The sequence below is a fragment of the Cydia amplana genome, chromosome 15, assembly GCF_948474715.1.
Source record: "Cydia amplana chromosome 15, ilCydAmpl1.1, whole genome shotgun sequence".
In the NCBI taxonomy this organism is placed as follows: Eukaryota; Metazoa; Arthropoda; class Insecta; order Lepidoptera; family Tortricidae; genus Cydia; species Cydia amplana.
This window is the reverse complement of record NC_086083.1, coordinates 10,576,664-10,648,752: the sequence shown is the minus strand read 5'-3', so window position 1 is coordinate 10,648,752 and position 72,089 is coordinate 10,576,664. Positions and strand designations below refer to the sequence as shown.

Sequence of the window (72,089 nt, the reverse complement as noted above, 5' to 3'; positions counted from 1 at the left end):
CCATTGTGTGACTTTGTAATTTCTAACTTTTGTATTTATGTAATGGGTGTCATAACATTTTCAAGACAAAGAAGTTTGGTTTTGCGAGCCACATTAGGGCATTTCATAATCCGGATAAGAATTGTTGATGGAGTCGGCATTGCCGCATATGGCAAGGAAGATTGATGATAATGTTTTTCAAAGCAAACCTCATCGACTGATACCATTAATAAAAACGTGTCATCTAGCCCGTAACGAAGTCTATAAAGGGTGACATTGGGCCCGATTCGGATTTTGTAATAGACATCTATTAGATATCTTTTAGAGATTGCCAAGATACGATAACGATATGTTAAAGATCTATATAACCTGTCAAATTTGACATTTCCGCGATTCTGGAGATACTCTTGAACGATTTCCACAAGATATTACATAGAGATCTAATTCACATCTAGGTAATAGATATCTAACACAATCTACCTATCGTAAAAGTGACATTGGTTGCCCAAATTGCGCTGCAAAGGAGAACTACTTAGGTAGTTGAAATCTAAACTATAACGTATCTAGAATGGATCTAGTACGTGTCGTCTCTTGTGAATAATATCTTGAAGTTCGAATACGGCAGATTGTCTTTGGAATGCCTTCAGCATGTCTTCGTCCTCAGTAAAGGGCTTGATTACGAAACAAAGGCCAGTTTGTGGCAACGTGTAGGACGCTCTTGTCGGTGCTCTGTAACCGCAGCCTAATGCTACACAGAGTTCCTAAAATAACACATTCCATAAATACCAGGTTTTCAAGTAACAAATATTATAAATTTTTGTTAAATTTAAGGATAACTAACTAAACAAATCAGTTCACAGTCTAAAGGTTTAGAGTTTCCACAGTTTCCAACTACATACCTACGAGATAAAACAGTTCTCATTCAAAAAGCTGAGCAATACAGCACGGAATATTCACATTGAAACTCAGCGCAATATTGCACTGTACAAGTGTACATTGTAGCACATTTCATAACGTTTCGAGCTAGGAATCGAACTGCCAATAAAGCACTTCAGTGTGGAAAGGTACAACAATAAGATGCATTAGTACTGGAGTATGATTGGCCCTTATTGTATTAATTGCTGCCCGTAAGTAAGGTTTAAATGGATAATGATATACTGAAAATTGGAGGGACTTGCGAGTTCTAGTATTTTATAAGTAAAGGAGCGTGTGTACGACGAATGGCACGGATAAAATTTATAGTAAGTACCTATCTACCAAATAATAAAATATTATTACAGCGTCCCTTATAACTTATTTGAGTTTATTTATGTAAAACCAATCACGGATGATAGAATTACGTGGAAATTTCCCTTCAGACCGAACAGTGCTATTATATAAATCACTAAAGAAGTACCTAAAACTCCTAAGCAACAATTATTTGTTTTTAAGATACGACATTTCTGTAGTTAATAAGAGACCAAAACAAGCTCTCGCACTGGGTAAATATTATTAGTATAAACTTCGGAGTATTTATTATTACAATAGAAAATGCAGTGCCGATTAATAGGTATTTCAGGTTTTATTTATTTACCTATCTGGCTTGTAACTTTTGAATAAATGTATAATATCTGAAATAAAATTGAAGCGCTTACCGCTTAAAATACTTGTAAATAAACCCAATGCAGTTTTTGCTTTTCAAATATTTAAATCACGGATAATGCCAACTTAAGTTTTTTAATGAATAGTTAAATCGAATTTTTTCGTAACGTTATAGTTCCTAGTTGACTACGGAACCCTAAAAATTAAGTTTAATTTACGTACGGGAATACTTACTTGGACGGTATTCCTCTGAATTTCCTTAATACTAACATGTGACAACGAGATAAAGTCCAACCGCTTAAATCCGCTGTTAGATAAAGTTAACGTCCTCTCAATTCCTCTCTGCCGACCCTTTAGTAGATATCATCAGAAATGGATCAACCGCAACGCAAGGGTCACGCCGTTTATTCGATTTGTTCCAAAAACTTTTGGCTTACTCGTAAATCCCACATTCTCTCACCTTTATCAGACTATATATTATCCTTTTGATTGATACAAATGTAAACTTTCCTGCAAAAGGGTAATATGTACATTTAACCTTTAAATATACGTTGTCACGTTACAACGGAACAGAGGAAGGGAAGGTGTTAAAAGAAGTAATCTGAGGTAAAACACTACAACGTGAACAACATAACGATTAATGAACAAAACTGTTACGAAACGTTCAAAAATACACTCATTTTTGATCCTTGTTCGTTGTAACGGAAGGTATATGTTTGTGATAAAAAAACAACTTATTTAATTTCTATACAATTTTAATTTAATGTAATCAAAATATTTCATAATTAATATTATTCAAATTGTCTATTTTTTAATTAAAATATGCAATGAAATGTATAAATCCAATCATAATTCAATGTCTCTATGTTTCAAATTTAACTATGGCAATTTCACATTCAAAGCTTTGACAGTTAGAGCTTTCAAAAAACTTACTTTGTCATCTCTCGATTCCCAACGACAATCCACTTTGCCACACCTTTTTGTATTTTTGTAATTTGGAAAGTAAACCAGCGTTTAAACTTTGACACCTTTACAACACCTGAGACCAGCGAAGATTTTACAAAAACTAATGATTGGAGTTACCTTTCTGGTGCTTAAGTAGTGGTAGTTTAGACGTTGTCATTTTTCTTGGTTATCTTACAGCCATTAAGGAGGAGCCATTTAGCACCCGAGAAAATAACAGTGACCCAGCCGAAACCCTCATATACTGACCCACAGTTGCATTTGTCGTCTAAACGAACCCTCTGTCATTCCAGCAAGACAAGTTACGGCCCTCGCAAACTTACGCCACCCTCGCGTTATCACAACGTTATATTTTTACGGAGTTTCTACAGCGTATAAGCTCTTTTGCTCCTAAACAGACGTGGACCTAATGAATATATAGTGTTACTAACATTTTACTACCCGCTCGGAAGTTGGAGTCGTGTTCGCGTTTTACTCCAAGTTTCAGCTTACTGCTCGTATTTTTCTCCATTTAGCAAAATAAACGGAAATGTCTTGAATTTTTCAATTGAACCGCTGTCAGTTTAGACTGACGTTTGATGGCGGTTGCCTCTTGTGGGAGTAGCACCACCGACTAGTGACAACAGCAAGTCACCGTGTGGAGTGAGCCATGCCTGCCGTGGCAGGCATGGCTCACTCCACGATTTCGTCACGTCCCCCTGAATAAAGCGAAGGGCTTTTATTTTAGACAGTATTTTTAAACCAAATAAACTCTCGCACTCGTCTCGGCAAAGAGGCGACCCTCTTTGCGTCTGATGGCATGGAAGCCATCCATGCGCGCCTCGGCAAACGGCAAACGGCGACGAGGCAGCTTTAACAACATCCTGTAGGGCTAACAAATATGTAAGTGCGAAAGTGACGCATAGCATGACAGGTGATAAAAATGCGACTATGATAGCTGGTCAGAAGATGTTATTGTATTGTATAACGCGCGCGTTATAAACGCGCTTCGTATGTTTCACCAATAGACAGCACGAGTATAAAGTAATCTTGGAAACTTCACTGCTAAAACAATGAAATAAGAAACAGTATAAATACCATCGAGAAACATATTAAGTAATGACACATTATTGGAAATGTAAACTTGTTTTTGCCACTGCGCCTTACCTGCTCGAATGATATCATAAAAATTTGCATACAGATACGTAATAGCCAGTGTCGGAACGGAACCGAATAGCACGTATATCGATATACGTGCTATTCGCGAAAAAGCACCGTCCCTAGAGACGAAAAATGCGTTAGGATCGCGGGCCAAGTGTCGTAAAATAAAGGTACGTTCGCTAAACATTACCTAACATGTGAAAATACCTACGTATACAGAGGTTGTCCCATATTTATGTAACGGATTATACTGTTCCTTTTCATATATTTTCTCTGAGAAAAGAAAATAAAGCGAAAGGTTCTTAAAAATATTGCCATTAGTTAATTATTTCCTAGGATTTTCAAATCTGGAAGTGTGAGTTGAAATACATATAAACAAATTGAAATCCCTACGAATTCCCTATTAGGTAATTACCTACGAGTTTTACACAGATGATACCTATATTATATAAATATGTAGATATATACTTCCAATTACCTATATATTATGTTACGTTATTAAATTTTACTATCAATAGACACAGGTTGTATATCCCTGAAATCAGGCAAGCATAAATTAAATCAAATATTTGTGTTACTACTAATTACGAAACTTCATCATGAGTTTGGGCCGATCAACAAAAACAAAATATTAACAACATGTTCATAGTTTCCGAATAATTTACTACTGAATTGAAAATTTTAGTGTGGAAAAATAAAAATGAAACAATAGACGATCTATGTGGGTTTATTAAATAATCAGAGATCGACCAGGAAATAAAAAATATGATTAGTAAAACTGGGTTCAGACACGCAATTTATTGTACCTAATATAATAGGTACACACTACTATTTATAGTTACAATATTATTGTAGTTTTTTTTCCTGTGTTGTGTGGTACCTATTCTCGGAAATCTGCGAAAGTGCGTCGTGGACAAAGCCCTTAAAATTTTCGCTGAAAAAGTAATAAAAAATATGTAGGTAACAAAAGAAATAATACGTCGCGTAGTACCGCATTAGTATTGGAGCGCCGCTAATAATGGCGTACCTAAGCGCCTATATTTGATATGGATTGTCACAATTTATTTCAGAATACAGAAAAAGGGAAATGGCGCATTGTTTATTTATTTTAAAACGTTTTCTGTAAAATTAATTTAGTTTAAAGTAAATGTTTCAGATAAATTGCGAAATACTGCACGGCAAATGCTTTGCCATGAATTATTTCTTTTTGATAAAAGTTATTTGACTGAGAGAAACTTTTCATAAGGAAGGAAGTATTCGGGTGAGTTGTACATAAAAGGGACTAAGTGAAGTTTTCTCGCAATGAAAATAAGTTATTTGGCTAGTGAATGAACGGACATGGAATAGACAAACTGAGTTTGCGCTAGTTTGGCTTCGCTAGAACTAGTAAAGGAACAGTAGGTTTCATTAAATTCTGGAATAGATACTCAAGGGAGACTTTATTTAACTTCGGTAATGAGTAGGTTCCTTACCTAGGTACCAAAAAGCAAAGATCTGAGAGTACAGGCGTAGTGGTAATATTTATCCAGAAGGTATTATTTATATCCTGTGGAATATGCCAGAATCATTTTTCTTCCTACGTTCCCAATAATAGATACCTAGCCCAGCCTACCTGGCCTAATCTGGGATGGAAGGTCTGATGACAGTCGCATTTCTAAAAGCTAGACCGCTGCTGTTAACTACGGAGCTACAGCTGATATGCGAGAGGCTTCTTGTTCACAATTTTCTGAAGCATTTTCATGAGTTTAATTAGTAAATTTTTTACATTCACTGTGTATAAAAACAGTTTATTACCTTCTGGCCGTTACACCTTCCATGTTCTGTGGCTAACCTCTAAGAATTAACAGTTTTCAACGTCATACTTCCAACGAGACCATATTAACTTGTTTAAACTGGGGTCTAACACGAAACCACAGAATAAGTAATAGTATTATCATACAGAACGGACATGCACCGCTCCGCCCCGACTCGGATTACCTCGCCCGCGACAGGCCGCTACATGAATGTGTGCGTAAGTCGCTCTACTGAGATTCCGTCAGGATTCCGTCAGAAACTCAATGACGCGTGTACAGACGTGCCGCGCACACATATAAACGCAAATCATTTTTGATGTATGGCGTGTCCGCCCTGTGACGAAACTCTGGCTTTAGATAAGACAAGGTGAAGCCCAGGTGAAGCCACAGTCTAAACTTGCAACGGATTTCAGAGTTGTTGACGGTAGGAAATTGCATTTGAAAATGGAGTGAAATTCTTTAAAATGTAAGCTCTTTAGTGTAGCCAGACCAGAACTGTGAATGTTCGAAAATACCACGTACCTAACATATGAAATATGATTGACACAATGTATTATTATTTTTAATATCAAGTGTTAACTGGGAAGCTGGCAGCACGGAAAAACGAATTCGCATGACTTCAGACAAAATTACTTTACACTCCAGAACAGCGGTTCTCAATCTTTTTTTTTTGACGGAACCCTTTTGGAAAGCGAAATACTTGATGGAACCCTGCAATACGGTAGTCGGCATAGTAAAATTAGCGGCGACTAAAGCATAGCGTTCTAAATTCTTGCGGAACCCCTGCAGGGGTGTCGCGGAACCCTAGGGTTCCGCGGAACACACTTAGAGTATGGCTGCTCTAGAGGATCAAACGCAACTTTGCTCACAGATTTCAAATAAAGACAGCATTTCCGAGCGAAATTTATTTTTACTGCTAACCTACTGTTGTATTATCGACTTACCCAATGTAACTAGAACTGCTAAACGAACAGTTTTCTACGTGATACCTCCAACTTGGCCAAATTAACTTGTATAAACTGCGAAACTCCGTCGGACAAGACCCGCCGAAGCCACAGGCGAGTACAATGGAGGGTTCTGGGCTCTTCGAAATTGCATTTGAAATACTGTGCAACTAGCAGGCCAATGCAAACGTACACTTTGACATCAAAATGATATATATACGTATAAGGGCGTTTTTTTTGTTGCCCCTACTTTTTTTTTTCAAATTTGGGATTTTTTATGTTATTTCTTCCATACATTTTTCGATCTTTCCATTCCGCGACCGCCATACAAAGTCTATAAAAAATGGTGACGTAATGGAAATAAAAACATTAGGACACTTTTTTTCTCCTATTAGGATAGAAAGAGCTCGTGATTCTGAGAAGAAATAACATAAAAAATCCCAAATTTGAAAAAAACTGTAGGGGACAACAAAAAAAAACGCCCATAACTGATGTCAGTCGCCTTGCGTCTCGCTCGCGCCAATACATGTACGGACAAGTACGAACGAAATGCACGCGCGATTGTCATCATTTAGAAATCAAAATTTGATGCCACAATGTAAGATTTACACAAGAACTACAGGAGCAGAAACTTAGAGCTGGAATTTTACAGGCTTTTAATACAACTGTTGTGGCTGTAATCAAATCTAGTATGTGAACCTAGTATACTCGTAACACTTTATTAATAGCACTATATTAAATATTCTACCTACCAACAAAAAAATCCTTGAAATTAGTAGACAAGAGTTTTGGTAATTTTTTTATTTATTAAAACCATAAACATCATTAATAAGAAACTTACAATAAAAAGTAACCTAAAATTAAAACTACCTACAAAACTAAAACTAAAACCTAAAAAATAAATAAAAATAACGTGGGTGACCTAGCCCAATATGTATATAAATATTAGACTAGATCACCCAGGTCCGATCCCTGTGGAAGGGTTCCCATAAGGCTGGCTGCGTTCCCCCTTTGGATGGCTAGTTAGTTACGAAAAACATTTATTATTATTTACGTCATATAATATTCACATACATACATACATATAATTACGCCTATTTCCCGGAGGGGTAGGCAGGACCACGGATTTCCACTTGGTACGATCATGACGTACCTCTTTCGCTTCCGTTACTTTCATAAAACCATAGTCGCCAGTCTGTCGGTATTCTACAGGTTGCACTTCGGGGAGTGTGCTCAAGAGCTACACGAGCTTATTCCACCGTCCTCATTCTACATCGGACTTTTAGACGCACGGCCGGTTTCCATCCTTACTTGGTAGATATTCCACCAATTCGCACGAAGCGCTTTGCTTCCTCTTTTCTTATGCCCAAGGAATGGAATTCCTTGCCGGCGTCTATATTTCCGAGCTCATATAACCCGGCAACCTTCAAATCAAGGGTGAACAGGCACCTTCTGGGCAGGCTCACTCCATCGTAGGCCACGTCTTCGCCTCGGCTAGTCTGTGGCCATGAGTAAGCCCATTTATAATAATAAAAAAAAAACTATTCACATAATATAAATTAATTGAAATTACAGGTTATAATACTATATTTTTCATCAATAATTATCGTTATCAGGTATAAGATAATTCCGCATGCATCGCTGACTTAATTAAACGCAGTGCCGCTCTTAGCTTAATCCCCAATCGTAGTAAATTGATTATTAACTAAATCCCTCTGATACAACTAGGTGTATTTAATCCTAGCAAATATCGTGGTTTTAGCCGAGAATATTTGCAGTTACCAGCACGGATGTTAGTGCTTGCTAATTTACATCCCAGAAATAAGCCGGGATACAATTGGTAGGTACCTACCAAAGATAATCCCGACTGGCCTGGGCACTAGAAACATCATGGTTTCAACTTTGAATCATGAATTCATGACCTCGGTTCGAATCTGGCTTCCGCCACTGCTTTGTCACTTTTTCTTTGGTTTATAACTTCATGTTATAAACTAAACGTCAACCCGGCAACCTTCAAATCAAGGGTGAACAGGCACCTTCTGGGCAGGCTCGCTCCATCGTAGGCCACGTCTTCGCCTCGGCTAGTCTGTGGCCATGAGTACTTTAAGCCCATTTATAATTAAAAAATGAAAAACAAAACTAAAAAAAAGTGCACGTCTACAGGTAGGGTGACTGCTATTTATAGTTATAGGCCACTGCATCAACTCTTAACAATAAGGCTTCAATTGGCTTGTTTCTTTCTGATTTGTTAGGAGACCAATAACTATATCAGTCAACCTACCTATAGACATGAATTCACAGTTCCAAAAAGTGTACAAGATCTATATTTGGGTTTGTTATTAGAAAATACGTATGATTCAAGGACCCCTTATTATGTAACTGTTGCCACAGAATAAATAAAAGTACTAGGTACAGAAGACTCACTCTCTAACAAAACGCGTCTGTTACGATCAGCACAGATATGGCCGCTAGGTGGCGACAGCGCCACGCGCGGCTTATGGCTAGCCACCAAAATTGGTGTGGAACGGATGTACTTTTAGCTACCTGTAGCAAAGCGACGAAATCGCGGAGTGAGCCACGCCTGCTCTTGCATAAAACACTTTTGACTGCTAGCCAGTGTTGGCCGAAACGTTAATGAAATTGAAAATGTTGGCCATTAACCATTATAAATTGAACCTTAAACCGTAACGGACGATTACAGTTTATGGTTCAATTTATAATGGTTAATGACCAACATTTTCAATTGCATTAACGTTTCGGCCAACACTGCTATGCTAGCACCGAATTTCACTTCAAAGTTATCACAGATCTTGAGTATGCTTATACCGGTTTTTCCAAGGCGTTAGTTTTTCCCCAACGAGTAATACAGGCCCGGCTTACTCCTTTTATTATTTATTACATCGGTCTGACGTAAGCCAGTGGCATAATTAGTTAGTATATTGACTTGATCATTCGCATTCGTTATTAATAAGCCGATGGAAGGCTGTAATGAGGCACATTAATTGGATTATTTAACTAATTCGTTACACATGGATACATTTGTAGTGACACCAGAGATGTTGTCAGCACAAATGATAAATGTTACCTATATAATATTTTAATAATGATGAATTTTAGATTTTTAAGCTAAATAGTTATTAATTTAGTTTAGTATTTGTATTGCAGTACCTCTGTATATTTAATTATGATGAAAATGTATAAATACCTAAATGTACTATATGTTTTAATAATAGTGTACAAGTAAATTGCACATGCATCATATTGTTCATTTGCCCCATCAGCATTACTTTTGGAGTGGCCTAGTTTCTGTAGACCATCTTTTTTCAGAGGATTTATTATTTAAACATTTTTTTATGTACGACGCTCAAATTCGCCTAAGTACCTACTTGTATGTTATTACTTTGACTTTCCCATGATTGTTGGTTGTTAGCTCAAAGTCGCGTAATAAAATATTATAATTTATACTTTCACACGACTTTTTCCGCCTGAAATGGGTAAATGCACCCGCTTAGGGAGCACTCAATACCCGATCTGTCACGGGCTAAGTGAGAACCCAACAACCTGTCACTTGGGGTACCATGTTTTAAACCGGGGATTCGGGGGACTAAAAACGTTACGTATGTAAACTCATGAACCGGGTCGTAGAATATTCTATAATAAAATTATGATTTCGATAATCCGAGCCATCAGCATGTGTATCCTAGTGGGACACGGCACAGATTCAAATCCATCCAACATTTCTTTGGTTTCAATTAGTGTTGGCCGAACGTTAATTGCAATTTACCATTATCTAACCATTAAAAATAGAACCGTAAACCGTAACGGACAGTTTCAGTCATTTTATAGTGGTTAATGGTCAATAATAGTTAATTGTATTAACGTTTCGTTTCGGCTAACACTGGTTTGAATGACGGCGCAGCCCTACCCAACCCGCCTCTACCCTGCACTAGTCGTGTTCGAGACCGTTGATGAAACTGCGGGCTCAGCATGGTTCCATTTTTATCGACTATCACTATGCCCGTCACTTTCGCACTTACTTGTTAGAACGTGACAGGCATGGTGACAAACGATAAAAATGCGACCGTGCTACTAGGGCTGGTTTATCGTTAAAAAAAATGTCATAATAGTTGTCGGTGTCAAGAAATTATTTGCTTTTTGTATACATTAGTACTCAACATTCTAGAGCGGCTAAGCAAAGATTTTTGTCTAGTACCTAGATACAACACGGACAAGTAAGGCAACAATACATTGGTAGATTGGTACCTACATTTAAGTCAGTAGGTACTTTCAGATAGATGAGGCCTCTTTTGTTAAGATAATTTACATTAAATCTTCTTTCGGAGTAAATATTTACTTTGAGTTTCCTTCTGATCAATGTCTAGAATTCATAACAATTATAACTTGAACGATTGTTTAAGCTCCAATTTTTATTTGTTCAGTCTTTCGCGATTGTTCAAGGTAATTTCATAATTAAGTCAGACAGAGCAAAATTATTGAGGCCAAAATGTTCGTGTTCATCGCACAAATATATACCTTACCGGGATTCGACCCCAGTATCATCAGCTTCGTAGGCAGAGTCATCACTAAGTAGGTACCTATTGACTAGACAAAGATGGCTGATAAAGCTATTTCGCAAACTTTTGGTAGGTAACGCTTAATTACATTTTGTCCTATGTAATTTTGCTGGTATAATTTATTTAATTAATTTAAAATTTTCTAACTGGTTTTCGTATTATGCTGTGTGTTTTGTGTTAATTTATTATGTATGTAGAATTTAAATGCTAAAATATCCTTTGTAATTGTAAAATTTGCATACCGTTTAAAACGGTCGAAAAAGGTGAAACATACTCATTTATTACACTAACACATGTAATATAATATTTACCCTTTTTCTGCGAATAAATTATTGTTTGTTTTTTTGTTTGTTTAATATAGTAAGTACCTATCTCATACATGCAAGGCACCGCCACACACGTCACCTACTCCCGTTCCTTCTCGTCTGGAGATTGTTTGACAGCATAGCTTCAATCGATCTCGATGTCATCTTTCTTCTGTTTTGATAGCGCACTCTATGATGCATTGTCGGCACCAACTTACTAGGGTATTACTAACTAGCTGGTACGAGTAACACTCTAGTTTGCTCTATTTGTTAAAGATGGCATGATCAACGAATCATTTGACGTAATCATTCGACTTTTTAAATGCGATAGACGACATGATTCAAGCGTTCCGACATATATATGTTATCTATGTTGTTCTGGTTCGGAAAAAATGCCTTTGCAAATAAAGTAGCGAAGCGGCAACAAGGATATGGCGTTCAAGTCCAATCAACTGTGTTTGATGGATTTGTATTCATTTTCGCTTGTGCCTCTCTGCCGTGAAAACATAAAACTTACTCGTATTATATCGACTTAATCGGTTTGGAAGAAACTGGAATATTCGGTGAACTGGAAAAGTTCGAGGCCTGTCGATTGATGTATTTGCGTTCTGCGCACACAGTTACCGGTTGTTAAATGTCGTACTCGTATTTGAAATATGAACTAAAAATTAAATAACTTTGTAAGCTGGTTTTTGGATGAATGAATGGATGAAAGAAATGAATAGGTATTCTTGATATTTTTATGCGTAACAAATGCAGACTAACAGTGACGTCACAAAAAATACTTAATAATAATAATAATGGCAGCAGCCAGCTTGGGCCTCGCCCCGCTGCTGGCGGCACCCTAGGTTAGGTTTTTTATAATATGTTTATATGTATTCTGTATCGTTTTTGTAAGTGTTTTTGTATTTTATTTTTATATCCATATTATAAAATAACCTAGCCTAAGAGTTCAAATAAATAAAGAGAAGAATAATAATAATATAGCCATTTATTCCGAACGACATAACATAAGTTACAATATACAAATGTTTCTTTTTTTTATAATATATCTCTTAGTTCGGTGTGCCGTAAGGCATAGGCCTCCTCCTTAAATACATGTCTAATATTGACTGAATGGATCTAATAGGTACTCAACATTTCTGAAAATTTTCGAGTAAAGAGTTTGCGTTTTCGACACTGTACGGCTACCATCAGTTTGGCACTGACATAAACGCCATCGAGAACGTAATTTACTTTCTATACATCTCGCTCGTACTCGCATATTAGTGCGAACGAGATGTATAGAAAGTAAATTACGTTCTCGATAGCGTATATATGTCAGTTTTGACACTCATGGTACGGGCTTAGGTACTTGATATTTGTGTCCATCATACGCCCCCACACAAAAACTGCGCCTGACATTTTTTTAAATGAATATTAGTGTAGAATTAAACATGGCGGGATACTAAGAAAGAAAGATACAGAAATCATAGAGTTTTACTTGCAACATACATACGTTAGTAATGGGCATACTCAAATTAAGTTTATCTAAACTGACTTTTCCGTTTTTAGGGTTCCATATCCAAAATAAAAAGGAACCCTTATGACGCGACTCTGTCCGTCTGTCTGTCACATCGCTAAATATCTCAAGAATAACTTACGCCATCGATTTGAATTTGGTATAGATATGAAGGAGGCTAACCCAGACGCAATTGAAAGTGTTATTTTTTATTTTTCTAGTTAGGTAGGGGTAACTTCATAGAGCCCGAAGTCTATAAAATATTGACAAGTGCAGATTTTGTGCCAGCCCATGTGAACTGACCTGCGAGTACCGCCACCCAATAACATACCTCGTTATTCGTATATTTGAGTACTTGACGAGCCGGTGTAGTCCTCTGAAAAAGCTCGATAGTTTTCCGAGGTATCGTGCGTGGCTTGTATACTCACTTCAAATCGATATTGGATTGGTTACTGCGGGTTGTTGGTATTAATATTATTTGCGGTATACCGTACAAAGCAATCATATACAGGCTTTAACTATATTTAACTAGGATGACTCCAGAATTATACGATACTGCCTAGCCGGAGACATTTAGATGTAGGAACAGCTTTTTCATGTCTTCACGTGATATTCAGAAAATTTCCCGCAAATAAAAACTTAAACCAACCCAGTGTTACTAGCATAGACTAGGAATCCTCTAGACGGAGTTTAGAGCAATTATTTCAACCGATGCTGCCAAAAATACTGGGGTGCGGGGGACGAGGTGAGCGGTCCCGTGCCGTGATTGGTCCGTTCAAAGACACGGACGTCACACAAAAACACTTTGACTCGAAAATTGAATAAAACTACCGTATATTTGTGGCAGAGGGGGTAGCACTACTATGCTCAGTCTAGAGGATGTCTTGTCTGTGGTTACTAGGTTCTTAAAACGAAGAAATGTCTAATGTCGTATCGTGTCGTGTCTTGATAGTATCATAGGGCCTACTGCTTTACTTTATTCGCCTCTCTATCATAAAGAAGTGTAGGTGGCCCACAAGTCCGCATTAATGCGTTTCGTTTCTTGTACATGTTATAGTGCAGCGGTCGGCAACCTTTTAGCAGCCAAGGGCCACATAGTAGTTAACGAAGTTGACGCGGGCCGCACTTTGTTAATATTTATGGCTTTATCAGACATTGTCGTTTGTCAATATTACATACAAAATAGCCAGGGAGGCTCGCGGGCCGCAAGTGACAGGTTCACGGGCCGCAGGTTGCCGACCGCTGTTATAGTGAGATAAGACTATTCCTCGAAATCTCTCCGGCCATTAGTAGCGCCGACAGCAAGTTATATTTATTATCTCAGAAACTTCGCTCCGTCCAGTGGTTTGACAAATTACTTTCTTCTTTTTATAGGGAATATACTATATCATACAACTAGCTACGTTATTGATGTAAGGATACCTAATGGGATCCACTGACGTCACCGACAATAGCGATGATGACATTTTATAACAAAATCTAGTAAAATAGATAGCAAATGTGCAATTAATCACAATATTGTGGAAATAAAAAAAATATGGAAATAATACAAAAATACAGCACCTGAAAGTTTCAAAATTAAAGTTTTTTTTTAACTTCTAATAACGAAATAAGTAAGCATAAGTACCTACCATTCGATTCCTCACATTTTACCCAAAAAAAAGATTGTATAGCAACTATATACATAAACGCAATATTTCACCGACAAAAACGCAATTTTCTTGTTTTGTTCATACTCCAAGATGCGCCCACAGAGACCTTGACGTCACATTCATATGTCAATTTGTTCGGGGCGTTTCGCGAGTGAAGTGCGACTGTCGGACTTTGACTATCATTTCTGACTTTTGTATTGCTTTAATGCAATGGGTCCCATAGAGACATTTGATCCTAAAAACAAACCTGATTGATTGATACCATAAATGAAAATTTGTCATGTAGCCTATGATTAGCGATACATTGCCGACTACTCAGGTAGGTACCAGTGCAACGAATTATGGCTATGGATCAAATGCTGCAATCTATCAAAAATCGAATGTGATATCGGCACAGACATTGTCATCGCTGACGCTGATATCGGTGAGCTGTGTAGAGCCTCTGACAGCATCATATTTGACGAAAAAGTTGGTATGGTGTTTAGCTGCTTATGGATGGTTTCAGGATATAAAGAAAATTTTGGATATATTAGATATAGGATTTTGAAGAAAATCTATAAACGATCGTTCGGACGATAAATAATTTGACGATTCAAACAGGGATTTGCATACTTAGTTAAAAAGTTAACGTAGTCAAGGTGACAATAGTTAATCGTTGACGCTAATCAAAATAACCACGTCACTTTTCGTTCATATCTGTCATTCCAGTTTTTACACTTTTTACTTTTCTATTAACTAGGTAGGTAGATATTTATGAAGATTGTCATCGTAGCTATGCGTCAAGAAATCCTTACAATTTAGATTGGTAAACAACAAAACCATCATATCAGACAACTTTTGTTTATGATCCAACAAAAAAAAGATGTATGAATACATTGCGGCCGTTCTACTACATCATAAATGTAAGTATGTCAAGAATATGTCCCAAAATATTAAGCCAAGAAAACAAACACTTTTCAAACAAAACCTCCATTTATCCCAACTTGTGCCACCAAAACTAAAGTTATTTATTGAATATCTGATATATCGCTAGGACATTTTTGCAAACTTCTCAAGCGGAGTCCTTCGAGACTACCAATATTGGTCATCTTACAAGAAAAAGCTTATGTCGATATATCATTCTAATTACTTATGTCGTTTTTCGGATAAAATAACTGTTTTACTCACTGTCGAAACTTAGGCTCGGCACGATTTTGCTGCGAGAAAAGGAGATAGTAACTTTCCTATTATATTAGAGAGAAAAGTAGTTATTTTATAAGGTTTACTAACGTATCGGCGAAAAATGTACCTATCTCTTAATCAAATATTTTTTCTCACAACTTGATTTCAACATAAAATGGCATATAGGTACCTACCTACTTACAACATTTGCGGGGTATAACTTCTACTCGCTCTAATTTCTTTGTATTACAATTTCTAGCAACGAAAACTACCAGACATAGATATAGAGATAGATATAATATTGTAATGTGGTGAATGTCCAATTTTAGTGTTTAGCAGTAACGCTTTGGTTTACTGCGACATAAACGCATATTGCTTGTGTCAGCGCAACCTAACGTGTATAAAACAATAGGCATTTAGAGAATAAACGTTCAGAATGTTCTTATACTATCACACTTAAGGTGTTTAACTTCCACTAACTCCTCACCCGACTCTGCTCGTCAATTTACTTACCATAGAAGAAACTTATAATATTTGATGGCGATCCAGAACAGTGAACCAACAAGGAACTAACACTCAAGAAAGAAGGAAAAATCAAGCAAGAAAAAAAAAAGAAGAACCACTTTTTCAACACCAATCCACGCAGTCAGAACCAACCAGCTTATCAAGAATCAAGAAACAACCTGAGAAGAACCAACCAACATCAAAAAGCGGAAACCGCGTTAAGAAAAGAAATTAAGAAGAGACGAAGAAGGAAGAAAGAAGAGCGTTGTCCAGGGTTATCCCGGCTCGCAAATCAAGAGGTGTCCAGGGTTATCCCGGCCCATTTCAAGAGGAGTCCAGGGTTATCCCGGCCCGTCATCGTCATCGGAAGCAGAGCCAGCCAGCCATATGAAACGTCAAGCGAGTGCCACGTGGAAGTGCCAGCTCGCCAGGTCGCGCCAACAGCTGCCAAGGATGCCGGTCGCGAACTCGCTCCGGACCGGACGAAGACGAAGCCGAGGACGGCCAGCCACGCAGCAATAGGATGTAAATCCTACATGTAATTTATTATTTTAATTAATTTTCTCTACAAGCCAGCATTTTTTTTCCAATTCAGTAGCAGTCATATTTAAATCATTCATAATTATTAAAGGTTGTCGCTAAACTCAATTTCGTTTCGAGTATAAATAATTTTCATAAGAAGTCATAACATAATATAAAAATTAAAAGTGTCGAATAGTGTCCTCGATCATGTATGTTGCAATTTGCAGCGCGTGCCACGCGTTGTGCGCACGTCGACAGAAAATTTAACTAGGCCGCGAGACTTTGCCGCGAGTTAGAATATTTTAATAAGCGATGAATGAAATTTGATACATCGCATAACGATTAAATAATTAACAACTCAATTCAATAACATTATTTAATTGTTTCTTAGTAATGATTGATACTTTAGCTACGTGTCGGACTGATCACCTGATATACAGCGAAAGTTTGATTTATTACATCATTTTTTTTTTTGGAATTTTTGAAGTTAAATAATAATGTTTCATTTATAGAAAGCTTACAGTACGGTACAAGTTTGAAAGTTTTAAGGAGTTTAGGCACATTTATTTATAAAATGTGACCTTATAGCTAGAGCACTAGTCCTTCGTACTTGATCATAGTGTGATATACAGTATCCTCCGTGAAAGTTGTAGGAGACTTATTGTCTTAATGTATTTGTGTCTCTAGGTACAGGCAGAGCCGTACAGCCTGGCCTGATATGCCATTTTATAGTTGATAAAGGGTGACCATGCCCTAGGTGTTTATTGAAGAATTGCTATGGATAGCATTGATAGGTGAAGGGTGCGCACAGAGGCGCAACCCAGTTATGTCCTTGATCATAGTCGACCTCATAGGTGTCCGTGAAAGGCTTAACATTTAATACGGCATTAGTTTATTTTATTATCAGAATTATGGGAGATACCGTAACTATAAACAGCGAGAGTGAATATTTTAAAGTTGAATACCAATTGTTTCTAAATGTTTTAAAGTTGAATAGTAAATGTTTTAAAGATGAAGAGTAGGTAAATGTTTTTAAAGAAGGAGATTTATATTTTATGAGAAAAGGAAGTAAATTAATATTTTAACGTTTGAGAGATGACAACATTTTAAGTGATGATATTTTCTTATTAGCACAACGATTTTTTTTCTTTTCCTTAATAGGACTACGACACTTACGACACATAAGAACCTAGCTAAATAAAGATTGCTTGCATTATACCTATATAATCTGTTAATATTTTTTTTTATTAATTTCAGAAAAAATTGTAAACAAGTAACATGCGTTTAAATTTTTTCTTCTGCCACCCCGGCGGTGAGAGGAACTTTCGGGGGAGGTGTAATGTGGTGAATGTCCAATTTTAGTGTTTAGCAGTAACGCTTTGGTTTACTGCGACATAAACGCATATTGCTTGTGTCAGCGCAACCTAACGTGTATAAAACAATAGGCATTTAGAGAATAAACGTTCAGAATGTTCTTATACTATCACACATAAGGTGTTTAACTTCTACTCCCATCACCCGCTCGAAACTATATATAACAGGACTATCCTGTTATTTGAATATGTTCGTGTGACTCTTAAAAAAACCTCCTCTTCCAATCTCCTCATAGGCTTCAACAAAGTGATTTATATGCAATAGCACGCGCGGTTGCTCCCACTGTTTTATCTTTGAAATAAGAAGATGGATGGATTTGAATCCACCATGCTTGTCTGAATATTGCTAATGGATGTATGTCACTCACAAGATTCTATAAACAAACCACAAGCCAAAAGCGACCGAGTGTTCTTTAAGTTAAGGTTTAAATTTCAACGTAGTGAATAGCCGCAATCCTGGTTGGGAGCTGACTTAATGCGATTCTGTGGTATGTAAAGCAATTACTAAGACAAATTAATGCTATGACATTCCGTGAAATGATAGCAGCTCACGCCTCCTGATTGCTCGTTAAGTATCGTTTTGTATACGATTTTGCGTTTCCGAAACGTCCCGCTTGGCGCGCTGTTGAACAAAAATAGACATAACGCAAACGCGAAAGCTCGTCACGCTAGAATCGAATGATATATATTTACACCATGGGTTCAGATGTAGTTCGTACTACTAGTATAGTGAAGTTCACATTAGAAGAACGAGTACCTACGGGTAGGTAAACCGAAACATCATCGACCTTGAAGCATCGTGCCCAAATCTATATTTTTATCCACGAATTTAATATCGAAAGGTACCAAAATCTGATCCTTACCCAAGTTGCTATACAATGCTTCTCAAAATGCAACCTTAATGGTCCGTTAATAGGGTTGGTGGATTGATTGTTTAGATAGGGAGGGTGTCGGAATAATTTAACGTGAGAGTAAAAGGGTCGGGAAGGTAATTTGTGGTTACCGGGGTTATTGTCATGTGAAGGCTTCGGTGGGTTCATTGAATATGGATAATATTGAACATGTTTCTATTAATAATTATTATATTAATAATTATTATTTGTATGTCTTCTCCATATCTCTTCGGACCTTTGGGAGGCGTGCGTCTTTAAGACACTTTAATCTAAAAGCAAGGGATACACGTGGCGGATACCATCCCCGAACGCACAATGTAATACATCCGGAGATGGTCTCCGCCAGGTGCAAAGACTATTGCAGTGACCTTTGTGCTGCGATGGGAAGGGCATGGGCTATAGATTTGAATGTTGGATGGACTGAATAATGGGCTATGGGAGAGACTAGCGGACACCTGCCGTGACAATCAGCCTCAAAATTATAATTAATGTCACCTAACCCAAGTATCAAGCAGCCTAATTTTAATTCACGTTGTGGCCGCTGTGGATTTTTGACACTTGCCGCAGTAATGCTGCTGGAGTCTGATTCCAAACGGTACCTTAATTGTTGCTATACTTGCTATATGTTGATTGAGTGGCAGGGCTTAACCGCTGGCATGCCGCAATACAATGCTGCGTGTATGATGTATGTAAGCCGATTGTTAAAGTCTTCGTTCTATTTCCATCGCTTTTCGTCGTTTTCGCACTGAGGATTATGACCAATCAAAGTGTTTTATCGTCGCGCCGCCGCGCAGCTTGATCATAAAAATGAGTCTGCGACGCTGCTCTGAAATTAAATAGTTATTTGTACAACAAGAGATCAAAGTTTGATATTTCTTCGAGTGCTTATTTTGAGTCCCGAGCAAGCGAAAGATTCTATACTAGATTCACGAGTGAGCAAAATCGCTCACTGTTTTTAAGTAGTAAAGTACCCTTGTTCGAGCTGCTGAGGTGAAAAAAAATTTAAAGGCACATCATATCATTTCCAATGTGTCACATGTGAATAAAAAAAAAAACCAAAGACAATGAAATTGGTGGCAGCATAGTTTTTTACTGCCACGTGTAGCCTTTTGCACTGTACTGCATAAACTCCCATTTTCGGCAGTTTCTGTCGCTGTCCTTGTTGTGTTATGTACAGTAAGCAGCAGAAGTTGCTAAGCGGGCCAGGTGTTCAAAATGATCTTGACGCGACTTTAAGTTGTTAAGAGAGTAAGAGCGTGTCAAGGTAATTTTGAACACCTCGCCCGCTTACCAACTTTTGCTGCTGACTGTATATACTTAAATAAACAAGGAATGGAAGTAAAGGAAGTAGTAACGTTTCTCCTAAATCTTTAGTCACTTAACACAGGAACGGACTCTACGCGGCCACTACATTAGGATTTATTCGTTTAAAGCGGACAAACTTTTACGACATTTCACTATTAGGGTTGTGCCCAAGCTATTTTTTTTTTGACATTGGTAGGTTTGACGGCGCAGGATCGTGCGAGTGGCGTGCTATTGTTTCGGTGGCCATCAAGACCCTCGGCTGAGCCACATTAGTTTGTTACATTGGTATAGTACTGACACTACAGTTCGTTGCTGCAAAGTTAGCTAAGGCAGACTATATTTACAATTGACTGATGATTATGATGACACAAATTAAGCAATGTTCTAATTCCATATGTCTTTCTTTGTCTTTAAAAACTCTTGTTTAATACTTACCGGTCGGGTTTTTATTTCAAGTAGATAATCGTTATCAAATTTTTATTTCAATAACATAAAGGTACATATAAAACTTAAGAACTAAAACCCGTTCTGAGCCATGCCGGGTCCAAAGGTCCCCATCACACTTGCAGCGTTACCCCGCTGTATGGCGATGGAGACCTGTTGAACAAGCCATGACTCAGAACGGGGGTCATTCCCCTTTTCCCTTAGGCGCTTACCCAGCTCTCTAAAGAGCTCACGCGCCTCGTTATCGTTATCTACTTGAAATAAAGCCCGACCGGTACAAATGAGCGTAATTAACTTAACAGAGAAAAAAAAAACACATAAATATGCCGAGTACCGCAAACAGGCCATATAAAAAATATGTCTTGAATAAACGGCGGTCGACACCCCTGTAGGCTACGTAAGGGTAGGCAGTAGGCACTTAGCCTTTGTGTGCCACACATTACTGGATGTGTGTTCACATTGCTTAGAGGTTGCAAGCGAATGTGTAACGCTCAAATCAGTGGTAGGTATTTCACTCTTTTGTGTGCTAGACTCAGCTATAATCTTTCTTAGGGCTCTTTTTCTCTCTGGGCCTCTCTTATCGTCTTAGTGTAAGGCCTGAGTGCCCTGAGTGGACGCTCGAAGGGGAGCGTTCGACGGGGCGTGCAGCGTGGCGTCGGGCTCACAAGTGATTTGAGCAGCGTGCACTAAGGCCGCTCCTATACGCTTGCATTTGTTTAACATGCACGCCGCACGCCCCGCTCCGCTGCACGCCCAACTCGAGCGTCCACTCAGGCCTTACACTTAGACGAAGTTTAATAAACATATGTGATCGGAAACCAGGTTAGACTTAAACTGGATCGCCTCAGGGTCCCTTAAATTCCTGGTTTCTGTTAGCGATTGTAAGTGTCGTTTCCAAGCAATAGGTCCCACTTTGTCGCTTGCCATAAGAACGTTTTAACAGGTTATTCGTATAAAGATACAAGCAAATCTCATCCTTATGTTAACCGACAAAGTGAGACCTTTTGCTTGATACCAACACAGTTATCTATGGACTCGAATAAAAGCGAAGAGTACCCATCTAGTGGCTTCTCGATTATATGTATAAGGAAATTTCACACATATATTTTCGCTTGTTAGTGATTTAAGGGGAAATGCGGTGGACTCCGATTACGCCACGTTTGCACTGAATTAGTTGCAACAATGCATTCATAAAGGCTGACTTACGTTAGACCGCGACATGTACGGACCTAAGCTTCCAGAGCTTCGTTTTCTATGGAAAGCATCACGTGATCAGCGGTCATTTGTCATAGAAAAGTAAGCGCCGGAAGCTCCGGCCCGGACACGGCCCAGTCGCCCCGGTCTTACGTGTCAGTGTCATCCTTAACTCGGGAGCACGTAGTACTTGACATGAATACTTAACGTTATCCAACTCTATGTCGCTTAGTGCCAGTTGCACCATCCGGATTTGACAGACTGATCATCACCCGACGCACCGCGGCGGTTAACTTTTCCATACAATCAAATTTTATTAGCGAAGTCCGACCGTTACCGTAACCGACCCTCAGTTTATTAACATAGTTAATATTAATCTTGTTATTTTGACGTCACGTTCTTGATTAAACATCCATCCTGTATCCTGTACAGAAAAACAATGCGTACCTATTTTTATCTACATATACATAGGTTTCAGAAGAAAGCTCGAAGGAACAGTAATAACCAGGAGCTAAGTAAAACATAACAGCTCCTTAAATCTCATTTCACCTTCTACCTCTAGTAGGTAAAACGTGGATTACAATCTAACAGTGGGATTCCTCTGAAGTGAACGCGTATTTCGCCTTGAGACCAGTTTATGGACCTTAGAAACAAGCTTCCGTATTCGTATCGATCCCAGTGGTTCCCAAAGTTCACGGGCTCTGACCAACCTAGCAAAAACTGGCCAATTTGGGACCGCTTGAAAAGGGCGCATAAAATATTATTTGTAACACTCAGATTCCGTAGTATTACTTTCAGGGCCCACTCAATATTGGCTCGCGAACCGCCAATAGTTTGGGAAATGCTGATCTATCCTATTACGCGAATAGAAGTACGTCCAAAAGGGTTGGGAAATTAGATTAGACTTTGAACAAATGTTTAAATTGGATTATGAGTCGATGTTAACTCGTTGGACCTTGAGTTTTCCGTTACGTTTTGTAACTTCTAAAAGTGTTTTAATAAGTTCTTTAATTTTATAATAATTCATTTATAAAGAAACTATTGATAATATTTTCGTTATGTATTTTAACAGCCAACCACCTGATCACCTGAGCAGATCACCCGGGGCTGAGGCAGGCTAAAAACGAGATAGCGACTCATTTTGTGGCGACTGGCGGGAACACGCAGAAAACAGTGACGAATGGCGGAAGACAGGGGAGGCTTTTGCCCAGCAGTGGGACACAATACCTATAGGGTGATATAGGCTAAGATATAAAAAAATGTATTTTAAATTTAGAGAATAATTTGTATCGTCTGAAAGGTTTTAAGGTTAGATTAAATCATGACAATAATTATGAAGTAATCGAAATCGAAAATCCTACCTCTAAAATCTGTTGCCGTATTTCATTCAACCATAGCTACGCGATAACTTCGCTTTGTAACTTTTGTATGAACATTGGTAACAATTTAACAAAATATTTTAGTTCCGAAAACTGTCAATGACATTCTGTTCCTGGTCTTAGTTGTCGTTACCGGTCTTAAATCGAAATGACGATCAAAGTAACAAACTTAATTTTGCATAACTATAAGGAAACAACATATTCAGATTCGTCATCGGTTCATTACCGAGTCGGCCTTTGATAAATCTGGGTCGAAGTAATGAAAAGCGTCGTTGCTAACTCGTTCACAGCTACCTCACCAGGATTTAAAGAGGTCCGGTTAGATGTACATCTTATACATATTTTAGTTTGTACGTATAGTTAGCATCAACAGTGGCGGATCGTCAAAAGTATATATTTACCATTTGTATTTTGACTGTAGTTTGTAGAACAATTAATAAGAAATAAGTACGTTTGAACGCGAACTGTACAGATTTACCTCTAACTGGAAAAGTATTTCAGGGTGGCAGATACATAACTACTTTTGGTGTATTGTTTCATCCGCTACTATTAATGTTGACTGTAATAATGTACAAACTGTGTTGGAATGTCAAATAATATATGTTAATAAGGCGGCTGGTTAAAATTTTTGCGGTTTGAAACAAAGTTTGTGCGGTACACTAAAAATCGAACTAAGTACCTAGAGACAAACCAAAGAAAGTCTACAGCGCAATAATTTGACATCGAATTAAAAAACTACATATGGCAATGTTTTTAAGCAGTCAGTAAATGTCATGCACTATGGTATGTGTTTGTCAAAATCGTTTAAATATTCATTGTGTTTTGTGATGAACGGAATAAACATGGTGAAACCTTACAAAACCGGCGTGCGGGAGTTACTTTTCCGCATGACGAATAATTTTACACTTGTAAAAAGTCAGCACGAGGCGATTCAAGCTGAAAAACGACAATGTTTACAAAATTTGGAGTTGATGACGGGTAAGTGGAATGAAACATCTTAATACTTCACCATATATACCTACTTAGATAATATAATATTGGTTTAGACAAAGGTTTCACAGCAAATTGAACACACCTAATAGGTATAGGCATACTTATGAACTTCCTCTAACATTTCGAGAAACTCATTGGTACTAGCCGGGTTTTGAGCTCGAACCCACAACCTCCATGCTTATGCTCACGGCATGGGTACCTACTAGTTAAAGCTAAAATTAATTTTTAATATATGTTTATTGTTTTAATGGTTTATTTCGTTTTTCCGAAAACTTTAGTTCGCAAATTGCGGGCAATTTCTCTGTCAATCTAATTACGCCTTAATGGGAGTAAAAGAGAAAGATGCTCGCATATTGAGAACTTCGGTGTTCGCGGTAGGCCCTCTGTACCTATTTACCGCCGTCGCGGATATTACAAAAGCTTATTAATTTTGATGAAGCCAAATGTCACATTCTCCCAATATTATTTATCAATATTAGTATATGTCTACATATTAATAGTGACATCTATTGTTGGAATGAAATTTATTTTACCATAAAAATTAAGCTGTGCATACAGCTTAATTTTTTCATAGATGGTAAATATGGTAGAAATTTCACAAGTATCAAGACTATTTAATCCATTTTCTGTGGTGTTGTCGCATACTGATTTTTAAAAACTACTTTTAATCTAGCGCTGCAGACTTTCTTTGGTTTGTCTCTACACAGTTTCTGATTTATCAATCATCCTAAAATGAATGAATGATATCATACCAATAACATCTTTTTTAATTTGAATGCCGCTCATAATCTTCGGTTATAAGAACCGGTGTAACCACGCTAAATTTTGAGTAATCTGTAACCTAGCAGGGCGGTTGCACACTCCTGCAACACCTGCTGCTAAAGGCGTTTGCTCTAAAGACTCACAGAGTGCAGGTGAGTGTACTCAACCGAAACACTGTATCAAGGTCACAGTTACATATCATCAATAATGTTAACTTAGTATAAACCTTATTGTAAAGACATAAGGTCCAACAATGGTCAATTACGAGCGATAGCGTTTGTTTGTACCTACAATCTACATACACTAAAGTAAGGACGTAGAATTTCGAACGTTGACATTGCCATTTTCTATCTCTATCGCACGCGCATAAGTATATTGTTGGTCCGCTTGCACAGTGGCATTAACTGCCGGCTCATCGGCGAGACAGCAATATAATTATACGACAGAGATAGGAAACGGCGTCTATTATTTAGTTAGTTTAGTTCTAAGTGTTCGACGTGCGTGTCCATTTGGAGTACACGGCAAGGTTTATTGCCTTCGTTAGTGAATCAGATTTTTCCTTCCTTTCCTTACTATATAGCAAGTGTAAGGGCCATGTGTAGGGTTGCCAGATCGAAAGGCGCTATTATCGGGAAAAAATATTAACTTTTCGGGATTTTGGGACTTACCTAAGTCGGGAAAAAAGAAAACCATCGCTCCCTCACCGCACAATCTCTCGCCACGCATGCACCGCGCGCTCGCTCGACGACAGTTCGGAACTTGAAATCATTGTTTTATAACGTGAACCTGTTTTTCGGGACAATTTGCAGTTGGTCGGGAATCGGGAACACATGCTAAAAATCGGGAGAATCCCGCCAAATCCCGACCATCTGGCAACCCTAGCCATGTGTCAGAGTAAACGGCGCGATGATATCTCGCACATTATCGGGGCCTAGCCTTTAGTTCATAAAGTAAAGATTTACCCTTAAAAACTATTACGCGCAAAACATCATTAGTATATATAGAGGTATAATGGGTATAATACCTAGATCCTTTACAGAAAACGCAACCAAACAGGTAGTTTAGTTATAAAAACAAATGAACATTCAATCGTGTGCACAGAATCACAAACACACAAAAAGACAGCGTCTCACCGTAAACGCATATACCATCTCTGTTCCGTCTGTAAAAAAGCTCTTAAGCGTGACCGCACTCCATTTGACCTCTATGTCGATACTCTACGTATTTGTCCCTTACGCAAGACGTATTCGTCCCTTAGCGGGTTCAAAGCTTAATGTAGCAACTTGTGAACTATTATGGTGAATTATGTTCAGGGCACGTGTAAGTGGGTTTACCGCACTTGGGCAATTTAGTTATACGACTGCCTTATTCATATTATATTTGCTCACTTTGGGCGTTGGGCCGGCATTAGGTACGAAGTTTAATTCAAGTTTGATTGTTTGAGGTCAACGCAAAAATCGCTCTGTGGTTGATTTAAACGTTAGGCCCTTCTCTCACGAGACTATTCATATGCTACGCAACTGAGATGCAAACCATGATCGCCTACTGGTATGGTACTCGTTTCCACACGGTGCTACGCAAATGAGACTATTTTGTGTCATTTGCGGAACAACATTGGTGCGACAATGTCTAGCTCCAGCGATGAAGACAATCTTCTGCTCTATTTTTATTGCAAGAACAACACACAACCACAACATCTCTCCTACATCTTTCTCACATCATCACACAACACACACACACACACACACACACACACACACACACACACACACACACACACACACACACACACACACACACACACACACACCAGGTCACACCAGGTCTTTTCTTACATAATCAGGCAGCTTATAATTATATAAACATGGATACTTTTCCACCTTTTGAACGAAACTTATATTAAAAACTTGTTCCGCCGCCATCTTGAGCATACAACGCGTATACGACTCGAGTCGCGTGCGACCAGCAAGACAGTATCATGCGACTGATATCAAACGCGTCGTCGACGCGTCTCGTCGTGTGCGAAACGTAGGAAATAAATATGGCGGGTACTCACAAGCGACGCGTTACGTGCGCGACGCGTAGGATAAGTACGCGTACGAAACACAAATCGCTTGAGAGTAGCCTCGTGAGAGAAGGGCCTTACTTTATTCGAATATAACATGTTTTTAGCATATTTGTGTGATATTGGAGTGTTTGGTTCGCTTCGCTTTATATCGAGAGTGTAAAAATAAATAGGTAGTGTGTAGGTATACTCGTAAACCGAATGGCCTTTTCTTTGACGTAGGTAACTAATAGCGTAATCGGTTTTCGAAATCGATGAAAAACAATCTCAGCCAAGCAATTATTTGAAGGAGAACTTCGATATTGGACAATCGTTTTTCAATCGTGTGTCACAGGAATTGGTTTTCCATTTCGATAAAATCCGTTACACGTGATGAAAGTGGATTGCGTTTAGTTTTCCAATCAACGGGCGGTTTGCTTGGGATTGGAAAAGTACCGTGTTTTTAAACGTAGGTAATAGAGTGGTACAAACGCTGAACTTGATGGTTAGACAGATTTTGGAGCGGACAGACTGAAATTTTCTGTAAGTTATAACAGAGATTCTGATTAATTACACTTAGTGAATTATAATAAGTACAACGGGGTTTTTGGTGCGGGAATGATTTCGTGTATTTATAACGTTGTTTATTGTACAATAATTACCAAACTATGAATTTATAAAATAGGAATGTGCTCCAAATGTGCTAAGAAATGTTAAAATAGTATCGGTTTTTACAGTTTTTACTTATTTTTTAAACATTCCCGTACCAAACCCCGATGTAAGTATGATTATAAGGCTGCATTTTGTAAGGTTTTTAAAAATTATAATAATTATTTTCGATATTTATCACCTCATTTTGGATTAATAAATGCAGCATTACGTAAAATGAGAAATTAAGGTGACGGTAGAGGTGGGTAAATTTTCAGATTCTGTCAATTTACCCCATTTCACACACAAGCGCACTTCACGCACACTACCTCACTTTACTGGGACAGGTCACTGACCCATCAACTTTTTTTTAAGATAGCTGGTTGAGTTTAGTGTTAACCACTGGCCTCCTTTTAGGAAAAGCGTTCCATTGAAAGAAGAAAGAGAAACAATACATTTAATCTTGCTTTCCTTGTCTGTTCATGTCACACGTGACGTATTAAAATTCTAATAATTCATTTGATTGTTGACAATTTTCTACATTATGGCTTTGTCGAGATACGCGTTTTCTAAAGTTAAACCGAATAAAACCAGATGTCATAAAGTCAGATGTAAAATTTTATTTACTACTCTATACTCTATACGACTTTTCATAAAGCGCAAAATCAATTCAATGAGAATTTAAATAAATAAAGTTCCGGCAGGGTGCAAAATTTCATTATGGCGGACAAAAGAAAATTTGAAAATATATGGAAACAGTATTGGCTAATGTACCTCTAATATCTTTACCGATATACTTTTATGTCGTATATTCGCCTTTTGTTTCGCTATTAAATTAATAAAATGAAAATAAAAAATATTATACCGGTATTCCACCGGTATTATTTCAGTGCTGAACCGATTATCTTCGATCGTAGCCTTGATAATGTAGGTGTTGATAGTTACTTACGGAGGTAGGAGCGGCAATGAACCCCGTGCAGAGTAGAACGTGAGGTGCGTTGGGATATGTGCATATATCTACTTATAATTCTTTGGCTGGTTCAACCTTCAGCGACAGTTCTAATCTCGTATTGTAGCAAATTTAGTCTTCTTTAAAAACGTTTAAGAAAGGTACTATCAAAAACTAGTCCTTTAGGGTTATAATCGCCCAAATCTAAAAGAAAACCGAAATTTTCGCGGTTTTTTCGATTTTTGACAAAGTTGCGTTCGGCGCTCGAGGTCACAAACCTGGATTATTAATTGGGCCAACATCATAAATAAGTCTGCAAAAAATCAGAACTACCGGATTTGACGCAGAAGAGCCACGTTACAAAATTCTACAATTTCACTGGATTAAAAGCGGCCAAGTGCGAGTCGGACTCGCCCATGAAGGGTTCCGTATTTAGGCGATTTAAGACGTATAAAAAAAAGAGATCGTTTTTTAGCGATAAGACCGCCTGTTGTTTAACCTCTTCTTCCTGTATTATTTGTATTGTTTTCTGTAATGAGGTGTGCAATAAAGAGTATTGTATTGTAATACTCGTATCCTTCGTTACTCAGGAATACTAGTCCATGCTTATTTCCGCCTACTCCGTGTCACGCGTTGGCGGGACTTGGCTTTTGTTTTAACGGCTTGATTGAGGCACTTGACGTGTAAGCCCTAACTGCGTGTGGGGTGTAACATTCCATTAAAATTCAAAGGTGACTTTGTATGGTGAAATAATTTAATTTTTGACTTACAAGGAAAGGTACCCAACCGCCTTCGATTTGGTTTATTTTTAACCGCCTTCAAAAAAAAAGCGGGCAAGTGCGAGTCGGACTCGCCCATGAAGGGTTCCGTATTTAGGCGATTTAAGACGTATAAAAAAAAACTACTTACTAGATCTCGTTCAAACCAATTTTCGGTGGAAGTTTACATGGTAATGTACATCATATATTTTTTTTAGTTTTATCATTCTCTTATTTTAGAAGTTACATTTTACCACTTTGGAAGTGTGTCTCGCGCAAACTATTCAGTTTAGAAAAAAATGATATTAGAAACCTCAATATCATTTTTGAAGACCTATCCATAGATACCCCACACGTATGGGTTTGATGAAAAAAAAATTTTTGAGTTTCAGTTCGAAGTATGGGGAACCCCAAAAATTTATTGTTTTTTTTTTCTATTTTTGTGTGAAAATCTTAATGCGGTTCACAGAATACATCTACTTACCAAGTTTCAACAGTATAGTTCTTATAGTTTCGGAAAAAAGTGGCTGTGACATACGGACGGACAGACAGACGGACAGACGGACAGACAGACAGACAGACAGACATGACGAATCTATAAGGGTTCCGTTTTTTGCCATTTGGCTACGGAACCCTAAAAATGGCAGACACACGACTGATCTTATAAGGGATATTTTTTTCCTTGAGTGAACGGTATGCACTTACCCCAATGCACTTCACGTTCCATGCCGCCGCCCCTATTTCACCACGGTGACAGGTACGACAATTATAAAACATCACTGTTATTGACGCCATAGGCATCCATGGACTACAGTTACCGCTTACCATCGGGCGGGCCGTATTCGTGTTTGCCACCGTCATTGTATTATTTAAAAAAACTTTATTTTATCGGATAAAACAGACATTTCTCTTGCGAAAAAATCTTGTGACAATTGTCACAAGATTTTTCAAAGAGTTTTCAGTAAGTCTTGACAGGAAATGAGTTCTGTGTCGCAATTTCGTGACAATTGTCGTGTTTCTAGTGACAATTGCCATAAAATAAGATTTTTTTAGTGGCAATATAATGGAGTTTATTTATTTATTAAAATGTTGGTGGCAAATAAGCACATCACCCGTCCGATGGTAAGCGGTTACCGTAGCCTTTGGAGGCCTGTGACGTCAGCAACAGTGATGTCGACAATTTTCGCATCTGTCACCGTGGTCGTGGTGAAATAGGGGCCAGTAAGTACCTAATAATCACAATGGTCTTAAGTGTCACAGACCCTACTGGCGCTTAAGTCCTTTATGTCAATTTCTGCCTATTTTAATATGATAGTTATTTAAGTTTTATTTTAAGTTAACCTTAGCTATAAGTTTTAAATTGTTAAGATGTACTAACAAAATATGGACCATGTTTGTCTGAAATAAACGTTTTTTTTTTAATTATTAAAAAAAAGAAACCGAATAATTATATCGAACTACCGAGTACCGAACCTCCTTACAAATGTTAATCAGAATCAGTTGAGAAATGTGATTTGCAAAGGAGAAGAATTCGGATATACGAAAGCATTTTTGCCCAAGTTGAAACGGAGACCTTCGCTAACGCTCGGTCAATGATGGTTTAGGTACAGCCAGCTGCAGAGGAAAGGTATATACCACCCCTGCATACAATCATCTTTGCAAGGGTGGTACCTTTTCTCTGCAGCTGACTGTACACCTATAAAAATGGTTGTCCCTGCTGTAATTTTATACCGGTACCGTACTTTATATTTCAACCGGTATAGTTTTAACTTCAAAACGAACCGGTATTGATAAATAATAACGGTACCATACCGCTTATACCATAAAGAAAGCATGTCTCTGCTTTGCACAATTATTGTGTGGACAAAATTCTTATAATCATCGAAACATACCTACATACCTACGCACATAATGTCATTGAAATAAAACATTGTTTTTTTATATTACATTTATATAATACTCGATATATACACATAACAATAACCAGGCCGCTGCGGTATTGGCTTGTAAGCTTCATCTCGGTCTCCAAATCCGCAAAAACTAGTTAGTACTAAATGCTGGTCTTGCCGTTGTTCTTGATTCTTGAAGATTATCAGAACAGCACGTAATCGCATACATATAGACGGAACGAACGGCAACAAAGTAGGTGTAGACACTGTAAGACTTTCAGGTATTAAACGAATTACGCTTCGTATTAATAGGTACGTAATATTTAAATGAATATATAATTCTCTAACGTAAATACAAGATTACAATTGACATCAAAAGTCATTGACGTACAGAAGTCATATACATTTTTTTTAATGACGCAAAATTGATACCAGCGTAATGAAAATCAATCCCAATCAGTAAAACGAGTCTTTAAACTTTTTTCATTTTAAGCGGGTTTTGAAGGAACAAGTTACTTAAATTCGATTGTAATCGTATTGTTTTAGGATAGTTTACTGCTGTTTTCGATCGTTACGACCTGTAAATAACAACAAATCAAATTTTAATTATATTTATTTACCCTATTTTTTGAAATACAATTTATCTACTGGTATACATTTTCGTATGCGTATATGATGAAATGTCCAGAAATGTCTATAATAATGTCAAAAACGAGCTACGACGATGTACACGTCTGCTTCGATCCAAGGCCAGCGGCCATCTGACTCGAAGAAGAATTTTGAGTGATGTCGTCAATGTATGGAAATTGTACGAAAGTTTACATTTGGGATTGAATTTCTGTGTTGTATTTGTGAGTAAAAATATAAGTAGATAATAATTTGCTAGTTTAGTTATCTAGTTTTCAAAATCACACAACAACTCAATTACTGTCAAAGGCAAAACTGTAATGCGTGTTGCTCAAACGGAACTCCATATTTTGATTTTTGGATACTTTTAGTGTCGATTTGTGAAGAATTACAGCAAATAAAAAATATTATGGCGTGAAGAGCCGGTACACGGCTTCTTCGTGAACAAATTTACGTATAATTTAATGCAGTTATTAAACATTTCTTGAACAAATTGATTGCACAAAGTGAGCTCTAAATCGAAAACGTCATATACCGTCCCCTTAAAGAGTAAGTGTATCGACCATTCTGACAGCTATGCGGGGTTCTCAAGGAAAAGGCTCAGGTTTCTGTCCGCCATGCGGCGGCCATGCTGGTTCTAGCGGTTGAGTCGTACGGACGTGCGCGATTAATAAGTTTAGTAGGCCGAGTGGCCATTTTGGATTTATGTTTTACGTTTTATTAATTTAAGTTGGGTGTGAGCCCTTATTATATAAGTTTGAACGGGTGCGAGCCCATATAAGTTTTGATTACGGGTGTGAGCCCATATAAGTTTTGATTACGGGTGTGAGCCCACGATAAGTTTGGTTGGAGTTTTATAAGATTGGATGCTGCTGACTACGAAGTGTACATACAAATAAACATTATACAATTATCAATGTGTGCTTCATTTATCTAGTGTATTACATCTCAGCCAGTGGGATTACGACGAGACTTTTGTAAGTACACGCCTACCGATATTTTATTTATATACCTACAGTGTTTTTAGGGTTCCGTAGCCAAATGGCAAAAAACGGAACCCTTATAGATTCGTCATGTCTGTCTGTCTGTCTGTCCGTCTGTCTGTCCGTCCGTATGTCACAGCCACTTTTCTCCGAAACTATAAGAACTATACTGTTGAAACTTGGTAAGTAGATGTATTCTGTAAACCGCATTAAGATTTTCACACAAAAATAGAAAAAAAACAATAAATTTTTGGGGTTCCCCATACTTAGAACTGAAACTCAAAAAATTTTTTTTCATCAAACCCATACGTGTGGGGTATCTATGGATAGGTCTTCAAAAATGATATTGAGGTTTCTAATATCATTTTTTCCTAAACTGAATAGTTTGCGCGAGAGACACTTCCAAAGTGGTAAAATGTGTGTCCCCCCCCCTGTAACTTCTAAAATAAGAGAATGATAAAACTAAAAAAAATATATGATGTACATTACCATGTAAACTTCCACCGAAAATTGGTTTGAACGAGATCTAGTAAGTAGTATTTTTTTATACGTCATAAATCGCCTAAATACGGAACCCTTCATGGGCGAGTCCGACTCGCACTTGGCCGCTTTATTTTTATGATTTTAGTTTACTTATTAGGTGCTTGGTTTCTATTTCTTTTTCTCTTCTCATTTAAGTGAATTACTATTTAACTAGTGAAATATATAAATGGATACCCATTTTTTTTTAAATGTTGACACGAAAGTACCTGTTCATTTCCTTATTTTGGACCTTTGGGCTAAATGGAAGCCTCAAGAATGCTATAAATTTGGATTGCACTACATATTCGGAATACATATGTATGTATGCAAATGTATACATCGGTATGTAGAGTCTGTATGTAGAGTCTGTATGTAGAGTCGGTATGTAGAGTCGGTATGTAGAGTCGGTATGTAGAGTCGGTATGTAGAGTCGGTATGTAGAGTCGGTATGTAGAGTCGGTATGTAGAGTCGGTATGTAGAGTCGGTATGTAGAGTCGGTATGTAGAGTCGGTATGTAGAGTCGGTATGTAGAGTCGGTATGTAGAGTCGCTATGTAGAGTCGGTATGTAGAGTCGGTATGTAGAGCCGAAATGTAGAGCCAATATGTAGAGTCTAAATGTAGAGTCGAAAATGTAATCGGGGGTTTGCAACCTTATTAACCCCTTAAATATCGCGATGAGTTTCAGATGATGGGAGACAGAGAGCATCGACGAAGTCTAAGGACTCCTACGCCAGAGCGAGAGCATATCAGGCGCAGAAGTAGCCGCGCGCGGACGAGCGCAGGCTCCCGCCGTCGGAGCCGGAGCCGCAGTCACAGCCGCCGACTGCGAGAACGAGAAGAAGCATTGAGGCAACAGCAGGAGCGGTTACATGTGCTGGAAGAGGAGCTGCAGCGAGCACGCGACGCCGATCAGCGACGACGGAGTCAGCGCCGCGGGCCTCGCGAAGTAAGTGAACGTCGCCAGAGACGCAGTCGCAGTCGCAGCAGGCAGCCTACCACGAGTGCGTCAAGGGAACGAGCAACACCTCGGAACAACAGGTCTCTTAGTCCGGCTTTTTCGTCTAAGGATGTCATGCAGATAATTAAATCAATTAAAGACATCCTTCCGTCTCAGTCATCAAATCAAGGCACGTCTGTTATTAGTAAGGGCGTAGATCACAAAAATATTATCCCTGAGTTTAACCCGTCTGAGAAAAACCAACGCGTAGACATATGGATTAAGAAAGTCAATCAGTGTGCCGAGGTTTATGGCTGGGACGAGAAGGCAACAGTGCACTTTGCTATGCAAAAACTAACCGGTCTAGCAAAAACTTGGTACGAAAGTCTTAACTCTATCCTTTTCACTTGGGATGAATGGCAAGTCAAGTTAATAAATGCGTTCCCCAGTGAACAAAATTACGGACAACTTTTAGAGGACATGCTTAGACGAAAGAGTAGACCCAATGAGTTAATCGAAACATACTATTACGAAAAGATTGCTTTGCTAAATCAATGTGATATCGTAGGAAAGAAAGCTGTCGACTGTATCATCCACGGCATTGGGGATAGGACCATAAGGTCAAGTGCATTGGCATTACGTTGCGAAGAGCCAGATCAGCTTCTTAAGTTTTTGTTAAGTAACAATAAGGAGCTATCTGGTCAACAGCAACCCTTTAGAGATAGGAACACAGGCACTGTAGCAGATAGGCAAGGTAGTCGAACAAATCCTATTAGTAGTTCAGGTTTAGTCTGTTTCAACTGCAAAGAAAAGGGGCACCCTTTTACAAGGTGCACCAAACCCTTGATAAAATGCACTAACTGCAATAAGGTAGGACATAAAGCAGACGTTTGCCGTTCCAAGCAGGATCCGGGGTCTACAAAGGCTGACACCGTACCAAAGTCGATGCGCATATCAAGCTCCAGTCCTTCCAAAAAGTATTTTAAGGAAGTGAACGTAGGTGGCGTACGTGTGGAGGCCTTCGTTGACTTTGGTAGTGAAGTGACAATGATGAGGCGTTCCTACTTTGAAAGTTTGGGTATCGCACATGACTCTACGCCAACTATAATGACGGGTTTTGGTCATAAAGCAATACATTCTATGGGAGCAGTGATATTGGATCTTTCCATCGATGGCGTTAGCGCAACGGTTCCGTTTCGGATAGTGGATGATTACTTACTGGAAAGGCCCTTACTTATAGGTCAGTCATACACCGAACAGCCGCACATAGTTGTTTATAAAGACACAAGTAAACTGCAGTTTCTTCATATCGGCACAGAGATACCTTATGCCGATATAGGTGAGGATGACCGATGTTTGGAAAGGGTTAGAGTTTCGGCTCGATCAGACCTATCTGGTCCCGCGAGTGTTAGGGCAGCAACAGCGTCCGTTTTTAATGGTAGAGTTGTTCTAGACACTAAAATCGTGGGGAAACCAAACTCTCAATATATGGTATGCGGTGGCGTATATGAGGTCGCGAATGGTGGTCTCTTTGTCACAGTAGTACCATGTTCGGATTCTTGTTGCCTAGAGAAGGGTTTTGTCTTCTCCAGAGCTGAAAGGGTAGAAACGGTTTTTAGGCTTGCAGACGTGGTAATCAGACCAGAATCAAATCAACCTGAGAACTCCCATTGCGAAACGTTCGTTGAAGATCAAGTCAACCTCGGCGACGCGGTGACTGACGGTGATAAAGCTAGGCTCATGGGATTGTTACGTCAATATCAGGATTGCTTCGCGTACGATTTGGCCGGGCTAGGTGGTACTAATGTCGCAGAAATGAGAATAGAATTAAATAGCCAGCGGCCGGTGGTTTATAGGCCTTATCGCCTGTCATTTAGCGAGCGCGAAAAAGTTCGTGAAATGGTAGGCGAAATGTTAGAGTCTGGAGTTATCCGGGAATCGGTGTCCAACTATGCTAGCCCGATAATTTTAGTGCGCAAGAAGGATGGCAGTATGCGGCTATGCGTAGATTATAGGCAGTTGAATTCAATAACCGTAAAAGAGCGCTATCCCATGCCTATAATAGAGGATGAGATAGCGAGGCTGGCTGGTCAAGGGTGGTTCATAACGCTCGATTTAATGTCCGGGTATTACCAGGTGCCGATCGCTGAAGACAGCAAACATTTGACGGCGTTTGTCACGCCGGACGGCCAGTATGAATACAATCGAATGCCGTTCGGCCTGGCAAACGCGCCTGCTGTCTTCCAGCGAATGATGAATCATGTTTTAGGACCGGCACGCTTTGATAAAGCCACAGTATACATAGACGACGTCTTAATCTTCGGCAAAAGCTCTACTGAATGCTTGGACCGGTTGGAGGAAGTTCTTGGACTCATACGACAGGCTAATCTCAAATTGAATCTTTCAAAATGTAACTTTTTACAAAATCAAATCAACTATTTAGGTTACGAGATTAGTTCTTCAGGTATGCGTCCAGGAATCTCCAAGATCCAAAGCGTTATTGATTTCCCATGTCCTGAAAATGTTCACAGTGTGCGCCAGTTCCTAGGGTTAGTAAGCTACTTCAGGAAGTTCATCCAGGGATTTGCACAGCTCGCCTATCCTCTCACAAAGTTACTTAAGAAGGACAAAGCGTGGGAATGGACCGAGTCTCAAGTGGAATCGTTTAAGGTCTTAAAGGCCAAGCTGGCTGACAGGCCTGTGCTTGCCCTATATGACCCAACAGCAGAAACAGAGCTCCACGCTGACGCAAGTCGATTAGGCATTGGAGGAATTCTGTTGCAGCGTCCACAAGGGAGTGGGGATTCTTTTCATCCGGTGGCTTATTATAGTCGCCAAACAACGCCGGAGGAAAGGAATTTCCACTCCTACGAGCTTGAAACATTGGCTGTAGTGTGTTCTCTTAAGAAATTTAGGGTATTTCTTCTTGGGAAGACATTTAAAATTGTGTCCGATTGTAGCGCGTTGCGTTCAACCTTCGAGAAGCGTGACCTCATACCCAGAATCGCGAGGTGGTGGCTAACTCTTCAAGAGTTTGATTGCAGTGTAGAGTATAGAGCAGGCACCAAAATGGGTCATGTGGACGCGCTTTCGCGAAACCCGATCGCTGACGTAAGTGTTCAGAATCATGATCAACTCCCCTCGGTAATGACTATAAACAATGATGATTGGCTGTTAACACTGCAATTGGGAGATTCAGAGTTGTGCCGTATCAGGGATATTGTTAGCAGCGATCTTGAACCTAAGGGTCTCGAATATATCAAGGACAACTATATTATTAAAGATAACAAGTTGTTCAGAAAGGTAGGTGCTGATCGGGACAACTTGAGATGGGTGGTTCCAAAGGGTGCGAGGTGGCAACTATGCAAGTTAAACCACGATGACATCGGGCATGTAGGTTACGAGAAGACACTTGAGCGCATGAAACGAAACTATTGGTTCGCGAAGATGTCGCGCTTCGTAAAAAAATACGTAGCAGCGTGCATAGAGTGTGCGTATTCTAAAAAGACTTCAAATTCGCGCGAAGGGCTACTGCATCCAATAGAGAAGATTGCGACTCCGTTCCACACGTTGCATATTGACCACCTCGGACCCTTTGTTAAGTCAAAGAGAGGATACACCCATATCCTAAATGTCGTTGACTCTTTCACCAAATTTATCTTTATCAAGCCGGTGAGGAACACTAACACTCAGAATGTTATAAGAGTGTTGCAAGATATTTTTGATACCTTCAGAGCCCCTGATAGGCTTATCAGTGATCGAGGGTCTTGTTTTACCTCTAACACATTTAAGAAATTCTGCCTAGATCGTGGGATTAAGCACATATTAAATGCTGTTGCAAGCCCCAGATCCAATGGCCAAATAGAGCGGTATAACAGGACTGTCCTCGATTCACTGACCGCACTGAACCTCAGGGATAATGAAAAGGACTGGGATAATAAACTTGGTAGCATTCAATGGGGCTTAAACAACACCGTGCAAAAGACTATAGGCAAGGCTCCAGCAGAGGTTATGTTTGGGACAGGAATGAACAGTGAGGTTAACCCTATTTTAAATGAGATAACTGATATAACACGAGATGTATCTGATTTGTCTGAAGTTCGCGATCAAGTTAAAACTCGAATTGATGAAGCCCAGAAATACCAAAAACAATATCACGATCAGGGCAAACGACCTGCACGTACATATAAAAACGGGGATTTAATCAAAATAACCAAAGTAGCTTTTCAGAATGACGGTAAGAGCAAAAAGCTCTTGCCTTCATATGAAGGTCCATTCAGGGTTGTGAAAGTCCTCGGCAACGATCGGTATAAAGTAGCCCCAATAGCAGGATTCGAAGGTATGAAAAAGAAGAAAAGAACGACCGTTGCCGCCGACCGTATGCAACCCTGGATCCACGTTGCATCGCTTGAATTAGACAATGACGATGATAACGATCACGCGGTTACCATGGATGATACAAGCGATGATGAGGATGATGGTATCACTAAATAATATTTAAAACATAAAATTAAAATATTTTTATTTCCTTTAATGTATGCAAATACAATTTTATCGGTATGTATGATATGACTTGATTACTGTTTAAAAACGTATTAATATACGATTTATACTTGTTATTATGAATTCCAATGTTTGGTTATAATGTTGAAGTACCTATATAAAATTAGATTAAATAGTTATAGGGTACATTATTATGTAACCTTGATTTTGTGCATATATTAGATTGCGCGTATAATTTGTATAATTAAAATATCAAATTGACGTAATTCATTTTGCAACGTGTATCATGAAATTAATCGAATTGCGAATATAATTTAGGTTATATGATGTATGAGCAATATACTAATGAATACAAATCATAAAACTTCTAGGTATAAGTTGATGTTAACTACAGATGTTATGGATATAGTTTTGATTGCCAAAACAAGCCGAGTGTAAGGTTCCACATGGTACGTGCGTGAGGACACGCACGTCGTCAGGATGGTCGAGTGTAAGGTTTTTAAAAATTATAATAATTATTTTCGATATTTATCACCTCATTTTGGATTAATAAATGCAGCATTACGTAAAATGAGAAATTAAAGAGTAAGTGTATCGACCATTCTGACAGCTATGCGGGGTTCTCAAGGAAAAGGCTCAGGTTTCTGTCCGCCATGCGGCGGCCATGCTGGTTCTAGCGGTTGAGTCGTACGGACGTGCGCGATTAATAAGTTTAGTAGGCCGAGTGGCCATTTTGGATTTATGTTTTACGTTTTATTAATTGAAGTTGGGTGTGAGCCCTTATTATATAAGTTTGAACGGGTGCGAGCCCATATAAGTTTTGATTACGGGTGTGAGCCCATATAAGTTTTGATTACGGGTGTGAGCCCACGATAAGTTTGGTTGGAGTTTTATAAGATTGGATGCTGCTGACTACGAAGTGTACATACAAATAAACATTATACAATTATCAATGTGTGCTTCATTTATCTAGTGTATTACAATTTCTACGGAGATAAGCGGAAATGAGAGGATACGTGCGAGAATCAACCAATACCGCTACTCTATTGGCAAGGTGCGCAGTCGGTGGAGGGGGAAGTGGCGCTGATCGTCACAAACACAGGTAATCTTATGGAATGTCTGACATTAGTACTAGCGGCAGCCGCTTTTGAACTAATTTTACTCCATAAGATTTAACGTAGAAAGTCTGCCAAAATGAGGGCAGCACCAGTGGTGCACCTAGCGATATGCATGATAATGAAGTTGCATCTAATCTAATTGCATTTGCATCTGGGCAAGCGGGTATGCTCACTACTTGCTACTTTGCTTATTAGGTACTTTAAGTGCATGGGGTAACTTGGAACGTGGGATAATTTTAACAATGGCTTACATTTACTCAACCGGAAGCACTTCATACTTTAGCAACACTTAACAACGCTACTGGTGGCAGCTTGCTTAGGTACAGTGGGCCAAGAAAGTGGTCTACCAGTTTTGACAAAAGTTTCTGCGAGGTCTAACGATCGCTAAGGTTGACAATTGTCACTGACATAATATTAAATCGACCTTGTTGTCTCATGACGTGACGTTCAAACGAACCTCAACCGTAGGTTTAAGACCACATTTTTGGCCGACTGTACTGTTGCTATAATGGAAAGTGCTTCTAATTTAGTAGATAAATAAGCAATTTTATCTAATAAATAGATACTACGGCAGAAAAAAACACCCTTTAATATCATCTTTTTGTATTTTTTCTTATGTAGAACTTTTCTTAGGAACTTAAAGAGGCGATGAGACTTAAATCGTGTATTTTTCTGTAAATCTGGACCGTTAAAGAGACGAAGTGTTCTGTTCTGTACCATTGTCTATTAATAAATAAGGTTATTTAATTGTAACGAAAGCGCGTTTATCCATTCCTAGTTTCAGTTGAGTTTGTTACACGACATAAAAGGCTGAATCACACGGTTTGATAATAGTTATTTACGATACAAGTGCGGAAAAGAGGAAATTCGAAACAAGTGGCGATAAGTGGTGACGACCAGTCTGGCCTAGTGGGTAGTGACCCTGCCTGTGAAGCCGCGGTCGTGGGTTCGAATCCCAGTAAGGGCATTTATTTGTGTGATGAGCACAGATATTTGTTCCTGAGTCTTGGGTGTTTTCTATGTATTTGTGTATTATATATATCGTTGTCTGAGTACCCACAACACAAGCCTTCTTGGGCTGGCTGGGAAATTGTTATTATTTAAATTTGAATTGTGTAAAATTTTGCATGCTAGTATTATTATATACATATAGCAGAATAAGCAACAAATTGTCAAAATTACACCTGTGGACACAAAATATGTACTTATTCTATGCAAATAAAGATATTCTATTCTATTCTATTCTTACTGTATAGGACTTCGTCAATCTGTGTAAGAATGTCCTAAGATGTGTCCCGCCGAGTTTGTTGCCGGTCCCATATTGGGATACCCTCCTCCAATTGAGGGGGGATTTAACTCTTCTCGGGGCAGAGGTGTAGGGTTGGAGCCGGTCTACCTAGCTTTATTTAACGTTCATAAGCGCATTGTAATTATGCCTACTTGAATAAACTATCTTTTATCTTATCTTATCTATGATATTTATTTATTTATTTATAAAGGCTGAATCACACGGTTTGATAAAGGCTATACTGTGCATTGCAGGCACGGCACTATTTACCTGTGCGCCTCAGAACCGAATGCCTTTGCGAACCAGTAATAGCCTGTCGTTCTGGTTCGACCAAACTGGTTGAATAGTTTTATTTTACGGCAATAAAGTCTAAAAGTTTTTTTAGGTAGGTGCCTTGAACTATCTTTTTTTTAAATTAAATTTATTTATAAAAGTTGTCTACAAATGTGTTAATTTGACATTCGTAGCTTGTTATAAAATAATTTTAAACATATAAGAACTATCTATATATAGTTCTAGCAATATTTGATTTCAAACTCCATGAAAGGTAAAACTAAAAAATATAAAAAAAAAAAATTAAAATTTAATTTGTTAAATAGTAAAAATAAAAAATAATAAAAATAACTACAAAAATAATGTTTTATTTTTTAAAGTGGGTAACTCCCCGAGCTTCCCATCACGAACGAAACCCCCTCAGCGCCTGTCAAAACAATTAATATCCAGTCATGTTTATCATTTTTTCCCAAAATAAAGAGACAAATTAGATTTTTGAGACGCGTGAGTGGCGTCGGCACAAATTGGCCATTAGCACGGCCCTCACAGTTCCCGAAGTGTTTACTTTTAACAAGCGAAATATTACGCTTTCGAGTCTTTCGACCTTGTGATGCAGAGACGAAAAATTTTCTTAACTTGTAAATGACTTTATTTTCATCGTTTAATTAACAATAAACTGGATACTTATACCTTGAAATTCTAGTAACTTAACCTAAACAATTTTTAAATTTATTTTTAAGCTTTAATGCTGGACGGGGTCCGCCCAGGCGGAGACGGCGGGATGACCTGAGCGCCTAGCGCGAACCACGTTCGACATGTTGCCTCTCTGTCGCACTTGTAAATTCGTACGTAAGCATGACAGGGAGGCAACACGAACGTGGTTCGCGGTAGACCCTCTGGACCATCACAGAATAAGTAATAGACACCATCCACAACAACTGGCAGGAGGAGCACTAAATCGCGTTCGGATGGCAACTGCATTACTGTTTCTACATTACTGCTACGTCGTGAACGCGGCCACAGCAGCAATTTACGGGCAGTAATGCAGCTGCAGTATACATCCCAACGTCAACATGGGCAAAATAAGTCGAATATAAGTACTGTTTTGTTTAGATTTTTTCACTCTTTCCATCAGATTTAATTTAATTTAAAAATAAACTTGAGCGAAAAGGGGTAATACCTAGTCCTAAACATGTATAATGTATACCTAATCACTTTGTTGAAAAATAATATTTGGCATATTTTCTATATAAATTAGGTGTAATCAGACAAAATGGTTATAAATAAAAAATCCCAATTTGCGCAAAATTCCTTAAGGGATTAAAGTATTTTAGACATAAATTGTAAACATCTAAATTACAAAGAATGCCCCCAAAATACACCGAAAACAAACAGAGCTCCTTTAATATCGTTGTAACAAATTTCGAAGACTTCTGTTCCGGCATTTTCGTGATTAGGTACGAGGAAGCATAAATTAAATTAAAAAATCCTTTGAATTGTTCCAAAAACAATCCCTCTTACCTGTCAACCGTGTTGTTTTTGCGATTAAACAAAGTTGGGAAATAGGGATTTTGCCTGTATTTAAAATAAATTATTTTACACTGAGCCCGAAATAAAGCATCAGAAAAACATTAGAACATTACAAGACATTACACTGATTTAAACTTTCACGATTTTTACACATTATTATATTATTATTACGCGATTAAGTCCCGTTGTATAATTTAATAATTACAAGACATTAGCTTAGACCGCAGTTATTTTCACACACATTTTCTATTTTATAAATCCGAAACAACTATAGGTAACTAAACTATAACTAACTATAACTAAAACTATAAAGTCCAATAAACTTGACCGTGACGTCACTGTTCTGCTTTTTATGTATTCCATAGTCGTCAACTATCCTATTGTCTCTAAGTGGAAACTACCGCTTGAATTGCGTAGAGTATTCGAATCATGATTAAAAATACAAAAATATTAAATAGGCTAGTGTATTAAAGAAATAAATTAAGCACGACAGTTAGATTAATATCAAAGAAGTATTTTGGCTTTTGTCGATTATTTAAACCTAAACTTTTGCAAATATAGCCCGATAATGTTTAAGTGACAAAATAACTAAGAAATATTTGTTCAATATTCTTTTGGCAATCTACCCGTTGGACGAAATATAATAGTATTTTTTACCCAATAAACTACCCAATTTTATCCCTGCACGCAAACGATATATGCCTTAAAAAAGCTGTTTGTTGTATATTTATTTTTGATTAATGTTTAACTAGCAACAATACATACCTACACATCTAAATCTCTCTACTCCCACAAATGTAATGAATTTCCACATCACACAATTGATATATTATTTGCTTTAACGATTCAATTTCGTTTCAGCTTGTCGGAGATATTCTGTGTAGGCGAGCGTAATAATGAAATAAGTACCTACTTTTGTTAATAAAATTTATTTTATTGGTAATTTTTTCGTGAAACTTACTCATGGTAGTGGTATACCACGCGGTATCTGATAATTTTAATAATAAGTGATTATAAATACCAGTATATTGATGATGTTATTTAAAAGGCTCACATCACAGTAGATAAGTTAAAGTTACGATAGTGTATTTTTTACAATCCCTTCCTTTATCACAAAATAACATCATTTAATACTAAAATAAACGTATTTAATTTACATAAAATTTATTTTAATTCTAAAGTTGGCTTTTGTGGCATGGTGCCGTGGATGCTGGCAGCGTTTCCTCGCTGAATCGCAATATTTAGATAATTTATTAAGACGTCACACGCGATTCGTAATTTTGCAGATTACAAATTATGTAGCGTTACTTATCTTATCAGCGTGAGGTCGACGACTTCTTATCTTATAAGTTATAATGTCAAAAAGGACGATGCTTCAACAGAAGTAGTAGTAAAAGCTGCAAGATTATCTTGTATACGGCCCATATTCAATCATACATACCTAACCCTTTACAAAAAACACACAAAAAAGTTTGAAATGCCATCATATGAAGGCCTTCATCAGAAGTTCCACTTCATCAAAGTATTTGTCTGCACGTCTGTATTTATTAAGGGTGGTCGTCTACAGTTGTTTGCTGACGAAAGATAAATATTTAAAGATATACAAAAGTCTTGTTGGATCCGTTAAGCGTCCGGTTAAAGATAATTAGATTTCTTGAAGAAACAGTACATTGATTACATCTTTGTGTGAGATGATAGTTACTTGGTTAGTGTCCTGATTTTTTTATGATTCTGGTTTGATATAGATCTTATAGTGCCTGAAACGCACTCATAGGCTTCACAAAAATCAATATAAAATTTATAAAGTCTGAATGCGCCTCCGGATGGTGGGGAGTAAGGACATTTTATTAAAAAAGAGTAAAGTAAGTAATTAATTTTTATACAAACCAGTCGCGCACAAGCTAAGCCTTCAATCGCCGTAAGTCCGTCCTGAGAACGAACCGTTGCCCTATCATGTAACAGCTATTGGAAAACTCACGGTGTAGGTATACCTACCCATTTGTCCCCTCCGGGCACAGATGGGAATAGATGTTTTTATATTATAATTCATTCCCATTTGTCCTCGCCTGATGTATGGCGGTGGTCACGTGGGGCGGGAACAAATGGGAATACACCAAACTCATCCAATGATCTGTTCTTGAGTAACAATTCCAAATTTAAACTGATTTTCAAGGGCTGCTGGTCGTTATAAATGGTGGGAGTGGGTCAGTATCGGTATAGCTGCTGCTCTGATGTGCCGTCGGAAATTTCCCGAAATATATCGGAAACTTCATACTTTTGTATGGGTTTCAAAGTCTCCTAAATTTTCTATGAAATTTTCCTGTCAGAGAACTTTTTTGAATTCTCCACAACTTGCACATCGGTGCTTGCTACTGACCGGTCATACACAACTCTCCTGCGCTCGTTAAGCGACAGGAACTTTACTGCAAGATATTTCCAATTTCCGCCGTTCCACCGGTCTCATTGGATACTAACAACTAACTGCATCACATGAAATAGGCACGTAAATGCCTGCCTACATACTGCAGTCTTCTTGTCCTGCTCAGATCAGCTATCATGGTCGCATTTTTATCACCTGTCATGCCATCGTCACTTTCGCACTTACGTACATATTTGTTAGAACGTGACAGCCATGCTAACAAATGATAAAGAGCCGGCCATCTTAGCCCTAGGGCAAGTTGCACCCGTCACATTCAACGAACCGATCGAAGTTAAATATGCTGTAGTTGTGATCACATAGTAAACGAAACGAAATTTTACGAAGTATAAATTCGTAATTTTTTTACATTTTAATTAATTTTCGGCTGTTTAAAAGATGTTTTTGCCTGTTAATAATCACTACATAGTATAAAACAAAGTCGCTTCCCGCTGTCTGTCTCTATGTATGCTTAGATCTTTAAAACTACGCAACGGATTTTCATGCGGTTGTTTTTAATAAATAGAGTGATTCTAGAGGAAGGTTTATGTATAATTTGTAAACCCGTGCAAAGCCGGGGGGGGGGGTCGATAGTTAGAAATATCGCCAACATCAATGTCCAATAAAATTATGCAACTGAAACGCTCTGATACTGACGGCTTCATCGCTAAGGCTACAGGACACTTGATGCCATCCTGAAAGCTTCTCTTTGTGATTCTATGCCGCTGTGTCTTTGCTTTCAGACGAGTATTGTTGACTTATTTTCAGCTGAACAAAATTACAAGCCGGTGTACGATATCTGTGTATAGGACTACCCACACAGATAAGATAGGCTATAGGCACATATATCATTAATCAATATATCAATATATCAATATATATTATAAAAGAAAGTGTACAAAGTCCGTGCCGCTAAAACTCAGAAATGAGTCCCGATACGATCAAGGAAGTTGTATGGTGTGGTAGCCCTCTATCTCCCGTCCATGAAGAAGTTTCCTGTTTTTACCTGAAGGGTGCACACTTGAAGATATAAGGACTGAAAGTTTCGCTCAGACCCAGAAGAAATTGTTTAGTTTTTGAATTTTGAACCTTAACTTATTAAACGAAAGTTCAGAATAGATTGTGAAATATATACCTACAAAAATTTGTATGTGGTGTGGTGTTTCGGGAACATTTCTAGAACAGTCCAGAACATTCGAGCGTATTCGAGAGCATTCCACAGCATTTCAGAACATTCTGGAATGTTATCGAATGTTCAAGAGCATCCCAGATCATTGTGGCACATTCTATTAGAACACTCGAAAGTGTTCTGGACCATTCAAAACCTTTTTTGGTAGGGTCGGAGCGGAGCTACATAATGGTAGGGGTATATAAAGTAAGATCCGTCGTGAGGTTCGAATGTTCGATAACATCCCAGAATATTCTGGAATGTTGTCGAACATTCGGATATAGCCTAGAATCCAGAATCCCAGATCATTGTAGAACGTTCCAGAACACACTGAAATGTTGTAGAATATTCTAGAACATCGTGGATTATTTAAAGCCTTTTTTGTATTTCCATGAAGAAGATTCCTGTTTTTACCTGAAGGGCGGTGCCTAGGGTTTGCAATCCGGATCCGAAATGTATGAAATTATCCGGATCTGGATCCGGATCCGCAGATCTTCCCATACATTTCAGATCCGTCGTGCAAACCTTAGCGCTGCCTTTGAAGATATAAGGGCAGTTCATTCGCCCTCTAAACATTTCTAGAACAGTCCAGAGCATTCGAGAGTATCCGAGAGCATTCCAAAACATTTCAGAACATTACGGAATATTCCAGAACATCTCTAATGTTTCTGGAATATGCTGGAATATTGTAAGCCATTTGATTTTTTAGTTAATTTTTTTTACAACTACCGCACAACCACATGTCAACTCTCTGAGCGAAGCCGGGTACCTCAGCTAGTATTATAAAAAAAAACAATAATAGAAAGTTAAAACAATTGGTTAAAATAAGTAAATTACAATTATATTTCTAGGTATATTACAAAGAGTACACAGGGTACACAGGTACAAAGTAAATCGACAGATTTAGTAAAATGTACTCGTAGGTATATGTAGTCAGCATCAAATAGATAGATAGTGACGTACAAAGTGACCAAATACATGTTAAGATAGTATAAATAACGATGTGTACCGATATTTAATACTTATAATTAGGTCAATAGGCAGAAGTTTTATTTAAACATTTCAAAATATAAAATAACTTAAAACATTTTAATCCTTAAATTATACATTAAAATAAAAAAAAAACCCTAAAAATATGTAGGTCAATTACAATTCATGAATATAATATTCATCAAATAAAAACAATATCAAAATAATCAACACAATTCAAATATCCAAATCAATAAAATTAATTAAAATATTAAATTACAATAATTATATAATAATTATATTATATTCTGACATGTCATAAAAGGATTAATGAAGGTCGTATGGAAAAAAATCGCTTTTTAGCCGTAAGACCGCCTGTTGTCACCTATTCTTTTTAATTTCTTAGTTATGTTCATTTTACTTATTGTCGCAAAAAATAATATTTCTTATTATTCGGTGATTTTCGGTGTTGATCGAATCCTAGAAACATTTAATGATCCCAATAACGACGTTACGCGCTGACACATTTATAGAATCGACAGAAAGGAACCGCTGTTGACATTGGTGTCACGCGCAGATCACTGCCTACCACTGGATGGAGCATTTAGGAACGCCTTCCTTTTGCTAAACTACCCGCAAAATAAACTGACAACTGAGGCAATAAACGCCGGTGAACGTAGGGATGGCAGCATGTCGAAACTTCGATTCGATACAGTCATGGACTAACCTTAGTCCATGATACAGTGTAGCGGCGAATGAATTCCGACTATTTCCGTCCGACCGTAGTTTTAATTTGTCAAAGATTATAATATTGACGTGCCAATCCTTCATGTTGAATATTTAATTTTATCCGACATACCACAAGGTTACAAAGCTGTATGAGAGGAACGTATCTACTCAAAGGTTAACTGGAAGAGATCCCTCAAAGGGATAAGTTCGCCATCTTACTTATTTTATGTGATTTTGTACAATAAAGAGTTTACTACTACTACGACTACTACGTACAATGGGTGCAAAGATAAAAGTTTATTGCATGAATAAAAAAAACTGTACTTATAAATTACAATAATAATAGACCTACTAATTAATTATTAAGCTTCATGGCGCAGGATCTAGTTACAGGTATTCTGTGGCATCACGTATCCCAAATTTTCCCCACGATAGCTTCATATATTGTTGACACGGCTCCTTTCATTACCACACTCACTGTAATAGAGTGGAATAATTAAATATACCTATTACTAACGTACATTACGTTATTATTGGTGTCAATTAAGAGACAGTCTGCGCCGAAGACGGGAATGTTATACTTAATACTTAGATTGTTTATAAACAAACATATACCAATCCTATCAAAGAGGTTGGTTAAAATAAATAAACGGGACTGCGTATTTCAGTTTTAAGATTTACCTCCGACGTTTCGAGGACGGCGTTGTCCCTGTAGCCTCGGAGAAGACCTCCGTTGTACAATTTAATAATGTGTAAAAATCGTTAAACCTTAAATAAGTGTTAAAATAAATAAATTTGACATTTGTGCCATTTAAAATAAGTATTGATAAAGCATCACTTCCGGGAGTTTAAATATGACCTACTTTTACATTCGCGTTTATTTGTCATGACTACCAACACGTGAGTTATTAACTATCGTTTACCGACAGCCTAGCATTACTAGGTAATATTTATCACAAGTTCTTCTTCCTAGGGACCAGCATAAGCGGCATGCCGCCGAGCACGCTCTGCACAAGGAACACGGATGGATCGAGGGGTGGATGGCGCACGGTGCTCTTTCCAGGGGTCACGGAGAACTGGCTGAGCAGCGCCGCCAGACCGGCCAGGGACTGCATGATTCCGAGACGCTCTCCTGCGAATAACAAGAATAACTTGATAGCCTCCTAAGGCCCAATGTCCTACCTATAGTACCTTCTTGAGTTCGATGAAATTTAAACCATATTCAATTGGAACAGACCAGCTATCATGGTCGCATTTTTATCACCTGTCATACCATGCATCACTTTCGCACTTACATATTTGTTAAAACGTGACAGCCATGGTCACAAATGATAAAGAGCCGGCCATCTTAGTCCTACAGAGTTGCATTTCATTTGTTTCGTTTCAAACAAATAAAAATCAACTGTATTCCCTGAACTATAGGTTCAAATTTCAGTTGGGTTTTTCTGTTGTATGACTGGGCCTTAGGAGGATAAGGTAAGCTTGAATTTTGTCTGATTGTATTTAAACCTCTTAATTCACGAATTTATTACTGAGACTTCTAGTTCAAATTGCAATTAGAGCTAACAGATTGACGTCACCGTGGTTAACTTGAACTATTTGAAGAACTCTCGGGCAAAAGGGACTTGCGTGGATTGGCATAGTCTCTTTTGCCCGGCATACTGGTATTGTCCCCTTGCGTGGGATTGGAGTTTTAATGGCTCCTATACACGATGGGCCAACGCCGGCCACTCCCAAGGGACGCAGCCATGCGGTAGAATGAGATAGCAATATCACTTGCTCCCTCTAACGCATAAATGCGTCCCTTGCAGTGGCCGGCATTGGCCCATCGTGTAGAGGAGCCATAAGTCGCATACTCCTTCGCTACTAGAACTATTTCCATTACTGTAAAACGACCCAACTGTATTAAAATAGGGTACAACTATGGTATACAATTTTAATTCAATGCAATTTTGCATCTCGCTGTAAGTACACGTGTTTCTATGAATTGTTGTAGGTACCTATAAAGAAACTTGAGTTCTGTGTCTGTGTCACTTTTGTTGGTTACCTACAAAAGTGATAAATGTATAGGTATTAAATATTACCCAGATAAACCTTGTATTTTAGTAAATGTATAATCATAATGACCTTGATGTATTTGTCATCAACACAAATGCGATATGCGTATTGATACTCGAAGTTGATACTATAGTATTTTTGCCCTTATCAATAAGGGTTAATGCACCTTTGATATTGTAGCTATATACAGTCATCGGAAACGTCAGTGCATTTTGTCACAGAATAAGTAATAGTATTTATCATACAGAACGGCCACGCACCGCCCCGCCCCGACTCGCATTACCTCGCCCCGCGACTGGCCGCGACATGAATCTGGCGGACTTCTGGCGTCCTCTCAGTAAAGCGAGCACACATACACAATGACGCGTTTACAGAGGTGCCGCGCACACATATAAACGCAAATGATTTTTGATGTATGGCGTGTCCGCCCTGTGATTTTGTACAAAACACTCACCTATGCATTTTCTTGGTCCATCGCCATACGGTAGATATATATTTTTATTGATTTTAGCCATGTTATCCGGGTGAAATCTGTCGGGACGGAATTGTTCAGGGTCCTCCCAGTACAGAGGATCTTTGTGAAAGGATTTGACCGGGACCACCACCTTTACTCCAGGATCCAGCGTAATGTCAGTGCCCGGGATGATATAAGGTTTTTGACATTTACGCATCAAGAAACCAGCTGCAGGAAAAACGCGGAGCGTTTCGCTAAAATAGATTGGTACAAAATTTAATTACAAAAATTAAATGGAAAATTTAGTTACCTACACAATTACGAGTAAAAAAAAGAAGACACTTTACTACATATTTGTTACGAGTAGGCTAGCTATATCGTGTTACCTGCTACCTGCTTATCTTTTTTAGTGAATAATGTTATAAAAATTTCTGCCGGCTTACTAAGCATAAGCATGTAGGTATGTTTGTCTGAAGCATATTTAACTCTAATAGGTACTTAATAGAAATAAAGTTCTAACAGCTTTTCTGCAGGTCTACTATGGTTACAACTTCTAGCGTCAACATCGAAATAAAAATAAGAAAACTTCACTTTAAGTTCTTCTAAGAGTTCAAATATTATATTTTATGTTGTGTGTGAGTTAAGCTAAGCAATGTAAGTAAATGAATAGTCACCTGTAACACATAGCCAGATACTTCATTTCTTTGATAGCATCATAACACAATTTGTTTTCATATCGCGCGAGCACTTCATCAATTTCCTCTTGACACTTCTTTTGGTATTGAGGATGATAGGCTAACTCATGTAGCATATAGCTGGAGGAATTCGATGACGTCTCGAACCCGGCGCTAAAGAACACGAACACTTGCGCAGCCATTAGCTCCTCAGTCAATTCCAGCTCCGCAAGATATGGACTTTCACTGAGATTTGTCTCGTATGAAGAATATTCCGCAGTATTCCCTTTTGCTTTCGCTTCAAGAAGTAAATCTATGAAATCGTTTCTGCCTGATGGTTTATACTCCCTCTGAGCCATTATACTTTTTATAAGTTCAAACATATTTTTCTCTATAAACTCGGAGAAGTAATGTAATCTCTTAAATAAACCGGGCATCATTATTTTACAAAACATCACAATCGCATCACGGGTGGTGGTATGGAATATGCGATGTCCTACACGTCTGAACATTGAGTTTTCGTCGTTAAGAGCTTCTGTGTCAAGGCCGAACCCGCAAGCTCCAATAAAATCAGTGGTATAACGTGCCATGAGTTCTAGTATGTCTACTTCTGTATCCCTAGAGGCAGCCTCGGCAGCAAGTTGCTGTAATTTTTCGGTTCTAGAAATAATCAGAGGATACATGGCTCTTAGTTTTGCAGATGAAAACGCATGTGTCATCTTCTGCCGCAGAAACCTCCACAAGTTTCCGTCGCACGCAAATAGATTATTCATTAACGGTTCTGGTACACCATGTAGGGGAAAAACTGATCTGGCGTAGAAGTAGTTAAAATCTGTTGCTAAAAATCTCTTAACTAATTCTGGATCTCTCAGGATGATAAGCGGCGTGGTCGTATAGTAATACCCAACGTATCTTTCCTGCGGGTATTTCCAGTACATCTCGTCAAAGATCTCAAAGTGACTGGTTTGAAAAAAGAGCTGTCGCGTGGCCGTGCCAAGATACGGAATGGGCGGGTCGTGCTTGATTCCTCGCTTAGACCAATAACTGAAAGACCGGGTACCATAGCAGTACACTAGGATCAATAGAACTACTACTGCTATAATGAGCACCATATTTACATATAAATAAATAAATAAAGACTGACTACTTCAGCCGACGGTGGCGTATTAGACACTGGCCGAGAATTATAATTTATTAAAAATAAACTTTTGAATGATAGTAATGACTAAACATGAGCACTGGTTGTACTTTATTATCTGACTTTTAATTGTGGGACTTAATAAAACAATGCGATAATAAATAGTAAATTTGATAAGCCCTGTAATAATTTAGAATTTTCCATGTCTATAAATTATGACATTGTTTATAGCGGGTTACATGGTTAAATCGGGATATTAGAAATCTAACTTAGTTTACATTTACATTCACGAGACAACTGCCAACAATATTAGTGCAGACCTAAATTATGTCAGGACTAATTTCGGGCGATACAAGTCATGAGGCCATGACAATAATTTTGGGGTCGTGTATTTTCTTTTGCCTTTTCTGTTAAAGTTTTACCATGTGTCAATGATTCCTGAAAATTCCTGTGATGCTAATATTTGTCTACATAACGATTATTTCTTAACATGTGAGGTGGTTAGCAAACTTTAACAATACTCTGTTAAATTTTGTCTCTTTCTAACAGAATTCTCAAAACACCGACAAACGATTATCAACTTTACTGTTTGTTATATTTTATTTACTGTGAGACTTGCGAGTATTGTTTGTCAGCTGACAATTTTGTTTACATCACAAGTTTTTCTTTCTAGGGACGAGCATCAGCGGCAAGCCACCAAGCACGCTCTGCACAAGGAAGACTGTTGGGTCGAGAGGAGGATTACGCACTGTGGTCTTTCCTGGTGCCACGGAGAATTGGCTGAGCAGTGCTGCCAGGCCAGCCAGAAATTGCATGATTCCGAGGCGCTCCCCTGTGAATTGCAAGTGAAATCAGACGGGCTACCACGAAAACCGAATTTCACAAATTGCGGGGATCTTTCTCTTTTAACTCATTGGAGAATGAAGGCGTAATTAGAGTGATGAGAAAAATGCCCGCAATTTGCGAAATTCGGTTTTCGCGGTAGGTCAGGTAAAGAGTGTATTTACTGTATTCATATCCCAGGAAGCTTAGACAAGATGACGATCGTTGATAGAAAATGCGAATCGGAACTTAAACAATGTTAGGAATTATTATTAGTTTTCGTTCGTTTGGCATTTGTCGATATAGGCATACCAGACAATTATGAAAGTTCTAGGTGAGTATACAACCCATCGTTCGGCTTTCATTGGGGCAATCGAGTTTAACTTTAGTAGGTACCTGGGATAATAAAGTCAATGTGTAGAGTAATTCGAATTATTTAACTGTTACAGACTTAAAATCAAATATTCTAATTACTTAATTACTTATTATGTTATGTGAAATATACCCAGCCAGGAAAAGTTTTTTTTTATTATTTTATTGTTTGTTTTTTTTTTTTTTTTTCATATCTAGGTATAGGTATGTCATCGACATAAAGTAGGTAGCGATCCGTCTAATAGGATTTTGATATTTAAGTCGTTAACACTTTCTTGCCTTTAATTAATTTTTAACAAGCAGAAACGTCTGCGAACGCTGCTATTAAGTTTTTTACTTTTTTGCCTTTGATATTGAAACTACAACCTTTCATGGACAAAATCCTCACCTATACAATTCCTTGGTCCATCTCCGAACGGCAAATAGACATTTTTGTTGATAGTCGCCACGTTATCCGGATGAAATCTGTCCGGACGAAACAGTTCCGGGTCTTCCCAGTACCGGGGATCGTGGTGGAATGATTTAGTCGGAATTACGACCTTTACTCCCGGGTCCAAGGTAATGTCAGTGCCCGGAATGTTGTAGGGTTTCGTACATTTTCGCATCAAGTAGCCGACTGGTGGAAAAACGCGGAGCGTTTCGCTAAAATATAATCCTGTCACAATAAACACCATATTCACTAATAAATCCAATAAGTCTACTTCAGCCGACTATGGCACGTCAGTCACTGGCCAATGTCAGAAAAATTCGAAGATAAGTATACTCTATTACTTACATACATAATTAGTCCAATCGTACGACTTGTAAATGTTTGTTATTAATTATGTAACGACAAGTCTTTATCTTCCTGGCATAACTTTACCATGTCATCTCTTAGGGAGGTCGCACACGGCGGGCGACTTTGCAGCGATTAGCCGCGTTACATCAGTCGCGATGCTGTCGCTGGTCATGTACCTATGTGGCTATATTGGGTCGCATAATAATTGATTGTCCTAATGTAATGTTACGCACAAAACTCATTTCGCATAATTGTTACCGTACTGAAACTATTAACATTTCTGAAAAATTATAAAAGAATCCTAACCTCACCTACCCTGTTCTACGCAACCTAATGCAAAATATTTTCAAAAATACTTTCTGTTTCAGCAGGAGAAATATTATGCGTAACATTACATTAGGACAGTCAATTATTATGCAACGAAATAAGACCTCCTTTTACTGTTCTTCTTATTTAATATTAGCAGGAATCGAGTTCTTTGCTTATTACCATACTTAATAACTTCGTAAGTCGAGATGTTAGTGTGTATCTTTCACGGCAATAACTGTATCATCATAAGTAAAACATTAGTGTAAGGCCTGAGTGGACGCTCGAAGCGGAGCGTTCGGCGGGGCGTGCAGCGTGGCGTCGGGCTCACAAGTGATTTAAGCAGCGTGCACTAAGGCCGCTCCTATACGCTTGCATTTGTTTAACATGCACGCCGCACGCCCCGCCCCGCTGCACGCCCAACTCAAGCGTCCACTCAGGCCTTACACTTACGTTACCTTTTTGTAAGTAGCCGCTGTTTTATCCTGACGCCATAGCTTATTTTGTAAGGGGATTAAAAACTACCATAGCGTCACCTAATGGGCAGTAAGGCCGCGGACTAGACGCACGCGACTGGCGGGGCGACGAGTGGCAAATCAAGGCTATTCATAGAATCCAGGGTTAACCACTAACTCGGAGTTAAGCGTTAACACAGGGTTAAATTTTACTGGAAACTTCGGGTTTAACCGGTTAACCCCGAGTTAGTGGCTAACCCTGGATAGCGCAAGTGGCCCTAAATGTTTGAACGGCCTTGATTTGCCGCTCGTCGGTAAATTTTTTGAGAAGTGAAATTTGGCGAAAAATATTTGGCCCAAAGGGCAGTACACCGGTTCCGACGTACAAATTAGGCCAGGGGAAGCGGGAGAAGTGCTAGCTTACATCACAACCATAGAATGTGTATTCGTCTGGTCTGGGGTAGGTTTTTATGTCGATTAACTCTACCTATCAGTTTTTTAAGGCAGATTTATGATTTATACGATTTTATTGTTATTCCCTCTACAAAATAAAATGTGGCCAGTAACGTAAGGGTAACATTCCATTTCTGACCGCAGCTGCACTACTGGTACTGAACGCGTCGCTGTTACTGTCAATTTCCATAGTAAAATGAACAGTAGTGCAGCTGTCGTTGGAAATGGACTGTCACCTAAAGTAATTTCTGTCATCCCCAGCGTTAAAAGGGCCACGTAAGATATAAATAAGTCATATGTGTACGAATGGTATACCATTGATAATCAGTAGTATTCGTCCGCTGTCACATTTCTTTTCCTTTATTAGGAGACGGTACGTGACTGGACCTTTAGTGGACCTTTTGTCGCCCTTGTGGTTTATCTTGGGTAGACCTAAACTAATCGTATTTTGTGTTTTTCTGCAAAGCTTGTGTCAGGTTAACTTAACTAGGCTTGCACTAGGGGATCCCGTTGTTTCCCATAAAGTTTTAAGTCATAATGTATTGTTTGTCATATTATCATTAGTCATAAAACTGAAATAGTTAACATTTCAGGATTTTCGTTAGTTTATCCTATATATAGGTTAGGTTAGGTTAGGTTTGTTTTATGGCAATCCTGAAAATTTACGCGTTTCTGAACCAAATGAATTATGACTAACAAAAATGCGGGCAAACAATACATTATGGCTTAAAACTATTTAGGAAACCATACCCTTGCACTAGAGTAGTAAATGAGATAAAATGTGCACTGATTTACGTATTACTAAGTTTCTAATTTAATTTAGGTATGTGTAATGTGATATAAGTATTCAGAAATTTTAGTTTATCCTGATTTCAGTTATAAGTAAGAGCAAATCCATCGAAATATATTTCGCCGTGCCGAGGTTCCAACAAGTTTCTGGAAAAAATATTATTTATTTTAGTTTTTTTTATTCCTCAACAATTAATTACCACAATCTGCGGTCTGGAGGCTGCCACTTATCCGCTTAGCTAGCAGTGGTTTCTTCACGTTAAGTATTCGGTAAATATTTACTAGCTTAAAATTTGTAATAGAATCTCAAGCCGGATCATTTCTTCTGAACTGGAAATTATAAGGCGTCAGATCTTCATCCAACTTTGGAATTTAATAAGTGCGTTTAAAAGGAAATGATTTATGCTAAAGGATTAGGAATGAGTGATGAAGCAAATCGTAACTTTCTGCAAAGTTAACATTAAATTTAGGCAGTTGTTAATGGTCTTTCGTGAGTTCCTTTATGTATTTGCGATAAGTAAGAAGCGATGAGTGATTTTTTTAAATTTTTGCTGGCCAAGACTTCATTTTATGGGCCACAAACCTGCTACAAATTCACTGAGTCATTCTTAGAATGCTGCAGAGAGTTTAGTCTTGAAGCCTCGTGAACGTCAGCTGTGATTCTTTATGAAATAAAACTATTAAAACGGATTATATCGCGTATATTAAATTGAGCGGTGGACTCCCATCACATAACACCTCGAATGTAAAATAACGAGATCATACATATCAAAATAACTGTATCTTATGAAATAACTCGCGGTCACCACACAGCGCAGTAGCATCCATGTTTACGATCTGCCCCCGTGCGCGATAAAAACGCGACCGTGCTCGCGTTTTTATCGCTTGTCACCATGCAAAAGGGACGCGCATAGTGACAGGCGATAAAAATGGAACCGTGCTGAGCCCGCTGTACTTGTTTTAATTAAAATTTTGTACAATAATTCAATTCTAGTCTAAAGTGTCATTCAATGGAACTTGCTAACTATGTAAACAAACCGCCATACTAAAATTGACACTGAATGTCAATTTACTAGTAACTTTTGTTTACATACTTAGCAAGTTCTATTGGATGACACTTTTTAGAGGTTAATGACTGTTACTTAATATAATGGATATAACTCAGTAGTGATGTATACCTATCGTGATCAATCGTAGAAGTAATTTTCTAGAAAATTACCACCCATGACATGTGTATATGCACTCTCCGTACATAAATGTTTAAGAAACTATCAAAATATAAATTAAATTATTAAATTCTAAGCTAAGCTGATACCTCGAATAAAAGTTTTAGACATTTATCTGTAGTTTGGTGCTTGAAAAAATTGTCGCTCGCTAGTCGTTTAGTGTAAGGCCTAAGTGGACGCTCGAAGCGGAGCGTTCGGCGGGGCGTGCAGCGTGGCGTCGGGCTCACAAGTGATTTGAGCAGCGTGCACTAAGCCCGCTCCTATACGCTTGCATTTGTTTAACATGCACGCCGCACGCCCCGCCCCGCTGCACGCCCAACTCGAGCGTCCACTCAGGCCTCACACTTATATATTACGTATAGTCTTTTTACGTTTTATAGGCGCCGGACAAACGGATGTTTTTGAAAGGGGTTTGGACAATAATTTTTGTTTTCTTTTCACTTGCTTTTGTTTTGGGATATCTATAATATTATCTCTTTTGTGGTCAAGCCTATTGCCACTTACCATGAGGTAGAAGTTAGGATAACCACGGCTGATTTCGGAATTTAATATACAAAGTTCAACAGAGAGAAATGACAACCGTTATGTCCGCATAGCTGCTTGCTTTATATTGAAGAAATTGGCAATTTGATGCTCTTGAAGAAAACGTAGGTAGGTAAGTACATACATACCTTACTACCTAATTAGGTTTCGACTACCTTTTGGATTTATATGAAATGAAAATGCGACGGTCGTCCATAAACATTTATTAATATAATTTATCATTTCCCATATTCCAATGGTAGTAATAATACAATTATCATATTCCATAATCAGGAACGTTCCATATAAGAAGCTACGTACAGAATTGTCTACTAGGCTGCAATACCGAGTACCCCCTGTCCGAGAGTAAACAGTACACCAAGATTCGTATTTTTAATATGAATAATTATATTATGACACATTCATATTGTTAAAAGTCTAAGTTGCCAATCGCTAATACAAATGGCGCTGTATAAAGGCTTAATATAGCGTCTTTCACCAAGTTTTATCGATAGTCTCTTAAAATTCTAAAACATTAATGTTACATTTTTTTTTCTATTTTGTATTCGCTACTTCCTATTGACATAAGTTTACCACCAATTTTAGTAGCTACTGCTTTATATTTCTACGTTTAGCTTAGTTAACTCTACATACATACATTGTAAGAAGAATGTTGAAGCGCGCGCGGCGCGTCCGCACCGCTGGCAATTAAAACGAAAATGAACTGAACTATAACGGCCAGCTGCGCGGCGGCCGGGCGCGCTGCGAACATCTGATTGGCCGAGCTAGCGTCGAGCGTACTGATTGGGCAATAAGGCTGGGTGATTGCCCAACCACGTAAGCGGACACCCGACTCAATCAGACAAACCATAAAGACTAAAACACAACAGAACTAACAGAAGTCCAAAAAGCTAAATTTTGTATACAAGGTCCAAAAATATTTCCAAACTAAACTTTAGGTCCCTGTTTTCGATTCGAATTCTAGTTTGAAATGATAGAACGTGAAACGAGAAAGCCGAGAACGCAATATGTCCGTGTGTTAACGCAAGAGTTGTCGCGTCCGATGGAGCGGCGGGCAAGTCGGCTGGCGGGAGCTGGCCGCCGCTTCAGGGGAGCCATGGTTGGTTGGAGCCCTCACCCCCATTTCTGGAAGAGGCCCATGCGCTGGCAGCGGCAGTTAGAGCCCCAGAGGTTGCACCGGCAGGAGGAGGAGTGGCAGCAGTCGCCGGGCCGGTGGTCGCAGTTCCCGCCGCGCCGGATGCAGGCTCTCCTGAAAACGTAGATCAGCGACGAACGTCTGAAATCACCATCGGATACTAAACTAAGTTTGTGCGTAAGAATAATTTACAATACCTACGTGTAATAGTGACGGTCATATAATACCTATTATGTGCATATTTATAGGACTAATAATATATTTTAGTGTTGCCTTTCTATGTCGTTTGAATTAACGGGACTTGTCTTTCTCATGTCGATAGGTCCCGAATTCTATATTATTATGTACTGTATGGATATGTTGTTTCTAATCTAAATGTCTTGTCTCATGCCGCTCACGCGTCAATCTCACTTGTACCTACATGCTTGTTAGAAAATGCCGGTCACGAATGTCACGATGATATAGACGGAATAACGCAACTACTTATTATTAACTTCTGAGATACATAGGTACTTTATGTATTTCAATGTCACTGTTACACTCGTAGGTATTACCTATAACTTGAAGAGTGTGACGTATGACGGGCGTGGCATAAGTAGTAATGATAGTGTCTGTTAAAAACAGTGTGGAAAAACGGCCTTGTTGTTAAAAAGTGATCAGTGCTTGATCACGTGGATAAATCCAGTCAAAAGAAAACGCTTACAAGGAATAAACGATAAGCTTTTTGTTTTTAGGTAGGCACAAACTTTATGCATACAACCGTTAGTGTAAGGCCTGAGTGGACGCTCGAGTTGGCCGTGCAGTGGGGCGGGGCGTGCGGCGTGCATGTTAAACATATGCAAACGTATAGGAGCGGCCTTAGTGCACGCTGATCAAATTACTCCTGACCCCGACGCCACGCTGCACGCCCCGCCGAACGCTCCGCTTCGAGCGTCCACTCAGGCCTTACACTTACACTAGGGTAGCATTCCATTTCTGATCGCAGCTGCACTACTGGTATTGAACGCGTCGCTGTTACTGTCAATTTCCATTGTAAAATGAACAGTAGTGCAGCTGCGGTTGAAAATAAGGAATTAAAGCTAAAGCCGATTATCTTGTCCGAGTCAAAAGTACAAAATGTTCGTCCGAGTCAAAAGTCATTACTTACATGTACTTACTACAAGTGATTGTATTTGCACGGTCAATGACAAAGTTATCGATGTGCCATAAATTGCATAAATACCTGAGGATTATAACAATAAAAATACACATAAAGTTTGTTAGCCTTCATATCTTTGTCCTTGACTGTACAGATGTAGTGCGTAATTGTTTATCGTATTTTCTTGGAAACGTTCGTATTTGTCATACTAGTTCAGTCAATGTCAGTACTTTTTGTACCGAGACCACAGAATAAATAATAGTACTAAGTACAGAAGACTCACTCTCTAACAAAACGCGTCTGTTACGATCAGCACAGATATGGCCGCTAGGTGGCGACAGCGCCACGCGCGGCTTATGGCTTTCCCCAAAATTGGGGCCGAACGGATGTACTTTTAGCTACCTGTAGCAAAGCGACGAAATCGCGGAGTGAGACACGCCTGCCGAGACTAAAACGAGATGAGACGAAATAAACTTACTTCCCAACATCCTGCAGCAGCTGCAAGTCTGCCGGGTCCTCGCCGTAGTCGGGAACACTGATCTCCACGTCCTCGTCTCCTACGGCAAGATACAATTATTGCTAATAATATTATAAATTCGAAAGTACCTATCTGTTACTCTGTCTGTTTATTTAGATGAAAAGTATGGGGTTTAGAGCGTCGCGGGGAAGGACATGCGTTAGGAGCTCAGACACTATCAACTTCACGTGTAGTTTTACAGTTCCTCGACAAAAAAAAAACAACTTTTACGCAAAAGAAACCGCGGAAATGGGGCTACTAAATAATTAATTTCTGCGGTAATAAAGTAATACTGCAAACAACAAAAAATCACAATAAATATGACTGCCTAGAGTATGAGTTGCGTTCTCGCATGTGAGTCCGTACTTGAAGTCGCGCAAGATGTATGGAGTCGCGCACGAGAACGCTACTCGTGCTAGCAGGGTGCGAAGCCAACATGTCAATCGTTTACGCTCCGTAGCGAACGAAACGCAACTGTCACTGTCGATGTCGCACTAATATGCTAACGCAAGCGATTGTCACCTTGGCTAGGCACACAGCTCAGAGAGACAACATACTAGCAACTCCCGAGCGTCTAGAATGTCTAGATGCTGCTTGACGCACGTTGGCGCAACTGCGCAGAGACACCATTTTCGATAGCGCTGACTGGACGGCGACGCTCAAAAGACGCTAGTGTGGGGTATCTTTTATCTTGCAGACTCATATGATAATAAACGTCATCTATCTTGTGAAAAATAGTAAAAATTTTATGACATTACATTAAGTTTGCAATAACTTAGACACTTTTGAAATATAATATCCTTTTACAAAGTTACTCTCTCACTGGTCTTTATTACAACGCAAGGCAAGGCTTTTGAGTAATGAAATGAAATGGATCTTACTTACAATCTTTTATCTTTGCTTAAAACTTATTATTTAATCTGTTACTCCAAGTGTGTAAGTCAGTCAGCCAGTAAGTTCGGTGTCGGTTCAGCGTGAATGTTAAGGGGCCCACTGATTAACAGTCCGTCGGACGATATCGGCCTGTCAGTTGTTCGGAACTGTCAACTTTTTATTCTAACTGACAGGCGAATACCGTCCGGCGGACTGTTAATCAGTGGGCCCCTTTAGAAGCCCCAGCAATTTTCATAACCACGACTATCCTGTCAAGATTATACGACTAAGCACCACTGCGCCATTGCACTCACCCGGGGTTAATCGCGCGGTTAAACCTGGAGTTACCATGGTTACCAGTACAATTTGACACTGGGTTAAAGGTTTAACCACTTAACCCCGCGTTAGTGTGATGGTGCAAGTGGGCCTAACGCTGCGTCTTACGACTCTTACGTAAGCGAACAACTCGCGAACGCGAAGCGACGCGGCGCGGCGCGGCGGGCCCATGGCGTTCGCGTCCGCAACGAGATTCGAGGCGTTCGCGTTCGCGTGTTGTTCGCCTACGTAGTACGCTACGTAAGATGACAGAGATAAAATTACCAGGATCGATGTATGACGCGTGCGTCCACTCAGCGACGAGCAGGAGCGCCGCTAACGCCAGCAAGAGTGCGCCGGCGCGCGGCATGCTGCCGCTCAAGCGCTAGCCTGCAACAACATTTTCATGTTATGCTTGGTACACTTGGGCCAACGTGCTTCTGATCCCCCCTGCATAGAGAGGATGCCCTAGCGATAAGCCGGGGCTGCCGGAGGGCGCCGTGGTGGAATAACATCGATCCCAGTGCGCCCTCAAGAACGGCATCTATTAGTCTCCTTCTAATTTCCTGGCTTTACGCCCCCTCTTAACATATATAATTAACATTACGAAAGGAGCCAACAGGAGCTAAGATTTAAATATTTTAGGTAAATATACCCGTCTCGCTAACGGAAGCGGCTCCTAAAACTAGTGCGATAAGGACAAGGCGAAAAATCCTGCGTAAAAATCTCAAAAATCGAGGTTTCGTACTCGACTGTTTCCTCCTCCAAAACTTAACCAATCGTAACCAAATTTGGAAATCTCAATGATAATGACATTATATGTGTCGGACCGTTTTGCTTTTTTGACTAATTGATCAGTTTTGAATAGCACTCCTCTCATTGCGGCATAGTCAATTAGGCCATTTTGGCCATTTTTGAAGGGCTCTAGCGCCTTAAAAAACAAAAATATCAAAAAAAGCAAAACGGTCCGGACACCGATATTGACAATATTAATCTGTGTTGAAAAAATCATTGCTCTAGCTTCAAAACCCACGGAGGAAACAGTCGAGTACGTTTGTATGGAGAAATGACCACTCCTGTTGGCTTAACCTCAATATAAATCTACAATACAAATAAATACATTGATTGAATTAGATCGTCACTGATGTAACTATTAATTCAATATTTACAGCCTTATCGAGATTAAATTACGAGTATTACGACAAACAACGGCGGCGTTATTGAATCGCGACAACGCAACGTGTAGTCGCTTTGTAACTTTGTATGCACGTTGCTTTTGCTGCACGTCGAACCTTTGTGAAATTAGCGGTTAAATTGCAAGCGTGTCGAGGCATCGCGTAAAATTTGTTACCGTAAAACGGGGTGAGTAGGTTTCACGGGGAGAGGTGGGTTATGAATGGGGAGAGACGGTTTCAGAGGGGGGTGAGAAGGGATTTTAAGGCTACTGGTACAAAAATAATGTATTCCAATTTAAAATGGAGCTATAGTAATACGCATAAAAAAAAAAAATCGATCCAACAATCTTCCAAAATCATCTTTGTATGAAAACCCCTCTTACCCCAAATACGAGGCACTACGGGGTGAGGTGGGTTTTCCTCTTTATCGTCAAAGTTATGAAATGGAACTACCCAGAATTAAATAAAAACTAAAATACAAACGTCCGGAACACTTATTATATACACCATTCAATTTTTATATGTAAAAATAAAATGTTATCGGCGTTTGAATTTCAGTTTTGACCCTACTCACCCCATTTTGCGGTATGTAGGTATTTTAGACAGTGCACGTAGAACGTGAAAACGTGGTTTCGCATCGTGTTTCATTAGCAAACATCGGAATTGCGGAGGCAAAATTTAATGGTAGAATCTGTGCGGAAAGAGAAGAGTCGTGGAATGTATGGGGCCCAGTACATTCCACGCTCTTCTCTTTCCGAATAGACTCTAGGTAGGGAGTTCCATCGACAAACTCTATCTGATATCACCCCCTTTGTTTGTCAGTGTATATTTGTCATTATTCCTAAGTTATTAACAATAACAGTGTGATTTTAAAAGATCTTGAAATAATTTTCGCTACCCAAAGGTTGTCTGGAAGAGATTGCTTTTAGCCAAACGACCGCCCATTTTTTCCCTCTACCCTTAAGATTTTTAACTTGTACTGTGTTTCTTTAATTTTTAAGTGAAAAGGAGTTCTATTAGGTATAGCGTGTCTGTGCCTTAGGAAAACATGATTGGTGTAAACACTCCAGCATTATTCAAAACTTTCCACCAATAATTTGCTCAAGTATCGATGTCTTCTGTAACTTTTATCTACAAACTCGTTATAACTTCACAGTTCCGCCTATTTGAGTCGGGTTGAGTCCCGATTGATCCATTCGCGATTTCTCGTCGCTGCGAGTAATCCAACCGAAGTAATTAAAGTTGGTCTTTGAGATCTCAGATTGTTCATGCGAGGGGAAGAACGTTATCTTGATAAGACAACAGAGGGCCTACCGCGAACTACGTTCGACGTGTTACCTCCCTGTCACACTTACGTACGAATTTACAAGTGCGACAGAGAGGCAACACGTCGAACGTGGTTCGCGGTAGGCGCTCTGAACCAATAGACGCGTGACGTGAAGTAGAATAATTTAATTATTGTAATTTAACTTTATTGCTACGACGCAAATCTACTAGGCTTTTGCCGTCTGAGTGTGTGACATAGTCGTGAGCGTATTACATAGTCGATGATGATATTATTATATTTATTTATAAAATATGGAATATACGAGTATATCAAAGAACTTTAGGTGTAAGTAGATATGAACGACTACGACTGCACTTACACGTGATATTATATACAGGGTGTCTCATTTAAATCGGTCAGTATGGGAAAGTCTGAAACTATAAGACATATGAAGATCTGTTCGTAGGAACCATGTCATCGATTTTAATAAGAAGAAAAACTGCATTCATACATTAAAAAAAAAACCTGTACTGATGGATGGTCGCATGGTAGACGGATGAAACACGTTAGACCGGGCCGTGTCCGGGCCGGACCTTCCGGCGCATACTTTTCTATGACAGATGACAGGTGATCATGTGATGCTTTCCACGGAAAACAAAGCTCCGGAAGCTCCGGCCCAGACACGGCCCGGTCTAACGTGAGTCATCCATTATTTTATATTTATGTGCTTGTTATAGTTGTTATACGTTTCCTTTTTTAAAAATATAAAAAAAGTCGTTTGTTTGGAAACTCAGCAATTTCCTAACCGTGTTCGTGTTTTACAATTTAATAACGCCACTTATTTACTAGAAATGATTTACTTTCCACCCTTGTATCCGAAATAATTTTCCCGCCCATAGCAACACGCTTAGCCTTTATAAGGCAGAGGAAATATATTTCCCACATGATTATGAACTTTGTGTCAAAGTCATAGGGTTCAATTTGGCATAATTTCTAATACCCTTATGCCTTATAAAGGGTTAAATTCGTTTGTACCGAAACAATGTATCAAGATTGCCATTAAATGGTTTAAAAGAACAATAGGTATCTTTTTTTTAGGGTTCCGTACCCAAAGGGTAAAAACGGGACCCTATTACTAAGACTCCGCTGTCCGTCCGTCCTTCCGTCCGTCCGTCCGTCCGTCCGTCTGTCACCAGGCTGTATCTCACGAACCGTGATAGCTAGACAGTTGAAATTTTCACACATGATGTAGGTATTTCTGTTGCCGCTATAACAACAAATACTAAAAACAGAATAAAATAAAGATTTAAGTGGGGCTCCCATACAACAAACGTGATTTTTGACCGAAGTTAAGCAACGTCGGGCGGGGTCAATACTTGGATGGGTGACCGTTTTTTTGCTTGTTTTGCTCTATTTTTTGTTGATGGTGCCCTCCGTGCGCGAGTCCGACTCGCACTTGGCCGGGTTTTTTTTTAAATTATCCTTTCCACCATGCCATGTATCACACAGTCGTGTTGTTATCATACCCATTTTTCACATATATCAGGTACGTGTAGGAATTAATTTGGTAAACAACGTAACAAAACACGTCCGCGTCATAAATCCACTGGCTGCTCTATGAATACTGCAATTAAGCTGCCAGCTCCAACACACTTGTCTACTTCTACCATAGACTTGGAATCCTCTAGACGGAGTTTAGAGCAATTATTTCATGACACCGATGCTGCCAAAAATACTGGGGTGCGGGGGACGAGGTGAGCGAGTCCTGTGCCGTGATTGGTCCGTTCAAAGACAACGGACGTCACACAAAGACACTTTGACTCGAAAATGCAGTAAAACTACTGTATATTTGTGGCAGAGGGGGTAGCGCTACTATGCTCAGTCTGGAGGATGTCTTGTCTGTGACTTCTACTGTATACTATACCTATGTCCAGTCCAGACCAGTCAGCATAAAAAGTAACGAATCAGACTATACGTCAAAAGTATCTAATAGCTTAACAAAAATAGAAATGTCTCTATTTGTAGAACAATTAGATTGTCCAGATCACCAAGACGATGGTCAATGTCGTATCAAAACTAGTTCAATCAAACCCATAACAATTTTTTAAATCTGAATCGGGCTCCAGTTTTCTTATGCGTTACAGGTGGCCTAGCCAAGGTGACAATCGCTATCGCTTCGCCATCGAATCGCTTTGTGTCTCTCTATCACTCTTCCATATTAGTGTGACAGTCTGACAGTTGACAGTTGCATTTCGTTCGCTACGGAGCGTTAGCGATTGGCATGTTGTCTACGGGGCCAGTTTCGTTTCGATGCACTCCGTTCGTGTCATTCTTTAAGAATGAATATTTTATCCATCTAGATCACGATAAATAAAACAGACTGCCACACTGATATGTTGTAAGTTAACATCCGTGTCCACAGTAGACATAAGGCTCATTCACACCGGCACAAACCGACATCGGCTTTCATTAAGTCCGTCTTTGTTCTGCGCTGCCCACGGGACTGGCTTGATTACACACAGCTACTGTTTGACCGGTTATACTGGCTATCGACGCTGTAGGTTTCGATGACATGAGCCCAATGGGACGAGTGGTCCCTATTATGATTGGGACTAGGCTTGTCAGCTCTATTTCGTCGCATCGATCTGCTTGGACAAGAGATTTAGGGTTATTGAAATATAATAGACATATCCCGCCGCGAACATTTCTCACTAGACTAAAGACCGTCACAGCCATCTGAAACTTTATGAATCTGTAGAAAATATCACATTAATTTACACGTCTTCATTATAATTTATTAATAATACGTCTTTATTATTATCATTTTGTAGTCAAATCGTGTCAGGTGGGCCGGGGCTGATCGTTATGTCACTTTATTGGATTATTTTTGTATCGAGCTTAAAGTAATGATACCAGAGTAACACAGTCATACAGTGTATAATATATTATACAATACATGATTTGATATAATTATACCTCGACTTAAATTCAATTATAGTAATTTCTCAAAACTTGCGTTCGAACTGTACAGTCAGCAGCAGAAGTTGCTAAGCGGGCGAGGTGTTCAAAATTACCTTGACACGCTCTTATTTTCTGAACAATAAAGTCGCGTCAATATCATTTTGTACACCTCGCCCGCTTAGCAACTTCTGCTGCTGACTGTACCTAATTGATTGCTTTCATTGTATTTCGGCCGCGCATGTCCAATTTTTCCATGAAGCTAAAATACAAGCAAAATTAATAGCGTTATATACAATGATGGCGTACTTACACTTCGTTTTTATTAAGTGAATTTCTTTGTATATTCTCATGTCCCTGTTTAAACCTACATATATACCTAAATTTGTACAACATTATTAATTATGTGTTATGAAAGTGTAATATTTTTATATTGTAAATATTATTTTTATATTTAAGGTTAATTAAGATAGTTATATAGAATGACATTCAAACACAATGTATATTGTTAATGAATAAAATAAATGAATGAAATGAATGAATGGACATGTACGAAGTTAAATTGAAATCCGTCGGGACTTGTCCAAAGTCCGAGCTTTCAACGAGGCTTGAACTTTGCGGAATTTGTGGCATTCGAGAAAGTTTTATGTTTACTCTAAAATTATGGAAATAAGTTGTGAATTTAGAACAAATTAATTGTTCTAAATTTATCTCTAAATAATGAGGGAATGAGGCATTGCAGAGGCTCCTAGCAATTTATATTGTTCTTTTTTTGAATTGTTGCAGTAATTTTTATTACCTCTTCCGTGAAGACGTGCCCTTTCGGATAAAAATAGGTATCACAGGAACACAATTTTTCGTTACTGGTGTTAATTCAATGAATAACTATAACATATATTATCACATACAGAGCTTTGTGGCAGGTATGCCATTGTACTTTGTATTTTACTGGACTTTAGGGAGTTTAAAAAGAAATGGTTCATTGAGTTCATAATAAAAACATAACGTTAAACGGCTTACATTCATTAGTTTAAGTGTTTTGACCATAGACTATCTTTAATAGATCCTGCACGATGAAGCATACACGGGACAGTCCAGGCATTCAGGCATAATTAATTGGTCTTAAAACAAGAATTTTTCAAAAACTAGCCAAAGTTTAAGAGTTTTCCCCTCTTTGTTCTCTTTGCTTTTTATCTTTTCTTTGTTTGCGCTATTTATTCGTAGGTACCTACTAATATTCGAAGAATCGCGTCACCATTTATAAACACACCCTTAAGTACTCAATGAATTATTTATTCTCTATGTTTTATAAAGAAAGATGTCAATTTATCAATAAACTAATAATCCCACGGAATTAAGAAGGTTTATTATAATAAATATACTCTAACCAACACAAAAACATACATACTGGCCGCGACTATAGAGCGACATAAAATAGTAGAAATTAAATTTAAATAAAATGGAACTAATATAATTCCATACTAAATTGTTGCCATGTTTAAAGCATTTTACGTCAAAAATGTAACAGTTACACGTAGGAAGTGGCGCTCTCAATTATTTCCTACAATTTCTTGTCTTGTATGGAGAAGCATACTAATGGATGGTGAAATCCAGTCGTAGGTATAATATGCTCCATCTACTGGGCGATATGATAGGTGTTATTGACTGTACGTAGCCTTCAATTGCCCTTGTACCTGTCCTTTGCTATTGTACACATATACATATATGTAAACAAAGCGTAACTTATTGTTGTGTATACACTCCCGTTTTGTAATTTATAGCATCGGGTGCAACATTGTGCTAGAATATCTATATAGTACAAGGGATGTTGCCCGTATTTGAAATAATTTTACAGCGTCCACGAAATAAAACATAGGAAAACTTTCAGGAAAACGTTGACAGTAGTTATTTTTACATCGTTTTTGTATGTTTTTTTTTTTACTAAAACAAAAACAAATTTGAAACAATGATTTTTGTTCCATAATCTGATCATAATTCGCTTGCCCTTATCCCATTAATTTGGGTACCGCAGCATTTTTCTTCCATCTCTCTCTCACCCGTCGTCTCATCATTCACTCGCGTTCGTTTCATATCATCTCTTCATCCGTAACTTCCCATAACCCATAATCTGATATAGGTACTGTAAAGGTTTGTAACCTTTAAGTACAGCTTCTTGGGGCCCGATACGGATTTTGAAATAGACATCTATAAGATATCTGTTAGTGTTTGCGCCCTTTTGGCGCTATATAAATAAAACAATTGAATAGAAAATATACCATTCTTTTAATGGTGAAGTGTACAAAAGGTTCTTAATTAAATGTCTAGGACACGCGCGAATCGTTTGGTGGTTAGAATGCAAGAGAGAGATGCTTGCGGCGCGCTGCCTGGAGATGCGTTGCATAGGCGAAACTCTGGCGCCAGCATCGCGCTTTCTGGTTGGCCCCTGACCTCGCCGTACATGTTGGCATCCTGGAGCTGCAGGGCTGCGTTTCCACACATCATTGGTTGGCTCGAAGGTGGCGGTACTGCCAACAGCGCTAACAGTTAGTCATCACCAAGATACAATAACGATATGTTTAAGATCTAACCTGTCAAATTTGACATTTGCGCGATTCTGGAGATACTCTTCAACGATTTCCACAAGATATGGCTTAGAAATCTAATTCACATCTATAGATATCTAACTCTATCTAACGTAAAAGTGACATTGGTTACCCGAATTGCGCTGCAAAAGAGAACTAGTTGAAATCTAAATTATAACGTACGTATCTAGAATAGATCTAGTACGTGTCGTCTCTTGTGAATATCTTGAAGTTCGTATACGGCAGGAGGTCAGTGGCTAAGCCACTTTTAAATTTAAAATCGATCCCGCTGTCAGATGGAACGGGTGTGTTGATGGGCATTCCTAAAGAGGCAGCCATCAGGGCTAGCCGATTAATGTAATTGTGTTATTGTAATTTAGCTAAAACTTAAGAATATACAGAAGTTCATCATAAACGTATTTAATCTTCTACCACATCCTCGCTGTTAGATCGTCCCTCTTTACTATTATTAACTAATATTTATATTCCGCCATACAGGCGGTCCGTAAAATTACTATAAAATTGTTGATCACATATGTATCTACGTGGCCAGCGAAGCAAGTTCTGCTCACGAGACGGTAACAAATTGGTCACATTTACCGTGAACGTCTTAGGCCATTACTGGATAACTTATTAGGATAGTGTGTTGACGTGAAAATGATGAGCTACATACAAGAAAAGAGATTTTTATTAATAAGGGTGTTTTGTTATTTTGCATTTATCTGCGTGACTTACGTCGGCGCAATTTTGTGGTATAAAAAGATAAAATAACGTAACCTTTTGGAATTTTCTTCGTGTTACGCGATAGGTATAATGTAATAAAACAATTTAAATTTAAACGAATTATATCGGGGAGAGGCCTTTGCCCAGCGGGCGCAGCATAGTTCCATTTTTATCGCCTGTCACTATGCCCGTCACTTTCGCACTTACATGCTTATTAGAACGTGACAGGCATTGTGACAAGCGATAAACATGCGACCGTGCCGTCGTCGCAGCAGTGGGACACTAAAACGGGCTAAGAAATCTTTTTTATCGCGTGTGATGTCAGATATTCACTTGTAAATATATGCTAAGCGTAAATTATATCTTAGTAGGTATGATAAATATATTATAAACTATTTATATTCCCCAATACCGGCGGTCGGTAAAATGACTACAACTTTTTGATCGGAATACCTACGTGTCCAGCGAAGCGAGTTCTGCTCGCGAGACGGTAACAAATTGAACAAATTTACCGTGAACGTCTTAGGCCATTACTGGATAACTTATTAGGATAGTTTGTTGACGTGAAAATGATGAGGTATTTACCTACATACCGGGGATTTTTATTAATAAGTGTATTTTGCATTTATCGACGTAACTTACTTCGGCGCAACGTTTTGGTTACAAAGACTAAATAAAATAAAGATAAAGTTTATTATAATAAACTTTATTATTTTCCCGTCTTATAACACCGCAAAATAATTTAACACGGTTTAATTTAAATTTTAATTGTTTTGCAATTGTTGTTTTTTTTTATTTGAATGCCGACTGTTGTCGAGATTTCAAATGGCTAACAAGCTTATGCGTCACAGCATCCGCAGCATGCGCAGATTACATAGAATTAGCAAGAACCGCCACGCACGAATAATCTAGGTGCTGGCACAGAATAAACAATAGAGCCTGTGCGGAAAGAGAAGAGTCGTGGAACGTATGGGGCCCAATACATTCCACGACTCTTCTCTTTCCGAACAGACTATTACAGGT

The 72,089-nt window shown here is 38.7% G+C and overlaps 3 protein-coding genes across 6 annotated transcripts; all 3 read right to left on the bottom strand.

The window, feature by feature from the left end:
• Positions 1–49,268: 49,268 nt before the first annotated feature.
• On the bottom strand, positions 49,269–52,822 carry LOC134654812 (cytochrome P450 6B2-like). Its single transcript, XM_063510282.1, has 3 exons — positions 51,502–52,822; positions 50,828–51,081; positions 49,269–49,447 (listed from the first exon to the last, which is right to left on the bottom strand). Exons 1-3 carry the CDS (start codon positions 52,611–52,613, stop codon positions 49,269–49,271), a joined length of 1,545 nt encoding a protein of 514 aa, XP_063366352.1. The 5' UTR covers positions 52,614–52,822.
• Positions 52,823–53,236: 414 nt separating this feature from the next.
• LOC134654870 (cytochrome P450 6B7-like) lies at positions 53,237–54,471 on the bottom strand. The gene is made up of 2 exons (XM_063510333.1): positions 54,222–54,471; positions 53,237–53,471 (listed from the first exon to the last, which is right to left on the bottom strand). Exons 1-2 carry the CDS (start codon positions 54,436–54,438, stop codon positions 53,293–53,295), a joined length of 396 nt encoding a protein of 131 aa, XP_063366403.1. The 5' UTR covers positions 54,439–54,471; the 3' UTR covers positions 53,237–53,292.
• Positions 54,472–58,571: 4,100 nt separating this feature from the next.
• Positions 58,572–62,787, bottom strand: LOC134654537 (U8-agatoxin-Ao1a-like). Of its 4 annotated transcripts, none has more exons than XM_063509985.1 (3): positions 62,647–62,787; positions 61,135–61,213; positions 58,572–59,659 (listed from the first exon to the last, which is right to left on the bottom strand). In XM_063509985.1, the coding sequence occupies exons 1-3, from the start codon at positions 62,729–62,731 to the stop codon at positions 59,497–59,499; spliced, it is 327 nt and encodes a 108-aa protein (XP_063366055.1). In that variant the 5' UTR covers positions 62,732–62,787; the 3' UTR covers positions 58,572–59,496. The 4 variants fall into 4 exon arrangements, with proteins under 4 accessions (XP_063366055.1, XP_063366057.1, XP_063366056.1 ...); XM_063509987.1 differs by having other exon boundaries at positions 58,572–59,632; XM_063509986.1 differs by having other exon boundaries at positions 61,135–61,210; positions 62,647–62,772.
• Positions 62,788–72,089: the final 9,302 nt, after the last annotated feature.

Bases quoted from the DNA above. Each gene is read 5' to 3' on its own strand.
- LOC134654537 (XM_063509985.1), bottom strand. From the start codon at position 62,731: ATGCCGCGCGCCGGCGCACTCTTGCTGGCGTTAGCGGCGCTCCTGCTC. The intron at 61,214-62,646 runs GTAATTTTATCT...ATCTTGCCGTAG, and splicing joins CGCGTCATACATCGATCCTG to GAGACGAGGACGTGGAGATC. The intron at 59,660-61,134 runs GTAAGTTTATTT...TGGTGATTTCAG, and splicing joins CTGCTGCAGGATGTTGGGAA to ACGTTCGTCGCTGATCTACG.
- LOC134654812 (XM_063510282.1), bottom strand. From the start codon at position 52,613: ATGGTGCTCATTATAGCAGTAGTAGTTCTATTGATCCTAGTGTACTGC. The intron at 51,082-51,501 runs GTGACTATTCAT...AATCTATTTTAG, and splicing joins TATCTGGCTATGTGTTACAG to CGAAACGCTCCGCGTTTTTC. The intron at 49,448-50,827 runs GTGAGTGTTTTG...TGTTATTCGCAG, and splicing joins TGGACCAAGAAAATGCATAG to GAGAGCGTCTCGGAATCATG.
- LOC134654870 (XM_063510333.1), bottom strand. From the start codon at position 54,438: ATGCGAAAATGTACGAAACCCTACAACATTCCGGGCACTGACATTACC. The intron at 53,472-54,221 runs GTGAGGATTTTG...TGCAATTCACAG, and splicing joins TGGACCAAGGAATTGTATAG to GGGAGCGCCTCGGAATCATG.